This window comes from Vicia villosa, linkage group LG1 (assembly GCF_029867415.1).
Source record: "Vicia villosa cultivar HV-30 ecotype Madison, WI linkage group LG1, Vvil1.0, whole genome shotgun sequence".
Lineage (NCBI taxonomy): Eukaryota > Viridiplantae > Streptophyta > Magnoliopsida > Fabales > Fabaceae > Vicia > Vicia villosa.
Window position 1 is genome coordinate 16,568,525 of NC_081180.1, and position 72,089 is coordinate 16,640,613.

The following is a 72,089-nucleotide window of genomic DNA, read 5'->3' on the forward strand; positions in this document are numbered from 1 at the left end:
GGACCCAGGGGCGGAGCCAAGGCCCAGCCAGCCCGGGCAGGCGCCCGGGCTCAATCCCTATTTTCTTTGTACTCCCCCCAATTTAATAGTCGATTTTTAGATAAAATCAAGGGTAAAATTAGGGGCAAAATTAGTATAAATAAGGTGTAAAAATTAAAACAGATGAATAATAAATGGTGTAAAGTTTTTGCCCAGGCTGTATAAATTTTCTGGCTCCGCCACTGGTTGGACCTTTCTTTGTTGGGTTGGAAGTTTATCTAGTTTCAACCTAATGGTGGTCGGTTAGTAGGCTCGGTCACATTTTAATATTTGATGGTTTGTGGAGCTATTAGGGGACTAAGCGCAATGGACTCTCTCAAGAGGTGAGTCTGATCACTATTTATTCACCTTGAAGTATGATAATCAGTTATGGGGCCAAAACCTTTTCGATTTAATAATTAGTGGTTGTTTCATGCTGAGTTCCTTAACCTAATCCTTAATTCCTGGTTGGCTTCTTCTAATAAGGGTTGAAAGGCTTTTGCCATTATGGGTAAGCTTTGTTCCCTTAAAGCTACTCTTAAAGGTTGGAACAGGCGTGTATTTGGAGACTCAGATTCTCATATTGAGTCTCTCAGGGTAGTTGTAGGCATTTTAGATTTGTTGGCTGACCATAATTCCCTTATTCGTGGCGGAGGTAGATACCAGATCTAAAGCCATTGTTGATCTTTGGTCTCTACTTAGGTTGAAGGATTCTGAATTGTTCCAAAGAGTTAAGGCTAGATGGATTAAGATTGGGGATGCTAACTCGAGTTTCTTTCATGCTTCAATCAAAGTAGGAACATAAGAAATTATATTCTAGCCCTTTAGAAAGGCGAGGACTAGATTGAAAGAGTGGTTGAGATTGAACATGAAGTCTTTTCTTATTTCTCTAAGAGATTTAAAGAATCAGATGTTGCTTTCTCGAGATTAGATGGAGTGGCCTTCATGTCTCTATCTGAGGAGGATAATTTGTCCTTGACATCCTCCTTCCTCCTTGAGGAGCTAGATGAGGTGGTGTTTGGGTGTAATGGGAATAAAAGTATGAGGCCTAATGGTTTTAATTTTTCTTTTTTAAAAAAGTTCTGGAATATTTTGAGGAAAGATGTGTGGATCATGTTTAACGAGTTTCACCGCTTTGCATCTCTTCCCCGTAGTTTTTCCTCTTTTTTTTTGTGACTCTTATTTCCAGGGTTAAGAACCCTGCTTCTTTTGGTGAATTTTGGCCTATCTCCTTGGTTGGATTCCTTTATAAGTTAGTATCAAAAAATTTTCCTAAGAGGTGGGAAATGGTGATGGATAAGTTGATTAGTCCTAACTAGTCAGCCTTCTTAAAAGGGAAAATGTTGGTTGACATCGTCGTAGTTGTTAATGTGATGATTTACTTGGCTAAGTGGACCAAGAAGACTTGCATCCTCTTTAAAGTTAATTTTGAGAAAGTGTATGATTTAATTAGCTTGAGCTTCTCGAATTATATGATTATTAGATTTGGCTTTAATGATAAGTGGAAATCCTGAATCAAATCTTGCGTCTTTTTTAGTAATTTAGATGTGTTGGTCAATGGCTCCCTAACTCCATAAATCAAGATTCAAAATGGGTTGAAGCAGGGAGACATTGTAGCCGCTTTCCTCTTCCTCATTGTGGCAGAAGGCCTGAGTGGGTTTATTCAGGGGGCTTATGAGCTTAGTCTTTTTTTAATTTTTAAATTTGACCCATTGATAAATTAAAGTTTAGTGATTCAAAAAGTATTTTATATCGTCTCAACAGGGATTGATGTGATACTACTATCGTTGTATGGTTACTACAATTTTAAGTTAAGTTTCATAAGGATTGTTGTTGAAAAAGATATCGTTTGCATTGCACAAGTAAAAACGGTAAAAAATTTAGGTTTTAAACGGTTAAAGAGACATGCAAGATTATGGTTCATTAACCTATTTCATATGTATTCTAATAATATAGCATGTGAACTTATTCATAATCAATATAATCATGTATCACTCGTTAACACCGTTTATGTCTAAATCGGAGTTGCGAGATTTATCGTATTGTTTAATGGAAGATGTCTCTACTCATCAAAGAACACAATAATCATTAAGATTTGATACTTATAAATATTAAATTCAAATCTATGTCTAGAGTTTAGCTTTTAATAGATGATAACTTAGGTTAAGACTTAAAAAATACATGTCAATAATGATTCAAACCAAAGATATAGAATACATGCAAAGATACATCTATATTGATCTTAACTTGTTCACATACAAAAGATTAAAATAAATACATATTATTTTAGCTAACTACCTCTAATCTTGACACCCATAGTTTAGCTACACATCGTGATCTTAACCGATTCAATGATTTTTATACTTTGTTCTTTCTTACAAAATGTTTCTAGGTTAGAAAATATGAGCAAAATATGGATTGTCCTCAAAATATCTAACATGGACAGTTCTATACACTATCTGCCCAAACAAATTCACCTAGCGCCAAAAGTTTTGCCTGGAGAATTTCCCCTTTATGTTGGTTCAAAATATCTACATTTTCCCGGCGAGCATAAGCTTCGTCTGGCAAATTCCTCGCTCCAAGTGTGCTTGTCGAAATTTCCCTAATTTTCAAGGCAGTAACTACTGGAATTTCTCCTTTTCAGCTTGCCCTAACCTCGCCTCATGCTCGCCCAGCAAGCTCGCTTCTCCTTCGCCTCCAGGTTGTCGAGCGAAATTTCCCAGACTTCACATTTTTGCTTTGCTTCTTTTCTTCTTCACAAGAACATGCTTTTATGACCTATTTGTTCCTATTATGCTGCAAATCTAACAAATACATCCCACATACCATAATTATCTACATTTAAGCTAAAATCAAGTAAACATGGTGTTTACCGTGATTTCTGGTAAACAACCGCTAGTCTTCTAAATTACTAAATGTATTTTGGTAACTTGTAGGATCGACTAGATTGATCCTATAACATGTGTCTGAAAGTTTCTATTTTAATGACTGAATTCATATTTTAAAGGCATATTTCGAATGTGTAATTAATATAAAGGCAATACAGTATGTAAAGATGAAAAATACTTAAAAGGCTTCGATGATAAATGTAAAAGACATGACTCGAAAAAGAAATGTATGTAAATGACTTGAATTTGTAAAACTGAGAGTAATATAAAAGTACAAATGATGTTACACGTACATTCTCAATGAAACTCTTTCTCTTTCACTTGGTACTTGAGCGATTTTTGAGTGATTTGTACAAAATGAACACCCTTGAATCCTACCACTAAGATTCCTATTTATACTAATTCGACCCTAACGGTCATACTCTAAGGAAATGTCACGTTGCCCTTTTGAATGTACTTTGATTCCCTTATGCTTCCACGTGTCTTTCTGACTGAATAAATCATTTTGAAATTCGAAACATTTTCGCTCAAAGTTTTGATATGCAAAACAATGTGACTTTGCCAATCGTATCTTCAAAATATCTCGAAATAACCTAAGTCTTTTATTCTTTCGACTTCAAAGATATTACAAATCATGCCTTACTTCGACTTATAGAAAATCTTCAACATAAAGAATCTTAAAAATAACCTTACAAAGCTATTCTCCCTTCGAAGCATAAAGCTCTTAGAACATCTTGTGTCTATTTGCCGAAATCTCTAGCTAACACATGGAAACTTCAATCTTCAAAAGAATTGAAAAGAGTTTAAAAGTATAGATGAATTAAAGATAAATGAAAGTAAAAAACAATAGACATGATCTATCTTTATTAACACAAATCGCCTTATGGTGTCTACATCTAGGACTATAGATTAATTGTAGTTTCCTTTATTTTTGTTTCCTGCATTGATTGGTTTATAATGTTACAAGTCGTATATTTAATACTAGGATTCAATTTATCTAAAATCCTAATCTTCTGTTTCCCTCAATAAAAAATGTTATCTCTACCCATAGATATCTCAATAATATAAGTGTTATTGTTACATGTAAATTTCTCTTTTTGGAGAAAGAGGTTAGAGAAACTTCCTAGGAATCATATCAATAGAGGAGGAGAACCTACTACCTGCTCTAGAATTCTATTCTTTGTGTTTATCCAGAAGACATACTATGTAAACATGCTTAATAAGTTCAACGAATGAGGCTTTTGGCACACAGTTAGTTTTCTAAAGAAAAATAGTTTGGGGTTGGCTTTAATTAAGGGTGTGTTTAGATTGACGGTGGACAAAATTAATTTTAGTAGAATTAAGCTTGGTAGAATTGATTTTTATAAAATTGAGTTTAGCATAACTCATTTATATTTGGATACATTTATGTAAAATGAATTGAACAATAAATTTTAATATAAAAATCATTCACAATCAATTCTGAAGACAAAAACTATAAATTTTAGCTTTAAGTAAAATCAATTCTAAAGACAGAATCAATTATATTTTTGATTAACCAAACACCTCAAAAATAAATTTTACACATTTAAAATTAAGGACAATGCTATCCAGTGTCCCGGGGGCACTGGTTAAGGGACATTAAATACTTTATAGGTCCATTAATATTTTCCTTTTTAGAATACATAGATTATTAATAGGGATAATTAATATTAAAACGTTGCAATTTGAAAACAAGGTCATTAATAACACTTTTCATTTCGTTAAAACTACAGCAACTACAACTTTTCATTCTGCCATTCTACTATTCATAGCCTTGCTTCTAATTGTCGAAGTATTATTTCAAAACTACATGTACGTGATTTTAATCTATAATATTTCAATTTTTATTTTGTTATATAATTTCTTGCTATAGTTATTTCTTTGACTAGAATATAATTTTATTTTTAGAATTATGTTTTTTTTTTGTATTACTCTTCAACATTAACAATAGAATTTTATAATTTATTTTTATAGTATTATTTTTATTTGTAGATAAAAAACAATGGATATTGTTATTAGAAGAAATTTTAATTTGAATGAGAGTCCAACTGGTGATATTTCTTTAGAAAATGGTTATTCAGAAATAGTTGCTGATCATTTTGATCATAATATCATGGAGAAAGACATGTTAGAAGTTGAAAAAATTAGAACTTTTGAGAGTCAAAATCCTATATTTTCAAGTCCGAATATTGTTATAAATAATTTTTTAGAAGAAGTTGATGAGGATGAAGTCTGTGATGAGACAAATATGGTTCCTTTTATTGGTCAAATATTTCTTACTGAAGAAGAAGCATTTGCTTTTTACAAGAGATATGCATATCATCACGGGTTCTCAATTCGAAAAGGTCGGTTCATAAAACAAAAGGATGGAATTATTAGTGGGCGTGATTTTTTTTGTCATCGTGAAGGTAGAGTTTCCTCGAAAGACATAGAACCATCAAAAGAACAGAGAAAAAGAGAATCAGCAAAGTGTGAATGTAAAGCTCATTTACGAATTAAACTACAAAAATCTCAAGATATATTTCCAAGTGAGTGGCAAGCTACAACATTTGTTGTTGAACACAATCATGGTTTACTAACTCAATCAGAGGTGCGTTTTTTACCTTCTTATCGAACTATCTCTGAAAATGATTACGATCGCATTTTCTTATTAAAAGAAGGTGGGCTTTCTGTTAGACAAATAATGCGTATCTTAGAGTTAGAGAAAAATGTGAAGCATGAATATCTTCCATTTATTGAAAAGGACGTTCGCAATCTTTTTTTGAAAGCCAATAAAAAAGTTGAAGGAAGTGATGTTGTGGATCTTCTAAATTATTGTGAGAATGCAAAAAAGAGTTGCTCAAAGTTTCAATATTCTTATACACTTGATGAAGAAAAAAGGCTAGAACATATTTTTTGGTCCTCTGCTTCTTGCTTTGATTGGTACAAAAAATATGGTGATGTTGTTGTATTTGATACTACATACAAGGTAAATTCTTATGAAATGCCGTTTGGAATTTTTGTGGGTATGAATAACCATGGAAAGACTATACTTTTTGGATGCGCACTTTTACGGAATGAAACAATGTCTGCATTTCGTTGGTTAATGAAGGTAATTATTTATTGAAGATTATTAATTTGATTATTTAATCCCTTTTATTTAATTTGTTTATTTGATCCTTTTTTATAGACTTTTATAAATTTGATGAAGAAGTCACCGAGGACTATATTAACCGACCAAGATCCATGGGTGAAAGAAGCAATCTCGAAAGAAATGTCATCAACAAAGCATAGTTTCTGTATATGGCACACAACTTTCAAGTTTAGTTCTTGGTTTAATGCTATTCTTCGAGACAAATATGCAAAATGGTGTTCTGATTTTTATGTATTGTATAAATTGGAGACATGTGAAGAATTTGAGTATCAATGGCCAAAAGTTGTTTCTAAGTATAACTTGCAGACAAATAAACATGTGAAAAGATTGTATGAGATTAGAAAGTATTGGGCACTCACTTATCTTCGTGAATATTTCTTTGGTGGAATGACAACCACTGGAAGATCAGAGAGTATTAACTCATTCATTAAGAGATTCATCAATTCCCACACAAGTTTAACTGACTTTGCAAAGCAGGTATGAGATATTTTTAACTATATTAATACTAATTGTTTCTGAATTATTGTATAAAAAAATTATAAATTATTTTCAGGTTGATATAGCAATTGATGATATTAAGCAAAAAGAAGAGCTTGATATAATGTTAGAAAAGTGCAAAGGGTCAAATATGAAGTTGATGTCACCATTACAAGAGCAAGCTCAAAGTGTTCTCACACGTTTTTCTTTTCAGAAGTTTCAAGATGAGTTTGAAAGATCCATCCAATACTCAATTCTTCATGAGAATGGTAATGTGTTAGTGTTGCAATACTATAAAGATGATAATAGTAAGAAACATCAAGTCTTTTGGGATGGTAAAATAGCTATATGTAGTTGCAAACTATTTGAATTTTGGGGGATATTGTGTCGCCACTTTCTTAGTGTTTTTCTTCATAAAGATTGTCATAGAATCCCTAATGACTACTTGTTGTCACGATGGCGGCTTCAAGAATCACATGCAGATGATGAAGTAGTTGATTATCAAATAATGGATTGCAATAATGAAGCTGGTTCACAACAACTTATTCATTGTCCCCCAATTTCCAAAACAAAAGGTCGTCCTAAACGAAGACGAATTAAAGGTGGAAAAGAGTTATCTCATAACATGAATGCTTGTGGATTATGCAAAGGCGAAGGACATAACATTGTTACATGTCCCCTAAAAGAAAAAAAGAAGACAAACAAAAAAAAAGAAAAATTGTGAAGATGCCAATTTAAATCCAATTCTTCTTTCAAAAGTTTAGGTACAAATATATTATTAAATTTATTACATTAAATTTCTAATTAAAATGATTTTTTGCTTACATTTTTTTCTTCTTTTAACAGGAATATGCTCATGAAGTTGATGAACAAGTATAATGGAGACTCAATCATATGTTTAAGGTTTTTTTCTTCATACTTTGGATTTTATCAAAATATTTAAATTTTTATATTAATACTTAAATTAAATATGAATTTTTATTTGAGTTTTTTTAATTGTTATTTTATTTTTATGCTATATTTTATTTTTTAATTTTTAAAGTTTATTTTGTTTGAAAAACGTGTAGCTTGACACTTTAAATAATGGATATAGTAAAATAATGGATATAGTAAAAGAGACAAAGAGTAAATAAATAAATTTATTCCTATGATTTAATAGTGTATTTAATTATGGATACTTAGTTAATTTAAGATTTAATTATTTTTTTTTTTTAAAATAAGTAGAATAAATAACTATTTAATGTTCCTTATCGAGTGCCTCGGGGGTACTGGTTAGCAGCACCCTAAAAATAATTATGAATCTTTCAAAAGTGAGTCCAAAACATGCTATAATTCATTTCCAACTTGCTAAGAACTCTCAACCTAGTGCAGCAACAATAGTTTGCTATTTGTTTTGTGGAGTATATGGTGGCCAAGGAGTGATAATGTATGGAACAATTGTAAAAACTAATTAATTCAAATAACTATAACTTTTTTGTAAAAAAAAATATAATTATAACTTTTTGTTTAGGATTACTTCATCAATTAGTTTTATCAAGATACAGATGAACCTTGTTACAATGGTATCAAAATCTTATGCTAGTTCTCAAATTTTTAAATCTAAATCTAACTTGTATTACTCATATTATTCATAAAAAAATGAAACGAGTTGTTATTATCGAAATTAAAAAAGAAATTGTTAAAAAATAATTTGTTTTTTAAATTAATAATTTTACTAACGGATTCTACCACTTTGGATCATCTCCTTCATTTTTCTCTCATTTTCTCTCCATCCTCTCTATCTCTCTCTTAATTTCATTCTCTCTCTTAATTAAATATTATTTTTTAATGATGAGTGAGAGTGAAATTAAGAGAGAAATAGAGAAGATGGAGAGGGAATGAGAGAAAAATAAAGGAGAGGATCAAGTCCCGGATTCTACCTAAGATCATGTTATTGTTTTTTTTTTTTCCTCCCAAAATTTCTTTTTCTCAAACTCTTTCTACTTTCTAGTGCCCCACACATTAGAAACAAGATTACATTCTTGTGGTGGTGAGTGATTGGGCACAAAAAATATTTCATTAAAATCATAAAGCTACTTTGTTCCATCCGATTGAGAGCATGTGCACACATAAACATGCAATTTTGAGTTATCAATTGTCACGCCCTACATTGAAACACATGAACTATTTTTCTTGGTCCAAACACTCTCTACATGGGAATAGTCCTAAAACAGTAACTGCATCCCTTTCTCACTTTCACATCCTACCTAAAACAAAACTAACAAATTGAAAAATCATATATTTATTTATTAATTAATTTAAAATATAACCATAATACAGACAGAACCAAAATCAAAATGAAAAATAAAATAAAATAAAATCCTCAAAGAGGTCTGTGTCGTTTGTGACTTAGGTTTCCTTCTGATTTTGCAGCACCGCTTGAATCTCCTTCGGAAGAAACATCAATGGATTTGGTGAAGGAAGATGAAAGATCAGCATAAAGATCAACAACTCTTCTAATGTTGTTGTTGAGTTCCTTAATAAGACCAACATTCCTGCTGAGGTTGTCTGGCACCCTAGACTCGTGATTCTGGTTTATCTCGTTGATGAGTACTCGATTCTGATCCAGAATGTTCTGGACTTGAACAAAGCTCTTTTGAAATGTTTGTAAGATTTTGCCTTCAGTTTGGGTTCCATTGACATGGCTTGAATATGTATCACCCTCCATTTTTCTTTTCCAGTCCTGAGAAAAAAATATGAAAAAATAGGAAAAAAATAATAAATTATTCACAATTATTTTCTTCTATATGTACCTGCTTGCATTAATCAAAGAAATAGACAAAACACAAGAGATTTAGAATTGTTTACTTTCAGGCATTGAAAATAGATGAGACAAGCTCTGAGGGATAAAATCATGACCAACATGAGTTTCTTTTTCAGAGAAATCAGATTATGAGCATGAATCATGATTGTTTTGTCATTTTTATTTTAATTGATTAAGTTATACTGTGAGACACTTTATAAAGTGGTACACCATGGACACTACTTGAAAAATGTTATAGTCACCAACAATAATCAAAAGAGATTAATTGTTATGGATTGACTATAAAAAAGTTTATAGTCAATTGTATCACAATTATTCAAAAAATAATTTAATGTATAATTCAAATATTTACAAGAATCTAAAATTTAAAATAATTTTAAAAAGACTAAAATTTTATTTTGATAGTCAAAGTCAACTAATTTTTCAAAATATGTTGATAAATTTAATTTTATATAAAAAATGAAATTAATAAATTATACAAAATTATAAAAAAATTAAAAAGAAAAAATAATAAATAGTTAAAGTATAATAGGAAAAATTAAATAAATGTTTAGCATTAAATATTAAAAAATATTACAATTTTTTTAATAAAATGATTTATATGTAAGAGAAAAAAAAGTATATTTTTAATGATGAGATTGGAAAAAGCAGATCTCATTTCCATAAAAAGAACCTTTTTTTATTGTACTCATCGAATACCTACCTAAAGCACAGAGTTCAAAAGAAGAATCTAAAAAAATTAAAATAAAATAAAAACAAAATAAAAAATTGTAATTATTATACATACAAGATGAGGGTGAGAAGTTACTATTGCAGAGACAATAATATCATTAACCTTTTTTCGGCAAAATTACGAAAAAAACAAAAATAAGAGAAGTAAGTAGTAACAGTCCAAATTGTCCAAATCCCGCAAACAACGCAACATTGAACAACACCAAAAACATATTTAATAATGTTTTTGTTGGATTACTTTAAATTCATAAAAATCTGAAATAAATCATACTAATAATAATAATATGAAACAATTTAAAATGTTAAAAATAAAACTGTAGTTGTAGAATTAGAATTTCCATCAGCATAAAATTCCATGAAGTAAAAAACAGAAACTGGTCAAAGAAAAACAGAAGAACCGATAAAGCTGGTGAAACCAATGACTGTGAAACTGAGATAAAGAACTGAATCATGAACAAAGGAAAGAAAGAAATAATAGAGAAAAAATTCATATTTTATTGAATAATTATTGATGATAATTGAGTGTTAACTAATAGAAGTTATTGTATGAATGAGAAATCGTACCTTGAAAATCTGAAATATTTATATGAGAAGAGGGAGAGATTGAAGAGGAAGGGTGGGAGGGATTTGGGAGATATAAAGATCGGCGATTTAGTCGAATCTGTTTGAGAAAAAGATCTGTACTGTGAATTCAGAGAGAGAGAGAATATGTAGATTTGACAGTCCCCCTAAGACTTTATTTTTTTATGTTAGTTAGTCACTGAATTTAGGATATATTTCATTAAATTAAGAAAAGGAAAAGAAGAATTGATTATGACAATATAGTAATGTTAAATTTATTATTCTATGCATTATACAATGAACATAGACTAATTAAGTAAATGTGAGAAAGATATAAAATATGAGAATTTGAAATAGGAGGATTAATTACATATAAATATAATAAAATAGAGAAATAATAATTATGTCAAATTATTATTATTAATTATTTTGAATAATTAGATAAAGTTGTCTTTATCTCAATTTTAAATTTTTTTAAATGGTAAATAAATAAAGGAGAAAATTTACCTACAATTCATTAGGTGTGATTTATGTTATCTGCTAATAAAAATATGACGAGTATACTTTGAGAAAATTGCATATGTATAACATAAAATTATATACTTCATATTTTCATTGAAAAATAGTATAAACCACACTTAAAAAATTGTATATAAGTTTTCTCCACCGGTACGATATTTAATATGTTGAATTACAAATAGCGTTATAAAGAGGGTTATATTCTTTTTGACCATAATATGTTGAATAGTATGAACTTAGCATGAAAGAGAAAGAGAAATCAACAGCAATGGAAAGCCACCGTCGAAAGAAATGTCAATTAGTGATCGGAAGATTGAAAGAGAAATCAACAGCAATGGAAGGCCACTGTCGAACAACAGATGAATTCGAGTACGATCGTTTACATTTTAGATAGATTGTTTGTGGTTTAGAGAAAAAATATAAGTTTGTATGTAGTTCGGTGGTTAATCGAAAATGCATGTATGATATTTGTGCAGATTCAATATCCTCACCATGTTCAGCGTTATTGATAAGAGTAAGATGAAAGACTCATGATAATTAAGGCGAAGAGTGGCGCAACGCGTAAGAAGTCGTCTAAGAATGAGGTCATGGTCGTGACACACAATCTGAAATCAAGAGATGTTTTTGAAGACTCAGATGGAAACACTTATGTTAACAAAGAGAAAGTTTCATCCTCTACTGGATCTTCAAAAAAAAACAAAGACAAACTGTGTGCTCGTAAAAGGTATATTATAGACTGACTATTAAAATGATTTGGGTAATCATCATACTACTATATTGGGCAGTCACAACTATGAAGCACATGGTTATAAATCCTCGGCGTCTACACCTATCGTGGATCGCAAGCGTACCACTAAGAACTTTGCGGCAACTTATAGGAAAGCCACAAAGTATAAAATTGGGACGACTATGGGCACAACCTCGGCTCCCCCGAAAAACAATAGAAAGGATGTGGGTAAGAGAAATATAAATGATGGGAAATTACAAAATATTCGGAAGACGCTTTTCAATCAAGATAAGGAACCCTGCGACAATGAACCCTGCAATGATGACTTTTACATCAACTATCATTTAGGTGATTTTGTTAGATATGAAGGTGTTCATGCTCCTACTACAATTCCTGACGTAAGTATTAATTATTTATTTTCAATAAATTCTAATTCTACATGATACTATATAATTTCTCGTTACAACATTTTTTGTTTCATGTGTATTTAATAACAGTGGATGCCAATCACATTTAGACCACCTCAATGCACCCATCTAAATGACATTTGTTCTCACACAACCGCATACATCTTTATGTGCGACGAAGAAGAACTTAATGGGTATTTATTTTTAATACACATGCTAAAACCTAATAGTAAGTTTATTTTTCACTGTTATTTTGATGATTATATCTGTTTTCTCTGTAGTGAGGAGGTTTTGGTCAAAACAACTTCAAGTGTATACGAAAATAGGAAAGCTCTGAATACGCTGATGCCAGGATGCCCTATGGACCAGGAGGTTGTTGTTAATATGATTACGAGTATAATTTATCCCATTAATGTATAATTTTGTTAATATCATCTTCATTTGACTATACATATTATCAATCTTGTTGTTGCATGACAAAATTGGTTCATAAATAATACGGTAAAAAATAAGTCCTCTTGGTATCTGCCTACTGAGTTTGCGATGAGTACTACTACTAATAGTAATGTCAAATGTACATTCCTTCAGAATAAATTATTGAATTAAGATACATTTATTCTAATTGCAGCAATATGCCCTGAGCGGACATCATCTTGCTGAATATGTGAGGAATATATACCAACCTTCCATATTGAGACCAAAACAATGGATTGGCAAGGTGAGTTGTGTGTCACTACATTGCGAAAACAGTTGGCACATAAAAAATCTTACTACAACTTAATATAACGTTTTTGCAGATTTTTATTCCCATAAACAACGATGGAGTGCACTTGTTTCTAATTTTAGTTGACTTTGAGGGGAAAAAATTGGGTTGTTTGGACTCATGGGATTGTCTTGAAAGACATTATATCATACACAGAGTAATTAGAAAATTGGTATGCACGTGTATGTGTGAATTGGTTATTATACTGTCCAATCAATTTAGCTTTTTTTAAACTTTGGTTTGTACTATGTGGCAGGCCATATTTCTTGAGGAAATTCTGATGCATGAATCCTTTTATGTCAACCGACATGCTTTCAACAACTACTCGGATCGTAAGTACTCTCATACATTACTATTTTTTATTTGATTGATAGTATTACCTATTATGTGCCACTAATGCACTTACTGACTGAACACAGAAATGATTGTGGAGTTTGGGTCTGTAAATGGATGATTGAGTGTTGCTTACACTGGTGGTATTTAGATGATATGACTGTAAGTTGAATTCATGTAAAAATGATTAATTTAATAATTTCTCTTGTAATTATATTTTTAATTGTCCTAAATGTTCATACTTATATATAGGTTTTGACATCGACGAGAATGAAACTAGCACTATTTTTGGTACATTGCACCATCTACTCTCATCACCAATGTCATCAAGAAGTAACTAGACAAACCAGCTCCAAGAGTCCATGGTCAAGCTTATCTACAACCCCAATCTTCAACTTGTCAAAGGTAACTACCAAAATTGAAAATCATAATCATTACATTTGAAACCCATATAAAGAAAACAAAATCAGGCATAAACCATAATTCCCAAATTGAAATACCCATAAAACAAATTCAAGAATGAACCTTAATTCCAAAATTGAAATTAAATTTAACACCTCAAATTATACGTTATTCGAAATCAATAAACCTAATAACTAAATTCAAATAAATATAACAAACAATTTCGTATTCACCTTAGCAACTGTGTCTTCAATAAGAATGTCACTCTCAGATGATAATTGTGTTGTTATATTCGATGAGTGATTGAATCGGAAAACGCCATTAGAGAGGTTTGGACGAAGAATGCCATAGAATCGGAATATGAGGTTGCTATTAGAAAGGTTTTGACTATGATTGAAAATGATTTGGAGTGTGAGGTTGCTATTAGAGAGATTCATGTTGGGAGAACCTGTTAGGTTGGTGTGTGACGTGATCCGAAAATGGTGGTTTGATGATGGAAAAATGAAGTACAAAGAAGAACCAAGAAGAACTAATAAATTGATTCACTCTGTTTTTTAATTTTAAATTATATAATTTAATTTAAATAAATATTATTTTTAAATTTGTAAATTATTATTAATTTAATGAAGGACTGATATGCAATAAATAAAAATTTTAAATAAAAAGTTTCACATTTATAGACTATAATGGTGTGTTTGTTTTAGATGATTTTGTGAAGAGAGAGTTTAGTGAGAAAGAAGTATAAGAGAAATGATCTATTTCTCTTGTTTGGTTGAGAGATGAAATAGAGAAGAGAGATCAATTTTTGTGGGCCCATGCACTTTTTCATTTCTCTCCTGAGATGAGAAGAAAACAACTTTTAACTACTGAGTTCTTGTTTTCCCCAAGTACCCTTACCCTTATGTTCTTAGTTAAACTAGTACTATTTAATTTCATTAACATTTCACTCACAAATATTGCCTACAAGATACTACTTTACGTTGTATTATTATCAAAATGTTATTATCATAAATTATTTTAAAATAAAAATTAACAATTTTTATTTTAATTAAATTAAAAATATTTAATTAATTAACTCATTGAGTTTAATTGCAAAATTAAATTAATTTTGAAAAAAGTATTATTTAGTTTAGGGACATTATTGTACTTTTAAAAAAAATTACACTTCTCTATTCTCTATTCTCTATTTCTCCTTTCATTCTCTTATACCAATCACTATTTCAAATCTACTTCATTTCTTATTCTTTTCTCTCTTCTCACACCCTCTCTTATCTATTTCTCTCTTCACAACTTCTCTTCTAAACCAAACACCCTAAGTGTGATGCACTATATTGCTGATGTGGTATTGATTAAGTTATGACTTATTTCTTATTGGTTGGATTAATGACTTCAGCGATGAAGTTATTTTTAGTGACTCACCCAAGAAACTCCCTAAAATAAAAGAAGAAATATCGATAAGGAAGCAAGAGCTACTATTGAATCTGAGAGAGTTATTGTGTGGTGAACGCAGAGAACCACCAACAGAAACTAAGCATGAAGTCAATAATCGAGCATGTAGTTTTGTTCCAGATCAAAGAAAACGCTTCACAATCCGAGATTCAATCCTTCGTCGATCAAGTCAATTCCCTCATCTCTCTATCACAACCACTTCACCTCACCATGGGTCCATTAACCACCATCCAATCCTCTCCCCTTTCATCTCTCAGTTTCACTCACATACTCCATATCCGGTTCAGCTCCAAGGAAGATCTCCACGCCTATGCGGTTCACCCAACCCACGTATCAGTCGTCAATGATAACAGCTCTTTGGTTGTTGATAAGATGGCTCTCGATTGGGTCACGGAGGTTGACGGTGATGATTTGGTTTTACGACCGGAATCGGCTTTGAGAGTTGTGTTCTTCAAGCTGAAGGAGGGTTTGGGGGAAGAGGTTAGAGATGAGGTTTTGAAGGGTATAAATGGAATTGAACGTGGAAAGGTTGTTCAGTTTACGTGTGGTGAGAATTTTTCTGTTGGGAGATCTAAAGGGTTTTCTATTGGTTCTCTTGCGGTTTTTCCGGGGGTAAGCGAATTGAAGGAAGCTGATTCTGATGAGGAGTTTCGGAAGTATGACAAGATTAAGGAGAATCTGGATACTGTCTTGCTTCTTGATTATGTGGGACATGGACAAACAGCGTCTTAAGGTTTTTTTTTTATGGTTATGTTCTTTTTTGAGTTTCTTAGGTGAAGTAAAATTTCAATAATGGTTAATTAGGTACATATGTTTTGTTCTCTGTCACTTCAGATTCAAGTTGATGACTTAAGTTTTTCATTGTGCTCACCTTAACTGATTTTTATCTTTCCAATCTTATTAAGAGGTGGTTATGTATGTTGGATAAGATAAGGTTATCTTTTGGAACATGACCTAAAGTAATTATTATCAAAGTATAACAATATATTTATAAACTTGTCATTATGTGCAAATACACACACATGTCTAAATTAATCTCTTGAATGTATAGTTTGTGTGGCAAACATAATTTAATACTTATCTTAAACTAAGTATTCATTTCATTAGATTTTATTTTATTTTTTATCTTGGACGTCTGATTGGCAGTTTAAATCTATGACATACATTATGAATATGTTGGAGTACTTGTCATCTCACAAACAAGCTTCACATTTTATTTTTTTTTTAATTTTAGACGTTTTTCATAATTTTGGCCTTCTAAGATTCAATCATATTTTGATTGTGTTATCCATGCACAATGCTAAGACTATGTAGACTGCTACTTAAATTGTCGCTAGACATGGTAGGGAGAATCACGGTTCGATCCCTCGCAATTACGATGGAAAGGGAACTGGAATCACTTGATGCCAGAACTGACCCTCGAACCGGACTAAACCGGTGGTGATAAAAAAAAAATTGACACTCACATTTTAAGAATGACTTGTCTCAAAGTTTCATTTTCTTCTTGCACTATTTATATATACACCACCTATTTCACAACCCAACACAATAGATTGTTTTTTTATTTCCCCCTCCAATGTTTGATTTTGTAATAAGAATAATAAATAATAATTTACATGCTTCACCTGAGAACCTATGTCCACAACGTTTTTATGAAGAAATTTTTTATATTAATTTTGTTGGAAATGAACGTCTCTCCTGGTTTAAAAAAAGTTGATTCTCAAAATTGGTTTTGAGTCAAGGGTTGATTAAGAAGGTTCAGTGTGGTCTTTCGATTTCCTTTTAAGAAGACTCTTGATTAGGTACTATTCTCCTCAAGATTGTATTTTTGAGACTTTTCTCTATTTGGGATGGTATGTGAGGTATGGAGGTGTGTTAAGGGGTTGATGTCTTGGACCTTAGATGGAGAAGGTTGTTCTTAGTTCATGAAGAACAAATGGTCGGTGAGTTCTATTCGACTCTCCAAGAGGTCTATCTCAATGCGAAGAATGACAAGTGGGTTTGGAGATACACTAGCGAGGACTCTTTATCTGTATTGTCTGCTTATCATTTCAATCAAGAGTTGGTCCTATCTCTGAGGAGCTTGTAGAAAATGTTTTTCCAACTCTCCCCTTGATTTGGGAGAGTTGGGTCCCTTCCAAGGTGATGGTTTTTCCTAGAAACTTCAATGAGATAGGTTTTCGTCTAAGGAAAACTTATTCAAGCAAAATGTTATTATTGATCTGTAAGGGACCTTGTGTGCTTTTTATAAGAATTAATTTGAGTCTGCATCTCATTCGTTAGTGACATATATATTAGTTTCAAGTGTTTGTTATGAGATTTTTACTTGGTTAGGGGTTCAACCGGCTATTCCTATGGATTTTAGATTTATTTTTGAGTTTTTCCTTTCTCTAGGTCCCACAAAAAATTTAGGGGTATGTTTAAAATAATTTGACATGCGGCGATGTAGACTATCTGGTCTGTCCATAATGATAAGCTTTTTACTGTTTCGTCAACAAATGTGAAAAAGATGGAGATTAAAAGTAAAAGAAAAGGTTGGAGGGCCGCTTTGATGAAACAAGCTGTCACTGAAGCAATTTTTGGGATTTTGAGGTTTAGAAATGATAAGGTCTTTGGTAACAATGTAGATAACAATAGAGTTGGGGAGTTTATAATTGACATAATAGTTTATAGAGGATGGTATAGATAATAACTTAAAAAACATATAGCACATTTCTTGATGTAAGAGTTGTTTATTTGTCATTTATGGGCTCGATCCGAGCGATCGCCTTGTATAATTTTATTTTTTGAATTAAAAAGTTTGTTTATTAAAAAAAAACTACATTCATTGTCCTAGTTAAAACAACATTGCTATCTTTAAAATTTAATATGATTTATAAAAAAAATAATTATTATAAAAATATAAAACAGTAAAAGTCAAGGAAAAGATATATTTTCTTGGAAGAAATGTGGGGTATAGAGACCAAATGAGATGTACGAAGAATAGTCTTAAAAATAATCTCCCCAATTGTTCATTAACCTCCTTTGGGCCATTCAACTTCAGCCCAGATACATTTCACATGCCTTCTTTCCTTTGCAAGACAACAACGTACAATGAATATACTTTCTAAAAATCAAATTAAAAAACCAAGAAATTCGATTCAGAATCAAATGACTCATCACCACCAACCAATCACTATCACTACACCATTTTCCATCGCAACAAAACAATGCTGTGTTTGAAAACACACCTCTCTTTTCCATTCCGCACCCCTTCATCACCATCCTCAAAACACCTCACACACCACCTCCGTTTCTCGCCGTTCAGATCCACAATCAAGATGTCATCATCAACCTAAACCAAAACCAAAGCCATCGAACACATCGTCCTCTTCAAAGTCAAAGAAAACACCGAACCCTCCAAAGTAACCTCCATGGTTAACGGCCTCAGTTCCCTCATCTCCCTAGATCAAGTCCTGCATCTCACCGTAGGCCCTCTCCTACGCAACCGCTCCACCGCGTTAACGTTCACTCACATGCTTCACAGTCGGTACAAATCCAAAGAAGATCTCGAAGCCTACTCTGCGCATCCAAGCCATCTTGGAGTCGTTAGAGGAAGCGTTCTTCCGATTATTGATGATCTAATGGCGGTGGATTGGGTGGCGGAGGATGTTGACGGTGGTGAATTGGTTCCGAGTCCTGGATCGGCGATTCGTCTGACGCTTTTGAAGTTGAAGGAGGGGGCTGTTAGCGATGAGGTTGTGGAGGTTATTAAGGGAATTCCGGAGAGTTTTAAGCAGATTAAGGAACTGACTTGCGGAGAGAATTTCTCGCCGGCGAGGGCGAAGGGTTTCTCGGTTGCTTCGCTTGCTGTGTTTCCGGGGGAGAGGGAATTGGAGGAAGTTGATTCGAATAAGGAGCTGGTGGAGTATCAGAAGGAGAAGGTTAGAGATCGTGTGGAGAGTGTGGTGGTGGTTGATTATGTTGTGCCGCCGCCGCCGCCACCGCAATCGGCGAGTCTTTGATTGGATGAAGGTTCGGTGTTTTTGAAATTTGAGTTAAATAATTATGGGATTTGATAAAAGCTTCGATGATATTACTGTTATGATGCAATGTAGAACTATAATAAGGGTTGATGCTTTCACTTCAGTGTATTGTGTTGTTGTCTTGCTCTCTTAATTTTACTGTTTTGTTATCACGTTACACCTAGGTTTAGTGACTAGAGGATTTTATCTGAAATTGGGCAAAAAGATGATTTGATACTCAATAACATTTTGTGACAGAAGAAAATCTAACTCTATTCCGTTATCGAGGTGTTAAAATATAGAGGTGTTAAAAAACTGTGAACAAAATCCAATCGAATTGAGTTTAAAATAAGTGAACCATTATCAAAATTGAAAATGAAAAATATATAAAATAAGTTTTAAATTTTTGAAAAAAATTCAAAATATAGTTTAACGGTTCGATTTTTTAACAAATAGTTTGGTTTAGAAAAAATTGTCTCCTAACAGTTTGATATGGTTTAGAATTTTTAAACGGTTTACCAACCACTAATTTTGGTTTGGTTTGTTATGAATAAATTAAAACGTTTTAGTTAGATTTTCTGAGAAAATTATATCATGAATTCCCCTAATAACATACTTTAAAATTTTGCATGAAATCCCTTAAATATGAAGGACAACTAGAGATCTTCGCTTTCGGACATAAGATGTGAGGAAAGGTAGATGATATCCAATGATGAATAACTCTATGTGGTGTGGATCAAATATAGATTTCAAGATAATGGTTCTTAACATCTTATATTTGACAATTTCTTTATCCACTTACTGGGATGAGAATCCCTGCTGAAACTCTCATAATATTTCTGACTTCGGAGATGCATCTCTAAAGTCACTTTTTTTCAATTTTCTCAGAATTCGGAGAGACATCTCCGAAAACACCTATTTTTGGGTGTTTTCAGAATTGCATCTTCGAAAAACACTCATTTTCACATTTTCCATTATTTCAGAGATGCATCTCTGAAATATGCTCCGAGTTTTTCTTTTTCTTCAGAACAATGATTAATCCCATATTTTACATCAATCGACAAAATATAATAGAATTGACAAAATATAACATGTAAATTAGAATAAAAGACCAATATTATAAATACGAAGATAGTTGTACGGGTAAGTGCTTAGAGTCAAAATAATACAACCCGAATATAAAAAAGTCAAGAATAAAACATAAATAGGCAACTGCTGCTGAGTATGCCTAACTCTAACTCCATGGGACCTCCTCTGCCTCCTATACACCGTCGCACCGGCCGTGTCACTGACCATTCTCTCCACAATGGAAACTGCCTCTGGACCGCCCTGCTCAATGATACTTCTGTCCAATGCATCCTGCCCAAGCATCTGTATCCGCTGGCATACCGGCAGGAGTTCAGTGGCATGGTCATCCTCAGCATGCTGTTTCTCCAATATCTCCTCATGTGCTGGCATAGGTGGATCTCCGGGAGCGTCGGGTGTCATCAAAGGATGTGACACACGATAAAACCATGTAACGTACCCATCCACACAGTGCCAAGCCTGGGTGGCCACCGTACGCCGATACTCCTCAGGCACTAAATGATGAGCCCAATCCTTAAATATAGGAGTGAGGCTCACTCGGGTAACGGTGTCGGGAGCAGCCTCAAACGGGGACCTTGCTATCATCTGCACACGTCCAAACTGCCTCATGCACCGCTCTGGTAGATACTTGACCATGGTGTTGGTCCCACATGCCAACCATCCAGAATATAATGCGATGCGGTCGAATGGGACAACATCACGGTAATCAGTGAATGACGTCCAACGGATGTCATTGTGAAGAGTGCGGTTGAGTACATGCGATATGGGCCCACTGCGTTATTCCCCATTTGGAGGATGTATCGTGCGGCCCTTGGCATGACGTCATCGTAAATAAGATCAATGTCGAAGTCGTGGATGCGGTGGAAGTATGAGATGATCCTACCCTGAAACACAAATACGATACAATAATATGTTGAAAAAAATATGAATTATAATTAAATGTGAAATAATTAAAAAGAAACGTACCGTGAGGAGTGTGCAAGATCGAGTCAACTGTCTAGTCCTCTAGTCGGAGGCTTCATTCAGCTTCTGGTATAAGTATACCAGAATGGCTGCCCCTAGTTCCACTGGTCAACTGTAGTCAGATCGATAAAGTATTGTAGATACGTCATGTCAACGTAGGTTTTACTTTTGTCCACAAAGAGTGCAATACCTATCAATAACATGAACCAACACCGCAGAGTGCAAGCACGGTGATACTCAGTAAAAAGTCTGTCACCCTCTTGCTCGAACTCCGCTGCCGCCACCAAGTGGTTCTCATACAACTCTTTCAAGTTGGAGAACGTGATATGCGCCCCACTCGTCGCTCTGCACTCATAATCCGCCATGTTTGGGTCCATACCCAGATAATCCACAATCCCCTCTATGGCCCCAACCCTCTGTATTCGGGAATGGTTCAGTAACCTCCCTCTGATCGGCAGGTGGAGTAGATAGGCCACGTCGCGTAAGGTGATCGTCAATTCCCCAACAGGAAGGTGGAAAGAAGACGTCTTCTTGTGCCACCGCTCAACAAAAGCCCCCTGTATGTCGTGGCTGATGGTACTATATCCGGTCATGTATAACCCGCCAAGCCTACTCCCAGATACAACGTCGTTAAACCATTGAGTCTGTGGTTTAAACAGAGAAAATATTTTCCGCGCATGGTTCACGGATTTTATGGTCGGTCGTTCCTGACACAACAAAAACAAAAACAAAAACAAAAAACATTGTTAGTTAGACCATTAGGAGAAAGTGGAATAAAAACCTAAATAAAAAACGGTTAAATTATAAAGTGTAATTAAGAAAACTATCTCTCCCTCCCAAACACGTCAAGCGAAGTGGTCATGGTAGTAAATCAACACAGAAGTGTTTGTAGACCCTCCTGGGTAGCCCTCCTCCGCATCATCCTCCCCGTGCGGAGGGTCAACATCGGGTATCTCCTCCTAATTATGTCTCACCTTCTCCTCCTCTTCCTCACGTACCACCTCACGAGAGGAAGGCGCTCGAGCCAACCGACTCCTCGATCCAAATGAGGAACCTGCAGGCGCCTCATCCATTTGGACGACTACTCGTACTCGACACAGTCCCCGTGTCGATGCTAGCTGCGTCGCTCGCTCGCGTCGAGCCGATGCGGTCTAGATCTCCCTACCCTGTCCAAGTCGTGCCTGGTTTCCTGACATTTTCATGAAAAAATTAAAACACCGGTAAGATGGCGAAATAATTAAGAAAATAAAAAAAACAATTCTGACTACATTTCAGAAGTGCACTTCCGAAACTGGTCATGAAGGTGTTTTCGAAAGTGCACTTCCGAAAAAACCTGCGAACTCCATTTTTTTCATAAACTCATTTCTTCTTCTAACCCATTGATCCATAATAACTTAAGCATACTACATTTTGCTAATTGTAACAACCCTAATATGATTATATCAATGCAAGAGTTGAAAATTCTAAAATTGTAGAGGAAGCTTTTGAATGAGTGAGCCTTTGAATGTTGCCTTTGAATGTTGTAGAGGGAGTTTAGAGTTCAAAAGTGCAAGTGTAATAGGAAAAATTGGTTAGAGTTTTGAAAATTTTGTGTTTTAGGGTAAAATGAAAAAGAGGGGAGACTGTTTTGTTTAAACGGTAAAACGCATGTGTTTTCGGAGCTGCATTTTCGAAAGGGTGATTTCGGAGATGCATCTCTGAAAATACTTTTTTTTTTAAATAAAAAAATGATTTCGGAGATGCATATCCAAAATCACCCTTTTTGATGACTTCGGAGATGCACTTCTGAAATATAAAAGCATTTTTGAAATTTCGTAATGGTTCCTAACAAGGTCCGTAGGGTCTAGGGAGATAAAGAAATTGTCCTTATATTTTTGGAAAACAATGATTAGGTCTCTTGCCAGCCCGGAATAAATTGCATAGAATGATTATTGAGATTTTGAACTTGAACCCCTCCCAATTTTACATGGAATCCCCAGTGTCTACACATTTATCAAATTATCCCTGTGCAAGTAAATTAAGGTTTTTAGATTTTTTTTTGAAATTTATTAATTTATCGGATATTTGAATATATGTACTAGATTTTTAACGAAAAAATTTAAATTTTGAAAATCTGCATGATTATTTATTAGATTTTTTATGAAATCATGAACTTTTACTATAATTTTACTAAAAACCCGATATAATCCAATCGTATTGGATAATTTTTCCCGAATTTTTTAAGAAATGCATGAGAATTTACTAGTTTTTCTTAGAAAATCTGATTTTAGGAAATTGTTTTGAAAAATCCAAATGATTAAAAATCAAACACTAAAAAAATTCAATGAGTTGTATCCGCATGTTATTTTGAAAATTTCAAAAAATTCAGGAGACAATAGGGATTTTAAGTTGTTTTTGATTTTTTAATTTTTTTGACATAATTAACATAACAATAATACAATAACATGAATTAAAATAAATCTTAACATAGCTTATCATGAACTTAAATATCATATCATGAATTAACATTCAAAATATCAGTACAATCAAAATTGACAAAATATATATATTTAATCACAAAGATTAGACAATGTTAAAACAAATTAAATTATGTTGACTTCCTTACTTCTTCTTGCCAGTGTCTGCATATGCTATTTCCCATGCTTTTACACCTTCATTACATTTCTGTCTACAACGGTCAATGGAGGAGGAAACGGACAATTGAGTTTTAACATTACCAAAAATCCAATGAGTGTTGTTAACAAAACCAACTGCAATAAGCTTATGTTTACTTGTAGACATAGATGGAGATAACACAAGTGAGAAGAAAATGTTGTTAAGCTTATTGGACAACAAGACCAATATCACACTGTATCAAGAAGGAATAGGGTAACCTGTAACACCCTTTTAAACCCCGCGAAAAATATAACATAAATCATAGTAAGATATCATGCATATTAATTCAAGGGTGTCACACATATTCCAAAACCACATATACACTTGTCATGCTCAATAACACTAAATTTAGTTCATGTTTTTCATATCAATTCACATAAGCATGTCGCAGCGGATTCACTTTATTTTGAATAACCTCATAATATTCAAGTCTCAAATAAACTTCATTCATTAAATCAACTTAGGCATAAAAGACATTTCACCATAAAATTCAAATCCAATTAACAAAATAAATAAAGTATACAATTGTATCTCTCAAAACATGAATCAAACATTTCCCTAGTGTTACATGACCAAAGCATGACTCAAAACCTAAAAGACAAAATAAAACTAAGTAGCTCTTCTACAGCTACTCTCTTGCTCAAAGCAACTTTAATCTCTAGTACCTGAGTGATGTCATATAAAACATCATTCCAACAAAAGGGTGATAATTCACATCATTATAGAAATATATAATAATAAGCAATTCATAACAACAAACAACAAATGAATTCATCACATTTCCAACATGTATTCAACACTTTTTAAATACATTTCTCATGTTAACATATACCACATAGCTCAATAGATTCAAGATACCAAGTAATCAAATAACAAATATCGACAAAGTACCAATTCACACAATTAGCACATAAAACACACCAACGCATTTCACATTGACACATGTGACTCAAATGCATCTCAATGCAAATGCATGTGGTACCAATGTTATCCTTAGCGGATTCCCCGCATCCATCTTTCGGACAGATAACCACCAATAAGCCCGTCCTCTAAGTTTTAAATCAATCCTCTATGTTTGAGACAAGTCAATAGCTCCCACGGAACTACCGAACATTGTCTCTTTCTCTTTTTTTTTGATAGAAACAATCTCATTCATTAGATGAAAAAGAGAGAGTACAAACATAGAGAAAGAAAATGTGTTAGGGCATTTCCCATCCACAAATTGACAACATCACTAATAATTAAGACAAACAAGCTATGGACATTAAAAAGTTTTGAGAGTATAGAAACCAAAAGGAAGGTACCAAACCAAAACTTTAATCCAATCAACCAAGCAAAGTTCTTCCTCAAGAGACATGTGAGTTTTGGAACTCCAATCTTTAAATCTATCCAATTACGGATCATATCTTTAGCTTTGACACTAGCTTTATCACGCTCAAATCGATTATGCAAGTTCACAATATTGATTAATCTCACAACTTGTGAATGAAACAATTGTTGACTGAAAAGAGAAGTTTGATTTGCCACATCCCTAGTAATATTCTTACTCCAAAACACACTTCCTTCTTCCAAGCTTCTTTGAGGCATTTCATCAAATACCTTGAGCACAAACTTAAAACAACCTAAGCATAATAACAACACACCCAACAAAACAAACCAAACAAGAAAAAATAGAACCAACAACAAAACAAGTACAATAAAATAAACTATTACATGAACACACACACATAAAATCCGGGCTTCCTTATCTTTCGGTGGTGGCGGCTCCGGTGGGGGTCGTTTTCCATGTCGATACAACTCCAAACCATCGATTGGTGGAGGTGATTTTGGGGTTGCAAACGATTGGTGGTTGATGGTGGAGAGGAGGAGGAGCTTGATGGAGGTTGGAGGAAGAAGCATGTATGGATCTAACATGAGTGAGGGTTTCAAAGAAAAGGAAAGAGAGGAGGGAAAACTTACAATGGGGGAGAAACCTCCGTTGAAGAGGAGATGACCACCATAATGGTGGTGAATAGCTCCGATGAAGGATGACCACCGTTGTCTCTTTCTCACCGAATGAATGCATGTGCAAATATCGACCATCATATGCAATTAAGACTATATCTCAATCTTAATATACAAGCACATATCTCACCAATTCATCACATATGAATTCACCACACATTTGCACAAACATACATATATTCATGTTATCGATCATACATGAAAACATTTTCACAACACACAACAAATCAACACACCATAATTAACATGTAACGAACAAATTTCAACAATGTTAACTCATCCAATTGCAATTCACAACATACATAATCACCAAATTCAAGTATTATGTTCATACCAAGAATTGCCTCGAAAGTCATCCAAACATCAATTTTCAACATATAAATATATACACATACATGTCATTTTACACAACCACATAATGATTAAATCACATACTGTCAACAAAACTATTTTTATTGAAAAATATATCGCGCTAGCTTATTAACGTATGACTCTTAATAACTCAAAACAACTCTGATAACTTTGTTCACAACTCTATTGACAACTCTAACAATTCTATTGACAACTCTATCGAAATTGAAACTAATTAGTTGACAAAATAACTCAAAATTTATCTCTAACTCAAAACTCCTAAAATATTACACTAATAATATTTATTATTATTATTATTATTATTATTATTATTATTATTATTATTATTATTATTATTATTATTATTATTATTATTATTATTATTATTATTATTATTATTATTATTATTAGAGTGAAGTAGAATGTTAATTCAAAAATAACTTACTGTAAAAAATAACTTACGGTACAAAACTATTATTATTAACTTACTAATGAAACATATACAAATATTTCATAACACTTTTTATGCTTACTCACTGCTATCTTATCAAATGTGGCGTTACAGTATGCTTATCAAATTGGTATATATGAGAACAAATGAGTGTTGCATGAACTCGCTAGTGTTTACGTCTCTCTTTCTAATATCAACATCAGAACCATATCCATATGTACATTGGCGGAGTCAGGACTATGAGGTTATATATAATGAAGGTGGTTTGATATGATATTTGTGGCATATTTAATGTATTACCTAACCTATTTTTATAATTTTATTATTTTTTGTTCCATCTGACTAATTTTAGTATAATTGTATTATTTTTTAGTGATTTTAGAAATCAAAATTAATTATAATTTAGATAAAAATTCATCACTTTTAATTATTTTTAACCAAAATTACTACAATTTATAAAATTAGGAACTGCATATCTTAATTTTAAAATTGTTTTAAATAATTTGAACTTTAAAATATCCTAAGTCAAATGTATAAATAGTTAAATAAATTAAAATATTGTATAGGATTATAAAGAGTTATTTAATTGTATCTGTCATAAATTTTATGCAACTCTACTGATTACAGTGGTGGAGGAGCTTTTTCTGACCATGGGTTAATAATAATGTAATAATAATAATATAAGTTAGTAAAATAGAAATAGGTTCACAAATAATTGTAATAATAAAAATATAATAATAACAGTTATATAACCTAAAGAAATAGAAATAGGTAGCTAGCATAGGAAAACAAAGATAGGTTCCCGGCCGGTTACACACATACCAGTATTGGCCAATAAAAACATTAAACTTTTTGAAGTGGGTGCAAGTTGATAAACTGAGTTACTGAGCGGTTGAATAATACAGATTTATTATGCTTGATTTGAAAAAGTGAGGGGGTGCAGTTGCCAGGGCCGGCCATAGGGGTAGGCCACCAAGGCTACCGCCTAGGGCCTCACTTTTTTATTTTACCTTTATATGATTTTATTAATTGATTTTTTTAAAAAAAATTAACTTTTCAAATTATTTTATATATCAATTAAATAATACTAACATTATTATATGAAAATCATAAGAATAAATAATAAAGTTTTGAATTCTTCAATATAATAGAAGACTTAATTTTTTTTATAATTTTGATATTATTTTTCAATTATGATTTTTTTAAATAATGAGAAGAGTTTTGAGACAAGTTAATTTTAGTATCAATTAAAATATAATATTAAATAAAATTAATTATATTAACTTAATAGTTTTACATCTTAAAACATCTAAAATATATATCCAAACACATTTAAAATATATTAATTTTAAAAACATATTTTTATTATATTAAAAATATTTAATTTAAAATTTCGCCTCAGGCCTCAAGATCTGTTGGGCCGGCCCTGGCAGTTGCATCCCCTGGCCTAGGCGTAGGTCTGCCCCTGCATATGTATTGCATATGTATGAAGGAAAAGTAATGCTATAACGAGATCTCATACGAAAATCGGTATAAAATTATATGCATCAAATCATTTAAAACTAACACTAATGTATCAATCACTAACATTAAAACATGTTTCTAACATCAATTTTATAAATTCTCAACAAAATTTAATATGTCAAAAATCTAGAACAAATTCTCTAAATCATGTAGCTACTCATTGCATACATCATTATACATCATATGATGCAGTGCATCCTCTTCTCTCTTTCTCTTCTTTATCTTCTTTTCCCCTTTTCCTCTTTTTTTTTTACTATCTTTCTCTTTTCTCTCTTATTTTTAGTTAACCCTTACTAACTTCTACCTCATTAATGGGCTTAACAAATAATACCTCCTTATTTCTCATGCTAACACAACATTAGGCTCAAACATAGCTTTTCGTTCAGGAATCAAACAAAGTTTTTACTAGTTAAACTCAATAACTAAATAGAGTTTTTTCATAGGTTAAACTCAAGAACCAAACAATAATACTTACAAAGATATTACACAAGAGAAAACACAATATTGAGTAAAATTATAAAACAACACAACACTAGTACATTAAAATTATCTCAAGAAATTTTTCACTCTAAAGACACCAAGACAACTTTGTGAAATAGAAAACAAAGGAGAAAAAAATAGAGTTTTATTGTGAAAACTAGTATGATGAAATGAGATGAAACTTTATTTATTTATGAAAAAAATTATGCTAAAAAGGAAACAATTCACAGACTTTTTTCAAAGTTCCTGATCTGGGCCAGCCAGAGGCTCCGATAGTTATGGCTCAAAGAGCTAAACGATCCACTGCATCATATGCAGTGCATGTATGATATCCTAGTCAAGAATGCAGGTGATCTCGATCAAAGATAAATTGAACAGATCTCTATGTTCCATGCCACTAGATCAACAATCGATTATAACCGCTTTACTATATAAGGGGGAGACACACCATTTCTCAGGTACTTTTTGAATAAAAATTGCATTCACTCATTTTACTCTCATATTGACTTCAACGTTGGAGTGCTAACATTGTAGGTCATCCCCTCTTGCCCCGCATTATAAGTTATAGTCCATCGTTGAAATCTACATCCACCGATCACCTTTCAATTTCGGTTCCCTCACATAATAGTTTTTTTTAGCATTTAATAGATTAATACATGTTTTAATAGATTAACTCTAATCAATTAACCCTAATAGATTAAGATGCTTCTTAAGCGACAACCTTAATCTAGAAAAGAAAACCCTAAAAAGACTATATTATTTAATTGATTATTAGGTCTTCGAATTAATTAGAATGTCTTCTCAATGCTTTAATCGATTAGACCAAGTCCTTAAAACATTAATTTATTTAGACAACAAGTTAACTTCCTTAATTGATTAGAAACACTTTTAATCAATTAGATATATGGCTTGATAAGTTTTAAGAAGTTTAAGTGAAATTAAAGATGTTTTGAAAAAGATCTTTTGTGTGTGTGATTGCCTTAGTACTTTGAGAATTTACTCTAATACATTTTACATTTAATGGATCACTCAAACATGTGCTAAACCAAGGACCAGACAAACTTTCACACTTTTTCTCTTTCACAACTTCAAGTGTCTTGCTTGATTCAACAATGACTTAACACTTCTAGGAGTGGCAATTAGATCCATTAAGACAAAATCCATCCAATTCATCCGTCAAAAATTCATCCAATCTATCCACCACATAAAAAATAAGTTAATGGATTGGACAAAACTCATCCATTTATATACATAAATTAATCTAATCCATCCAACATATTTAAATGATCCAATGAATTATTTTTATCATATAATTTAATTTAAATCCATTAAATCATTTTAAAAAAACAATAAAATTATTTTTTGTCATAAATAATAAAAAAAAAAATACTAAATATGAAAAAAAATTGACTTATTTTCTGAAAAAACAAAAGAATGATTTTTTTTTTGAAAATTTAGAAATCATTTTTTTTTGAAAATACAAAATAAACTGATATTTTCAAGAATACGAAAAATATAAAATTTCAGAAATACGACAAATTTGTGTCTTAAATACAAAAAATCAAGTTTTTCAAAACACAAAAAATGATTTTTTCAGAAGTACGAAAAAAATCCAGTTTTTATGAAAATACAAAAAGAAGAAGAGTTTTTTTTTTTGAAAATACAAAAAATCAAGTGTTTTGGAAATACCAAAAATCGATTTTTTTTTTGGAAAATACAGAAAATTGATTTTTTAACAGAAATACGAAAATTAGTTTTTATCAAAAATACATAAAATGTATGAAAATACAGGAAATCGATTTTTTTGAAAAAATAGAAAATTGACTTTTTTTTTATGGAAATACAAAAAATTTAAATTATTTACGGAAATTCAAAAATACAAAAAATATAGAAAATAAAATTATATACAGAAATATGTAAAACCTGTTTTTTTTTCTTCGAAAATACACAAAATCGAATATTTTAAGGAAATATGAAAAATCAACTTTTTATCGGAAATACAAAAAATCGACTTTTTTTACGGACATATATATATAAAAAGTTTTATTCGCAAGTACAGAAAATCAAATTTTTATCAGAAACCTAAAAAATTGGTTTTTCAAAATTATGGAAAATCGACTTGTTTAAGGAAATACGAAAAATCAATTTTTTTTTTCAAAAATACAAAAAATAGCCTCTCTTTTTTTTTTTTTGAAAATACAGAAATCAACTTTTTTTTATAAATACTAAAAATCTACCTTTTCATAGAGAAGGAAATACAAAAAATCGAATATTTTTACAAAAAAACAAAAAACGAGTTTTCTGAAAATACGAAAAAAATAGATTTTTATCAGAAATACAAAAAATTGACTTTTCCTAAAATACATAAAATCAACTTTTTATGGTAATACAAAAAGTCGAGTTTTTTTTCAAAAATATAGAAAATCGAATGTTTTACGAAAATATGAAATATTGAGTTTTTTTCGAAAATACATATAGTAGACTTTTTGCCGATATACAGAAAACTGAGTTTTTCAAAAATATAGAAAATTAACTTTTTCAGAAAATTGAGTTTTTTTTTTTTGGAAATACAGAAAATTGAATTTTTTTTCCGGAAATATTGAAAATCGAGTTTTTCCTGAAATACGAAAAATATTTTATCCAATAATACCAAAAATTGATATATTCCAAAAAGTAAAAAACAATTTTTTAAGAGATGATTATATATGCAAAATCTTTTTTTAAATGATTAGATTTGATTTATTTTTTGGATTGATGGATATTCAACCATTAAAATGATGTTAATGGATGGATTGGATTTGATATCGTTTAGGAAGTTTTAGTTAGGGGGTGCAAAATAAGTCGGCCCGCTCACCTGCCAAAATATGACAGGTTGCATCGGGATTTTGGCCCACCAAAACCCATTTTTTAGTTAATACTAGTAATTCCAATTCTTGATGGAGTTATTTTATATACATTTATTTGTGAATATATACACAATATTTTTTAAGTAAAATTTGTTTAAAAGATGCTTTATAAAAATTTGTTCTAAAAACTATATGAAAAATCTAATTGAAATGTAAAATAAGTCTATTAATCTATTAAAAAAAATGAAAAATAAATAAATTGGCGGGCAAGTTAGCCACCTTGACGGGGCGGACTAGATTCTTATGTCCATTTCAACTTGGCGGCCTTGCCCTCCCCGCTCTTTTTTTGGCGAGCATATGGCGGGATGGGCACCCCGCTTTGCCACCCTAGTTTTAGTGGATTGTTAATGGGCTAATAGACTACTTTGATCCTCTATTCATAATTCAATCCATCTAAAACTTGAGTCTTTGAGGCTTCAGATAACTCTTCAGAGATTGTTGGGTAATTAACATCAACTCCCCATTTGACAATTATCACCAAGGACTTGATCGAACATCGTTTGGCACAAGGTGTTCTCATAATGAAAACCATATGACATATAATATAAGGTATTGTCATTATCAAAACCAATAACATCAACTATCAAATGTATCATCACTACACATAAGTTATATCCTTCCATTGTTTATGTTGACAATGCATCTCTCAAGGAGGCGATAAAAAAACAACTAGATAAAATATTGGAGTGGTTAAACTTCCCCTCACATATGAAGAGAGTATACTCTACTCCATTTGAGAGTATACTTCTCCCCCTTTCCCATTATAAAAAAGGAGTGGTAAACATAAATAGCACATACACATAGATCACAAAATAACTCATATAGAAGGAACGAGATACCTGATAAAGGTGTGGAAATAAGCATAAAGAGAGTCACAATTAATCGGGATATAAGACTATATTTCTCCCCACAGACTTAAAGCTTAAAAGTTGTGAATGAGAGGATGTGTGAAAGCTTGCCTATTTATGTCTGTTTGAGTGACCGGTGTCTTGTAAAGACACTAGGGTATATGAAAATATTACGGATAAATTAAAATTACACTAAACATATTTGAGAAGTCTCATTATTTTATTTAACTGCAAAAATGTTTTTGATGCCTAGCTGGTTGATTACGAGAGTGTCTGATTGGTTGTAAGACATTTGCTAATAGAATAATGGATTATACCATTAACCTAATCGATTAGATCATGCTTTGTTGAGTCTAAAATCGATTAAGTCAATCTCTTAATGCTTGGTAACAACTATGTTTCTAAACATCGCATTTGCAGGCTTAACAACCGATTAATTAAGATATCTAATTGATTATGACATTGTTTGCCCCATGGATTATTTCCAAATTTATACCACGCCTTGACCTATAAATAGAGAGCTTCTCTGTCACTTTTTCACATTCAGAAAACGAGTTTAAACTCACTTTTCATTTCTCTCATCATTTATGTAAATATCTTATTTCTCCTTTTCCTTTGAACTTGTTGGAACCACCATGCTTCTTCCATGCCTGAGCCTGCAGTGTTTGTATCAAATCTTGAACTCCTTTCCTTTCGACAATCCTAATCTCACGCGCCTCTAGCGAACCAACCCAATCTTCCAATATTAGGGTTTAAAGATTGTTGGATTCTTAAATAGCTACAATAACGTGATCAAAGTGTGAGGTCAATGTACATATTATCTTATCCATTATCATCTTATCAGTTAGGGTTTCGCTACAACTCTTCATGAGATGGACGAGATTCTGCAACTTTGACACATAGCTTGCAATCTTTTCATCTTCTCCCATCTGCAACAATTCATACTGCTGTCGCAAAATCTGCTATTTAACGACTTTGACTTTCTCACATCCTTCATAGTACTTGACAAAGATATCTGATGCCTCATTCGCCGATTCAACATGAGAGATTATGTCGAAATTTGTCGCATCTACCGCCGATTGAATGCATTACGCATCCTTGCAATTTTTCTTCTTCGTCTTCTTGTGTGCACTTTTCTGCACGTCGGTTGCATCTTGAGCAAGCTCAGGAACGCCGTTTTCAACCACTTCTAGGATTTCATGAAAATCGATCAAAGATTTCATCTGCTTGTTCCATCGGTTCCAATTTTTGCCGTTAAGAGTTGGAAGAGAATTCAGAATGCCATTAGTGTCATTCATCTTTGCAGCGATTGATTCATGTTCCCTATAAACACGACCACCAATGTGAAATTCTTGAGAACACGATCGAGAACACGATCGAGAGCACGAACCAGGAACTCTAGATACTAAATTGTTAGTGTGTGAGACACTTTTAGTGAGGATATAAAGAGAGAATAAGAAAATAAGGATTACTATTATTGAATGAATAATAACTGATTTATAATATGTCTATTTATATACAATTAACTTGTATACTACATAACAAACAAACCCTAATTAACTTCGATTTGAGCTTAAATTATTTAACTTGAATTATATCACAACAAATTAGTGGGTCGGAAGATCGGCGGTTACCAAATCTTCAAAATAATTATGATATAAAGTATCAAGTAATTTACTTGTCCAAGTCACTTTGGTCCCGTTTCAAAATTTGACATAAAGTGATAAGTCCAAATAATCTTTAAAGTCATATACTTACATAATTTATTAGTATGTATTATAAATTGTCTCATTTGCTATATTTACTCGCGGCAAATAGTCTAATTAATACTTATTTCATCCATCCAAGTAAATTTCAATCATTTTTACATTTATGATAACGATGTATACAATAAAATTTGACTGGGGTTAGGGTACTTAAATAAAATCTTATTTTCTCATTTGTGTGAAACTGTCAAATGAGCTGTTTACTTACTATATATAGAATAAAAGAAGTATTATTATTAAGGATGTACTCTGTCCATCTGTTATTAAAGAAATCTCTAGCAAAAATTACAAGTAGTAAAACGTACGAATGTTTTGACAAAATTTAAAAAGTTGTTGAAGTAATAAATTTGTCAAAAAAACGAAAAACGTGTTTGAAAGAATTTTACTATGGAAATATAACTAGTACACGTAGTAAAACGTACGAATGTTTTGACAAAATTAAATTGCAACTCATCCAACTTTCAATCTTAGTGAATGTTAGTTGCGTAATGTAACACTCACTCACTATGACTTTTACTGCTTCAAAAAGTTGAAAGCAACCTTTCTATTTCAGAACAACATTCAAATTTCTACACGTTCTGAGTGAGGTAAGTTCTGAATGATTGGGCCCTCTTCAATCATAAAACCATCCTACCTAATGGCTAATACCTAAAACTGCCCCTTCTCCCACTCATTACTACAATTTGTACTGCCATGGAAATGCAACATTAGTTTCCTCCTTGAGTCTATGAAGTGTAATCTCACCATCAACATGTTCGGTCTCTACTCAAATGTTATATACATTTTTGGTCTCCCCCTTATATAGTAGAGCCAAAAAATGTAATTACTAATCTTCAAAAACCAAATATACAAAGAAAAAGAAATAAATATGAGGATATGATTGTATAATAGTCAATCAAATTTATATGCTAAATAAGTATAATATGTGTGGAATATTGGATCGAACTCTAGTCTTAACAAGAGGTAGTTTCTAATCCGATAGGGATGAAGTATGAGGTCGAAACCTGTTTGCATGCTGATGTAGGAATAATGTGTTGTAGTCGAAGTTGTTCTAACATGCATTAGTCGATTACTAGTCTATAAATAGACTAGTTCTCTCAAGTTGTTGAGAGAGGTTGATTGTTTAATTCACTTATACTCTGTAAACCCTAATAGAGAAAGTGAGTAGAAAAAATCAGTTACAATCAATCTTTATTTTCTTCTTCTTCCCTCTTCTCTCTCTTTTGTGAAAACCTAATAGGGTTTCTTGCGTTTGTTCAAGAAACTCATATTTTTCGGTTTGTTCTTGATGACACTCCGTTACAACAAACTGGTGCGGCGAGCGTGAAGAAGATGTCGTCAACAAAGTTTGAGATTGATAAATTCACCGTAGTGAATGATTTCAATTTATGGCGCTTGAAGATGCGAGCCATTCTTGTTCAATAGAGTTTTCTAGAAGCGTTGAAGGGAGCCTAAGCCATGGATGATACCCTAATAGAGAAGGAGAAAATGACGATGGTAGAGAAAGCCCTCAGAACCATCGTATTAAGCGTTGGTGATAAGGTTCTTCGACAAGTGTCGAAGGAGAAGACGTTGGCAGATGTGTGGTCGAAACTCAAAAGTTTGTACATGACTAAATCGTTGGTCAATCGCCTCTACCTAAAGCAAGCTTTGTATTCATTCAAGATAAGTGAAGACAAAGTCTTGGCTGAGCAGTTTGATATGTTCAACAAGCTGATTCTTGATATGCAGAATATCGAAGTTAGTGTTGTTGTTGTTATGTGCTTTACCACGTTCTCATGCTTACTTCAAAGAAAATTTCTTGTATGGAGGAGATTCGTTAATATTTGAAGCAGTTTAATCTTCCTTGTAATCTAAGGATTTGAACAAACGAAAGGAGCATAAACAATTTTCTGTTGATGAAGGATTATTGCGTCAAGGAGAAATTCTTGAAGAAAGATGGCAAATTCGACTAGAAAAAGGGTAAAAGTCAGCAGAAGTCTTATGTTGGTGATGTTTCTTGTATTCGATGTTATCACTATAAGAAGAAGGGTCATACAAGAAAGGTATGCCCTGAACGCTTGAAAGATCATGAAGGAAAGGATAATGGAAACACATCCATTGTTCAAGATGATATCGACTCGTCAAATGTTCATGTGGTTTCAAGCAGTGACTCGAGTAAAGAATGGATTATGGATTCAGGTTGCACTTGGCACATAACTTCAAACAGAGATTTGTTTGAGGAATTATGTGATCAAGATGGTGGACCAGTACTGCAGAGAAACAACAAAGCCTGCAAAATTGCAGTTATTGGATCTATGAGATTTAAGCTCCATGATGAGTCAATAAGGTTATTAACTTGTGTCAGGTATCTAACTGATCCAAAGAGGAATTTGATTTCTCTCGGTGAATTTGACAAGAAAGGATATGTTTTCAAAGGAGAGCAAGTTATCTTGAGGGTAATGAACGGGTCAGATGAAGTATTGAGAGGCATCAAAAGGTAAGGCATGTATACCTTTGAGGTTGAGGTTATAAGTGGTACAGTAGATGTGGTGTCCACAAAACCTGTGTTGAAGACTGATATATGACATAAGACACTTGGCCATGTCATTGAAAGAGGCATGGTCGAATTATCAAAACAAATTATGCTATATGGTGTCAAGGTCGAAAAGTTGAAGTTTTGCGAACTTTGTGTATTCGGTAAATCATATAGGGTGAAGTTTAACAAAGGTAAACAAAGAACACATGGATCTCTTGATTATGTTTTTGCTAATATTTGGGGGCCTACAAGGTATCCTTCACATTCAGGAGCAATGTATTTTCTATCCATAGTTAATGATTATTTCATACAGTTATGGGTATTTATTCAGAAAGCTAAGGATGAAATTTTTGAAAATTTTAAAAGTTAGAAGACTCTGGTTGAAAGCCAAACTGGAAAGAAGATCTAGAGGCCGAGGACCGACAACGGTCTTGAATTTTGCAATGAGGATTTCGATAGCTATTGTGTTGCGTCCGGTATTGCAACGTACAAAACTACCATAAGTACTCCCAAGCAAAATGGTTTAGCTGAAATGTTTAATCGAACCATTTTAGAAAGAGTTAGATAACTGTTGGTTAATGCTTGGATTAACGAAGGTGTTCTCAACTGAGGTTGTTTCGACGATAAAGTATCTGATAAATAGATGTCTTTTGACTGCCTTGGGGATGAAGACACCTGAAGAAGTTTGGTCGGGACATCCACCTAATCTTGACAGGCTTAGAGTATTTAGTTGTGTAGCCTATGTTCATATTAGGCGAGAACATGTCGAAACTAGTGCTATGAGATGCATGTTCATGGGTTCGAGGACTGGCAAATGGTCTTGAATTTTGCAATAATGATTTGATAGCTATTGTGTTGCGTCTAGTATTGCAAGGTATAAAACTACCACTGGTACTCCCTAGAAAAATGGTTTAGTTGAAATGTTTAATCGAACTATTTTGGAAAGAGTAAGATAAATGTTGGTTAGTGTTGGATTAACGAAGGTGTTCTCGACTAAGGTTGTTTCGACGATAATGTATCTGATAAATAGATGTCTTTCGACAGCTTGGGGATGAAGACACCCGAAGTTTGGTTGAGACATCCACCTAATCTTGACAAACTTAGAGTATTTAGTTATGTACCCTATCTTCATATTAGGCAAGAAGAGGTTGAAACTAGAGCTCTGAGATGCATGGTCATGGGGTACCCTAAAGGAGGCAAAGCTTATAGTCTGTAGTGCCTAGAGTCAGGTCATAGAAGGTGTATCACAAGCTGATATGTAGTTTTTAATGAAGCATACATCGTGTTCAAGAAAACTAATGATGCTGGTAAAAATGTTGAAATCTCTGAAGAAGAGTTGTAACAGGAAAAGATTCATGTTGAGGTGGAGCATAGTGATGCTTAATTGCATAACCCAGATGAAGTGGAAGAAGAAGCCCTAGTTGCTAATGATGAAATTGAGGAAACTGAAAATGATACTTGCTGGCAAGAGACAGGTCGAGAAGAGTCATCAAGCCACCTCAGAGACTTGGTTATGTAGATATTATAGTTTTTTCCTTAATCTTTGCAAGTGAAGTTCTTGATGAAGAACCTAGAGACTACAAGGAAGTTGTGAGGAGTCGAAATTAGACTGAATGGCTGAAGGCCATGGATAATGAGATGAAATATCATGATAATAACACTTGGAAGCTGATCGAGAAACCTACAGGGCCCAGGTTAGTCAGTTGTAAGTGGATTTTCAAGGCTAAAGAAGGAATCGAATGGGTGATGTCGAAGAGATGCAAGGCAAGATTGGTTGCTAGGGGGTTCACTCAAAAAGAAGGAGTTGATTTCAATGATGCGTTCTCACCTGTTGTAAAGGAAAGATCTATTAAAATGTTGTTAGCCATGGTGGCAAAGTTCAACCTAGAGTTGGACCAGATGGATGTGAAAATTGCTTTCTTGTATGGTGATCTAGATGAAACAATTCTAATGAGGTAACCAGAAGGGTATTCAGAAAAGGGAAAGGAAGATTATGTGTGCAATCTGAATAGATATTTATATGGACTGAAAAAATCTCCCCAATAATATAGTATGAGATTCGACAAGTTCATGTCACACATAGATTTCACTAGGATCTAGTTCTACCACTGTGTTTACTTCAAATTTCAACCTGGAAATTCACCTGTTATTTTGTTGCTTTATGTGGATGATATTTTCATAGAAAGCAAGAGTGCCAAGGATGAAATGAAGGTAAAGGCTTAATTCACTAAGGAGTTGGATATGAAGGATCTAGGAACTGCATCCAGGATTCTTGGGATTGACATGCGGAGAGATAGAAAACAGTCAAGATTATTCTCATCCCAAGACACACACCTGAAGAAGCTTCTCAACAAAATTGGCATGTCAAATTCAAAGCTTGTTGTAACACATACAAATACTCAATTCAAGTTAAGTACGACTCAAAGTTCTAGTACCGAAGTTGAAAGAGCCTATATGAATATCTTTCCATATGCTAGTATAGTAGGTTCTTTGATGTCTGATATGGTGTGTACGAGGCCATACATAGCGTATAGAGTGAGCCTTATAAGTAGGTATATGACTAATCTTGGAAAGACACACTGGAAAGCATTGAAGTGGATTCTAAATTTGAGGTTGTTGTTGGGATATCAACCTTTAACTTTGAGGTAGATGTGCAGTATTTGTACGGGCACCTGATGATTGCAAAAAAGAAGGAAAAAAAAGAAGATAAGAAAAAGAAAAAATGAAAATTGAAAAATCAAATTGAAAAAATAAAATAAAAATAATCATTAGAGCACTCGAAAGAAGGAGAAGACAACGAATATAAAAAATAAAGACAAATCCAAAATTTGAATCCTTGATAATAGTTAATCCTAAAGGATGAGTGCAAGAAAGAATTCTGTAGTAATTTATCAGAATGAGCATAGTGAAGATAACATTGATATTGGCTCAGAACCTTAGCCTACTTTTCCAAAAGTATACCACCTTAACCCTAGCTCTGTTACAACTATAAAGACCTCAAAAAGTGTGTGTATCGTCCCCCTTGACATCAAAACAGAATTTATTCAAGCTTATGGTATGCTATTGTGTATTGTGAATTTTGAGTGTAAAAACATTAACATCCGAGTGATTTGGTGAGAATGTGAGTTGAGCTAACATGTGAAGAATTACTTTCAGGTAAAGGTCTGGCTGATCAATTAACCTCAGTAATCCTACAAAAAACCGAAGGTAGCAACAAGAGAGAGCCATGGAAGATAGCAGAGGTATTGCGGTAGGTAAAACATTTTTCTTTCATTTGGGGGTAACATGAGTTATTTGTTCTTAAAGTTTCTTGAGGACAAGCAACAAGCTAAGTTTGACGTTGTGATCAATCATCATTTCTGTTGTAGTTTATATCATTTTAACAGTTGAAAGTAGGCAAGTTATTTACAGTTTTCATGTAGTTTGAGTCATTTATATGTCTGTTTCTTTAATTTCGTATTTATCTATAGTTTAATCATTCCTGGTATTTTAGATCTTTTTGGGAAGGTTAACGTGTTTTATAGGTTGGAGGAAGTCAATGATATTGGTCTGAAGAGAAACGCGGAAAATTTTCCGAAAGATTAGGAAAGTCTATTTTTTTGCATGTTTTTCATCAGGTTAGGTGTGTGGTATTTAGATCATAACTAGAGTTTCGTAATTTGGAATGATGTTGCACTAACAGAAAATGAAAGCTAACATCAAGGGCTACAACTTTCATGAAGACACCAAAGGCAAATTCATATTTTTTCATACCCATACGCGTATCAGATCTAAAAAAGTGGGTAATTCTGCACATATGCATATGGCCTCCCCCCATACGCATATGGACTTCCACCATACACCGAGTTACGCCCCCATACGTGTATGACACCCCCATACGCCTATGGATGCCCAAAATTGAAAAAAAAACAGAATTGCTCTATTTAACACCAGAACACGAATTTTGGGGGGTCAGACGATTTTTGATGGCAAAGACATGTTTAGAAGGCAGTAGAACTCAGATTTTTATGGTGAATCAAGCTTTTCATGAACTCTAAGTGATTGAAGACTTATTTTCATCTCATTATTTGTAATGTCTATATTTTGTATTTTATTTTTCTTGAATATTTTGAGTGTCCCTGATTTGGATATGGTTAATGATTTTGGATTGAATCTTGTAGTGACAATATTTTTTATATATTTGATTTATTTTCGATTTGTGCTTAATGCATCCTCTTTCAAACAATTTGAGGTTTGATCGATATCACATTAATGCTTAATTGAAATTATTATGTAGTAGACATCACATAGGACTATGGATACCCTATGGAAACCAAATTGTTCTTAATAAATAAATGCTTAATTTCACCCGTAATTCACTATGAACATAAGAACTAAATTGAATTTTTAAAGGTTTACTCACTAAGAATTTAGGAGTAGATATTCTTGAAGTAAGTTGTTACAAGGCCAATTTAGAGTTGTTAATTTATCTGGTCATACACATTCCCTAGCATGTTCACTCATATTATTCTAAATTGTTCAACTGCACTGTTTACTTTTAATTGCTATTTTATTTTCTCTCTTAAAACAACAATCCAAAACCTCTAAGTCTTTTGTTTAACTAATTTAGAGGACGGTTTCTGTATCGTTAAGTTGTCCTTGATATCGATATTTGGGATTTCCCATTATTACTATTTTAGCATATTAGTACACTTGCTAATTTATCGATCAAAATTCTTCTCACATATCACACACCTTAAGAGATGATATTTATATTAACACTAAAATGGAAAAATAATTAGGTAGAAAATAAAATAATTCATTTGCAATAACACTTAAAACAGATTCAAAACCCACTTGAAAATCAGAGAACAAGTGTGTTGTGAAATTTCAAATCAATAGTAGAAATGTATGCTTTCCAACATTATGAACGGTTTTAAGCGAGAAAGATTTTATATGAGATGGAGATCTAGTATAAAAATGAGTGAAAAATAGTGTTTGATTTGAGACATAAGCAAGGAGTATGATTCAAGTCAATGAATCAGATGATTTTAATCAAAAATCCATGACACTGAAGTAACCAACTCTATAATTCGAGTCACACTTTATGTCATTCAAATAATATGATTTGACTCATGTAAACATGTGACTCAAATCAAGCTCACTGAACCAAATCCAGGGAAAAGTAGTATTTGTTTGATTCAGATCAAGAAATCAATGATTTGAATAAAATAATTATGATTCGAATCATGGATGTTGTTATTCAAATTTTAGATATATGAAAACATTTCATAGACTCCTAATGACTTTGACTCGAGTCATGAAAGTGTGTGATTCAAATCATACTTCCAGAATCCCAAATTTTGCAAAATCAAAAGTATTTTTCAGATTCTAACATTGTCATGACTTGAGCCATTCTCAAATATATATAGTTCTTGATTCAAAAATTCAAAAAATTGAGTTGAAGCATATTACTTACTCCATAAACAGACAGTTTAATTTATGCACGCATAAAAATATATTTAAAATTCAACCCTAAGGTGCACAATTGTGAGGAGAAACAATAATGATATAAACAAAACAAAAATCTAAAAGACCCACAAATCAAAGCATAAATCCAAGAGGTAGAGGCAATGAAAATTAGCCTCCCACTATTAGATGCTTGGCAAGTTTTCAATTGTAATTGAGTCGACTTTTAGTAGAAGCAAAGCACGATCAATAATTTCTTTCATTTTCTTAGGACCCCCTTTAGACATTGCACAAAAGCACGAACAGTGTAAAATGCGTAAATCAAATCTAGACTCATATTACAACCCCCTCTTTGACAAGATAAACAAAAGAGATAAATGCTAATGAGCCTAAACTCAAAATAACTAGCAACACAAATGATAATTATGAGAAACTAAAGTGAGCTAAACATAACTAAGAAGAATATGCATGAAAAAGGATATATTTAAAATATAAGAAGATAGACATATCAAATGCAACAAATATGCGCAATAAGACATGGAATTACATAACAACACAATTACGTGATAAGGTATCCATGAGTGGGAGATTAAATAATGCATTGACAAAACAAAAGAATGCTAAAAATATGCATAATTAACAAGATGCACTTAAAAAGGTTTTAAATGCACAATGAACCGTCATACAACAACATAGAAGATTATGGATGGTGTTGAAGGATTTCTAGCGTGACATAACTTGTCATAAGAGCTACTTCTGTACATGCACAAAACACATAAAATTGACAAAAGATAGCACCTAGTTGTTACCTCATATTTTCGACACAACCTAGATGAAAGGTTTAAAGAAGAATTCCAATGGTGACAAATTAACTTGAGTTATACTCCAGTCGAAATTGGTCATTGTCGACTAAGAGACTTGTTTTTTCTGGGTTGCACATTGTAACACCCCACTTCCCCATTTCGAATATAAAAAAATTATAAATACATAAATAATCAGAGTAATACGAGTAGGATGTCACATCTTCTAAAATCCGTAAAAAACATCGCTTTATTTAATAAGTTTTCATAAAGTAATTCTAACACCGTAGCGGAATTTAAAACAACTTATTAGTCCTCATGGCACTAAGGCCTTAACAAATAGATCATCTCCACTAAACAGGTGGTCTAACAATAATGTCAAAATCAAGATACATAACAGTTAACAAATAGCTGAAAGGAAATCAAAACATAACGCATCCCGAAACTCATGTGTTACGTATCAGAGCGACTCCTAAGACTCGATCAGGTAACACTCGAAAGTCCAAGCACTACTCAGGTACCTGGTTATCTGTACTCCCGAAGAAGCACAGATGCAACAACAGAAAAGGGTGAGAATTACATTCAATAAATATACGGTGAAATATCACATGCTAAGGAGTAGTATTTACACCACATATAAACAACAATCACAAACGGATTCTCACACTATCAACTAACAACAACAACGATATATGACATTAACAATCAATTAGGTGAAACGCAATGCAACTATCGACACTACATGCATGTGGTACCAACATAGCATAAGCCCTCGACAGTTGTCATTAATTTAGAGGCAATAACAAGGCATAAACCTTCAACAATGTCAATCCAGGCCAACAACAGGGCATAAGCCCTCAACGACATATGTATGCAATATGGACATCCAATCAACACAATTCAACAACAGAAGGCATCAGCCTTCAACTCATTGCCATTTAGGCTATCAACTTGCTCAACAACACGCAACTATAATTTCATTTTCTTATAGTCAACATTCACAACAATCAACATAAATCTTATTACAACATTCTATGTCCGAATGTATAACTTTCATAGCCTTCCTATACCTACTTAAGTCTTACTATTCAAGAGAATTCAGAAGGGTACTCATTATACTGAAGAATCGGAAGAAAATCACAAAAATGGGAAATTCTGCACACTAGCCTGACCATACGCGTACAGCTAGCCCATACACGTATGCTCCTTGCCCATACGCGTACCACCAGAACCAGATTTGCGCTAAAACTCATCCCATACGCGTATCACATTCCCATATGCGTTCCACCAGAAAGGTTGCACTGTGCTGGGACAGGACTGCGTACCATACGCGTATAGCCCTTGGGCTTGTCCCTCATACGTGTATGGCCCCCAACTCATACGCAAACTGACAGAAAAATCAGTTTTCCAGATCTGCACTCGCACCAGTTCGTTCCTCACTCGTTTCCATCACTTCCAGTCTGCGATTTCAGGTCTAAAACAATATATTTTCACCTATTAACTCATACCTTTCATCTAGATTCATTAACCTATTATTCTACACCAATTTTACATAATAACAACTCAATTTCTACTCATCATATTGGACAGTTATACATTCAGATTCAGTCCCTATTATGAACATAACATCAACTCAACCAACCTTCAAATCCACATTATAATTCATCAATTCAAACTAGAATTTCGTCCATAAATCATACAACATTATTAGTCATGAAGAACAACATACAATTCAAACCAATTCACACATCAAGGAAGAAATCAAATTATCAATTATGAAACCTAAAGAGGGGAAGGAACCCTCACTACCCTCTCATGCTTAAGTCACCATTTAAAGAACCCATTATCCCCCCTTACCTTAGATTGAAGTTTGATTTTTCTTTAACAATGGTGGAGTTCTTCTACCTCTTGCCCTAGCCTCTTCTCTGAATTTCACGTTCTTTACCAATGTTCACTAATCTCCCTTTTTCCTCTTAATTCCTTATTATTTTTATTAAGACATTACTAATTATTAAATTGCTAATGAGCTTAGTACACACGCGCCATCTACTAATCACACACCTAGTCTAATTTAATTAAATCACCTTATTATTATATTATAGTTAAATTAACAAATTAATATAATAATGATTAAAATATCAATTTAAGCACCAAATACACCAATAAATACGTAATAAAATAAATATCGAAATCGGGGCGTTACACATATAATCGAAACATACATTGGAATGTCGGTCGAAATATGAGTCTCATCGCCAAGTCAAGTGAAAGACATGATGTTCGAATTATATGAGTTAGAAAAATTTAGAAACATTCAGTATGATGTTACCACTGCAGATGTTAACAATCTCGAAGAAGTGGAAAATAGATAAGATCATATGGTTACTAGGGACACGTGGAAGTTTATCGGAGACGAAAGACGCATGAAAATGAAGACGTGTCAAACGTTGCTTGGTCGACCATTGGAGGCGGTTACGTTAGAAATAGTATATAAGTAGTTCATGTTTGTAGGATAGGAGGTCTGCAATTTTACAAAAATTCTATATACTCAAAGTATCAAAGTGTTAGAGAGAAACGAGTAATCTGAATCAATATATGCTTTTGCGTTCCATTTATAAATTTAGTTTCGTTTACTTTGTTTCATTTACTGCATTTAATCCTTTCTTTTAATTTTGACATTCACTGTCAAATATATTTCAAAACTTATGATTTTTGCACAATTCGTCTTGAGATCTTTTCAAGTTTAATCCCTTAAGTAAAATCAAACTTATCTTTGTTTACCTAAATTTCCCGTAAACACTAGAGTGCTTTATCCTAAATTATTTAAAGTAACATATATAAAACATAAACAAATGACATTACCAGGGCCGGCCCTGGGCCCGGGCAAGCAGGCCCACAGCCCAGGGCCTCACAAATATGAGGGCCTCAATTTTGGAAACTATTAAAGAAATCATTATATTGAAAAAATATATTATATATTGTTTAGCGAAATTAGCTAACGACTTATTGTATATGGCCTAGTGGTTCAGTGATTTCTTTACAAGCTTAATGTGCACGGTTCGAGACTTGCTTACTTTTAGTATTTTTTTAAAGGCCACTTCACTACTTATTACTTTTTATCATACTGCACTTCAATAAAAGGTAAATTAAATTGTTTAGTATTTTTTTAAAGATTACTTTTTATCATACTGCACTTCAATAAAAGGTAAATTAAATTGTTTAGTATTTTTTTAAAGGCCACTTCACTACTTATTACTTTTTATCATACTGCACTTCAATAAAAGGTAAATTAAATTGTGTGCAAACTTAGTTAATTATACACGACAATTAGCATTTTTCAATAAATTTCTAATATAATTATTATCACAATTAGCATTTCATAAATTTTAATTATAAAATAACAATTTGTATATAATCAATTAAAATTTAAAATGATATATTAAATCAACTCGATAATTATTTATTCTAACCTTTATAATTTTATCTTAATTTATTTTAATTATAAATTCTAGAGACTATTATATGTTATAATTAAATATTTTAATAATTTACCATACAATTAACTTATTTATTATCAAATTCTTATGATAAAATCAAATTCATTACCATTTAAGTTTTGCCCTTAAAAGATTCTCATTAATTTAGTTAATCATATTGCGATTTAAATTCTTAAATGATTTGCAGACAACTTCTTATCTGCGTTGAAATTCTTTTTGTTAGAAACAACTAAGACTTCATATTTTTGATTGAGATTCTTCTTTATTCTGAAGACGAGTAAAAAGTCGGTTTTTTGTCAGGGGTCCATTTTTTTGTTTGCCCTGGGCCTCTAAAAAGTCGGGATCGGCCCTGGACATTACTAATACTCTAATTTACCCTAAACTCATGTATCAAAGGCTTAATTATCTCACATAAAGTGAGTTATCACACATCTAAACTTGAACCACTATCTATCTTCGGGTGATGCGGCACATAATATTAGGAAAAAAGAATAACTAGATGAAATCTTTAAAATTCGCAATATGTTTCTTACAACCAAATGTTTCTCTCAAAAAAATTGTATTTAAACATTGGCATAACTCAGTGTTAATTATATATTAGCTCATTTGGTGCATGTGTGTAACCCATGTTATCATCTCTTATGTCAGAAGTCTTTTTTGAAGATAATTTGTCTAAGTCATAGTTTGGTTGTTATATTCTATTGTCTAAAGTTTCACTTTTAAGTTTTAGCAGGAGGGATTGACTAGCCTCATGGTTCAAAGGATTTTTAGTGTTTTTAAGTTTGGTGATTCTACTTGCATGTGAAAATATTTGCGGTTTTAGTTTCTTAAATCTATCCAAAGAGTCATCGAAAAATTTATTACTCTGTCTTTTAACATTTAACAAGTCCATCAAAATAACTTTCAAAGGGCCCATATAAAAGTGTTCATGGAAACCTCTTTCAAATCGCATCCATGTATGAATTGAATTTGGCACAAGTGTGGAAAACTAAAAAATCACATTATTTGCTAGAGAGCTCATGGAGAAAACTTAGTTTTAACCCTTAATCCATTGTGAATTCTCTAATCTTAATATATTGGGATAATCAACATTTACCCCTGCCATATACGCGAGATTTAGGTTACCTCCTATAAATTTTTTTTTGGATTACCCGCTTGAAATATGAAAAGTTATATGTTTTTGCCTCATACGGCCCTCCTGTAAAATTGTTTTTTTGATTTATCCTCCTGATTTTTCAATGTTTTTTACACACTTAGGAGGTATTCTAAAATAACAAAGGAGTAATCCAAAAAAAATTATAGAAAGTAATCTGAATCTCGCTTATATGGCAGATAAATGTTGATTATCTCTAATATATTTGATGGTTTATTCTCCACTATCTCCACTGAATATACACAACTTAGATTATTTAAGGTTTTTTCTTTACCCACCTCCCTATGGGGGTCACCCCAGCGAAAACCCCACTTTACCCTGCTTCGGAAATGCATTTCCGAAATATTTTTTTTTCTAAAATTTTCTAGATTTCGGAAGTGCACTTCCGAAAAAATCCCAAAAATTGGAATTTTGATTAATTCGGAGATGCATCTCCGAAAAAAAATTAAAAATAATAATAATTATATATTTTGATATAATTTATGAGTTATGAATAATAATTATTATATATTTCTATTCTGATTCATATTTTAAAATTTAAAATAATTTTAATTAAAAGAATTAAAATAATTTCATCTACAAAATGAGTTATAATTTTTTATTTATATATTTATAATAATTATTATATATTTATATATTAACAAAAAAATTTAAAAAATGAGTGTTTTAATTTATATATTTATATATTTATATAATAATAATTATTATTATATATTTATAAAAATTATTATATATTTATAGATTTATATATTTATATAATAATTATTATATATTAATTATAAATATATTTATATATTTATATAATAATTATAAAAATTAAAAAAATGAGTGTTTTAATTTATAATAATTATTATTTATTTATATATTTATATAATAATTATTATATATTTATATATTATATATTTATATATTTCACTTACAAAATTAATAATTATTATTATATATTTATATATTTCTATTCTTATTCATAATGAAAATGAGTTATAATTTTTTAGTTAGTTTAAAAAAATTAAAAAAAAATTTTGTCTTAATTTTTATTTAATGAATAAATTTTATATTTAATTATATATAATTCAAAATTTACTTATGAAATTAAAATGTTTTTGATTTATATAAGTTAGTAAAATAATTTTTAACTTTAAAATTGTTAAGGAAATTTTGATTTACCTTGATTTTATTGATTCACATTCATTTTATTGATTCACCTTGATTTTAATTTTTTAATAATTATTGAATTCTTTCGGAAGTGTATATCCGAAACATTCCAAGACCAATTTGGTTGGATATGCATCTCCGAAGACACCCCTCTCCCAAAAAGGGGTGTTTTCGGAAATGCATCTCCGAAAACTCAAAAAAAGGGGTGTTTTCGAAAATGCATCTCCGAAAACACATTTTTTCGTGTTTTCGGAAGTGCATTTTTGAAATAAGACAAATTTTTAAAAAAAAAAGCATTTCGGAAATACATTTTCAAAATTAGGGGTATTTTAGATTTTTCACCGGAGATAACCAACAAAGTAAGAAGGTGGGTAAAGAAATTTCCTTATTTAATACCCATAGGAATTTCACCTAGTTGCACCCATTGTGACAATGGGGGTATAAGAATACATCTGATTTGTGTACCTCGCTAGGGGTGATCGTATCCGAACCAATCCAAATGGAAAACCGCAAACCGAACCAATCCAAACCGAAAACCGCAAAAACCGCGTTTGGTTTGGATGGTTTTGGGCCAAACCGCACAGTTCGGTTCGGTTTGCGGTTTTCATTTCACAAACCGAACCAAACCGAACCGAACCGCATATTTAACTAAACTTTTGAATTTTTATAATTAATTTATTATATTTTCAATCCAATTGCAATATTGTACACTCACGTCACGTGACTCACTATTCCTTCATTCTTCCTTCCTATTCAACATTTCAACTTCATTCTCTGATTTCTCTCTCACTCATTCTAGAGAAGCATTTGGTGTATATGTATTACTGATAATATTTAGTCCTGAAGTTGTAATGTTGTATTAATATTTAGAACTGAAGTTATCTGATATTTGTATATGTAGTATGTAGTTTATTAGTTAGTATGTAGTTTATTAGTATGAAAAATTGTATATAGTATGTAGTATGAATAACTGAAGTTATATTAGTATGGTACTGTAAAATACATGATACACTTATATGGTAGTAATTTTGGTGTAAAATGCATATATGGAAGAATGAATTATTTTGGTGTAATTAGTATGAAAAACTTCTTTTTAATGGTACTATAATATATGTAATATATGTATGGAAAAATGAATTATTTTCCTTTTTTTTATTTCAGTACATTTTTATTTTATGGTTTAAACCGCAGCCCACCGAACCGAACCTAACCGCATTGGTTTGGTTTGGTTTGGTTTGGTTTGGATGACTTCTTAAAAATTAACCGAACCAAACCGAACCGCATGCATTTTTATCTCGCGGTTAGGATGACTTTTATGCTCAAAACCGAACCAAACCGCACCGCGAACACCCCTATACCTCGCATTGAAGCCAAGGCATATTCAACTACTTAGTTGATGATGTGGTCAATATGGTTAATTGCAATGTTTCGACACAACATAGCCGTTTTTGATTTGGGTTGGACACCTAGTTCATTTCTTTATAACATGTTTTAATTTACATATTACAAAGATGGTGGTTGATAGATAAGTGCCTAATTTACTTTAATACAATATGCATTTCTAGGAACATATTAGCTTACTTAACAAAAAAAAAAAACAATCACATTTTCCTCAATTCTTATGCATATTAGTACTATATAAATGTGAGTGAGCACTCAAGAGGTAATGAATTACAACTAACAATGACTTGTTAAACACTAAACTTTAAGGCTATGTTTGGGAGTTTGGAGGGGAAGGGAGGGGAAGGCTTCCGAAAACGAATTTTTAAAAAAATATAGAGAAATATTTGACATTTTTTGAAAAAATGATTTTGTTTAGAATGATAAAAGAGTCATAATCATTACAAAATTTTTAATTTTCAAAATAGTATAACAAACTAAAAGATATTTGGAAAGTTTATATAAGCCCTTCAAAACCCTCCAAAACCCTCATTCAATACAATTTTTGAGTTCCCCCATTTTATGGGGTTTTTGGTGTTATGAATAAAACCAAACCCTCCAAAATCCTCCTACTCAAAATCCTTTTATTCTTTTCACCCAATTCTTCTTATTTTTTAAAGCCCTCCCCTCCCCTTCCCTCCAAACTCCCAAACATAGCCTAAAGATAAATTTAGGTTTTAAAATTCACTATATTGTTGATACATAATTTTATCGTATTGGTTAATTTATTAGATTAATAAATGCGATTGTTCTCACAAAATTATTCTGACATGAATAACATTTATATTGTGACATGTGATAATATTGAATAGTTGTTAAAAGAGTTTAGTATATTTTTGGTCCCTATAAAATTATCAAATTTTGTTTTTAGTTTCTAATAAAAAAAAGACATAAGACATGTTTTAGTCCTCACAAAATTATTATGTACGTAGTTTTAGTTCTTACAGTAATCGATGTGTATTTTTAAACGATTATTTTACTGACATGTTTAGAACGTCATAAGAAGCTCATAAAAAAAACTAAAAATTTGATTTCTAAGTCGAGATTTGCATTACCTTTATTATTATCTTTTGAAATTAAAAAAAATTATATTTAATTCTTCTCAGTTTAAAAAAATTTATACTTTTTGGTAAAAAAATATTTTATAGTATTCTAAACACGTATGAAAAAAATTATTTAAAAATTTAAGACTTGATTGCAATTTTGGTTCCCCTATCATTTTTTTTTTAATTTTTATCTCTCTATTTTAAAATCCGAAATTTTTTTCCCTTTATTTTAGTCTTTTGAGGATTTTAGCTGCAAATTTGAAGGCGGTTTTTAATGACATAACACTCACATTGATGATGTGTCAGTGTCAGTTCAGTAGTGAACTGTTCAAAAAAGTAATTTTTATTTAAGATTTATGTTGAGCATGTTATTAATGTGAGTTCTATGTCATTAAAAATTTCCTCCAGATTTATAAGGGGATTAAAATCCTCAAAAAACTAAAATAAATAGACTAAAATTCCAGATTTCAAAATAGGTGGAATAAAATCCAAAAAAAAATAAAAATAATAGGGGGACTAAAATTACAATAAAGTCAAAATTTAAACGTAATTAAACAGTTTCCAAAATTTTAAAAAAAATATCAGAGACTAAAATTGCATGTATAAAATTTTTGTAGAGATCAAAAAATGTCATTTTTTTTATAAGAAACTAAAAACAAAATATGTCATTTTTTTTATAAGACTATTGTGGTAATTTTAGATTATCGTTTCCTCAGGGATTGGTGCGATATCACCGCCGTTCTATAGTTTATGTTGCCTTGAGTTAATGTTACTTTAGTTTTGGGTTTGCAAAAGATCATTAAATCACTTTAGTAGCAAAGAGTAAATTAATGAAAGTTCTAAGTGTTAAAGAGAAGTATCAAGACTTGATTTCATCAACCTATAGTTTGTATGTCTTCCCAAGATCATGCGTATGAAGTAGTTATCAATCAATATCTCACGTATCGTACGTCTATACCGTTCGTTTCCGCAACTTTATAGCAAGATTTACTGGATTGTTCAACCAACGATTTCTCAATCGATTGAACAACACAAATAACATTTAAAAACCGATACAAAGTGACTATCAACCATTAGTTCCATGTCTAGACTTAATGTTTGATAGATGATCTAGTTAGGTCGAGATTCAAACATTGTATTTCACAAACATTTTAACCATAGAAAGTTAAGATAAAGCAAATTACATCCTCTATATTGATTAACAACTTGTTCATACACAATATTTATAAGGAAAACATACAAAAAGTAAGGAAGATTACATCAAAGCCTTGACACAAAAGTGTTTAGCTATCCATTGACATGGTAGCTTGCACAAGAAGGAATGAAGTAAGGATAGCAAGCATCAACGGTAATTTCTCGACGATCAATGCTTCGATTCTTCGATTATAAGTCAAAATACTGAAATTAGGGTTCTTGGCTCTCCAAAATGGTCTCTCTTCCTTTTTTTCCACACAAGGACATAACTGAACTATAAATAGAAAAACCAGAATCTGCGCAGCGCGCGTCGCGCGCCCTTTCTCGCGGCGCGCGCTCTTCATTAAATGATCAAACCGCCCAAGCGCGCATCGCGCGCTCTTCACCTCGCGACGCGCGGATGCTACTGACTTTGAGCTCCAAATGTTCCTTTACAGCGCGCGACGCGCGCTCTTAGCTCGCGACGCGCCCTAGAGCAGATGTTGAAATTTTTCCTTTGCAATAGGCTCAGTACTTCAATCCTCAAAATTCCCACCTAAAGAAAGAAAACCTGCACTATAAACACTTAAAAACAACGATTAAAAGAAAACAAAAGCTTAATAACTAAACTACTATTAGTTATTCCAAAAGAAGACGGGGTTTCATGAATATGCGATAAAAAATAGTCGAAAGGTACCAAATATAAAAGCAAATATTAACACAATTTGGCACCTAACAACTCTCCCCAACTTAAACCTTTGTTTGTCCTCAAACAGAAACACACAACCAAGAGATCACAAGCTAAGACAAGAAACATTTGGGAGGTTCACATTCCATGAGCACACAAGTAACATCTTACCCTTGCTAAATTAATACCATGATTAAAATACTAATACTACATACACATATGATGTCAACAATTTCTAGAGCAAAATAAGTTCAAGATTGAATCACAACCTACACACTTCTCTAGTAAGAGATAAAATTGAGGACCTAACACTCACACAACAATGTCGCCAACATCCAGAATTAATTATGCATTCATCTACACAACATTTATATAACAAGCATACAAGCAAGAATCACAAAGACTTTAGGGTTGTAGCTTGGCTTGGTTAACAAGGAAGTGTCATTTCTCAAGGCCATTGAAACGAAAGGGTCAATACCTAAGAGAGCATTCAAATACAATTACATCCACATATCCTTATCAATCAATCCCAAAAATTTATTGCTCAAGAGTTCACCTTTTTAATTTAAAGGAAACTAGCTATATACAAAGCTTTTTTTTTCTTTTTCTTTTTCTTTTTCTTTTTCTTTTTCTCTTGAGCAATCACTTATTTTCTTCTCATCACCAATACAACCAAAATTTTTATTCTCCCTAACTTGAATATTACCACCACATAATCACGAATGCTCTCTATTCTAAGGCGAAAAGGAATCATTCCTAACCACATTTCATGGTACTCTTCAAGGTTAAAAGAAAGTCATCAAGATTCAGATCAAAAATCGGCAACTATAAACAAGGAAATGATACCGATTGAATTTTGGCAAAACGGCTCAAAGTGGTTATCAAATACTCACACACTCACCGGGTAGGTTATATTTGGCAGAGAAGTTATACTCGTAATGCGAAACAAAATGCTTTGATCACTTTCATGTTTTACACAATTCAATAAAAAACGCAAGATTAAACATAATAAACACGAGTTAAACGCACATTGTTGGTATTCACACAATAATATAAATATATATATATACAATGGAAAGGCTCCTCACACTAATTTTAGTACTACAATGATTCATTATTGAACTATTTTTGTTAAAGAAAATGTGACATCTAATGTGTACAATTAAAAGCATCTAAATCATGGTATATTAAAGAAACGGTAAAAATGTACCTTGTACGTACTAATTTCACATTATATCATCACCGCCCCAATTGGTTGCAAAAAACTTGCTTCATCACGGAAGCACTTTCACAAGAACAGACAAAATTTAACTAAAATTGCAAAAATTTAATTAACTAAATAAAAAAAAACTTAACTTCATAACATAATCCAAAAAGGCTTAAACTTAGCCTATAATCCAACATACCTCATCCTTACAAGGATGGCACAAAAGTTTCAACTGAAAATAAAAATGCAAAAATTAAAAACTACACTATAGAGAAAACAAATATAACTCACTCCTCCTCAGAATCAAGATCAACACCTCCTTCCTGAGAACCTGGCATGTCCTCAGGCCAACGCGCATACGCCGCCAAATCATCTCTGGTACCCACAGGTCGCTGCACCGAAAGATTCTGAAGAGAATCCTGGATAAACAAGAAAGCTCTCTGGTGAGCCATGTGCATCTGCCAGTTCCAGTCACCCTGCTGGCCCAACTGTGGCACAGCAGGCGGAGCAGCAGCAACAGGAACGGCCTCAGCAGGAGCTCCAGCTGCACGAACAGGGTTAGCAGCGCAAAACCTGTTAGCAAAAATGTCATCAATCACTCCATCCATGGGAATCAATCCCCCAGATGGAAACCTCACATCTGCCTTCCTGCACAGCCCCATAATCAAACCGGGAAAAATCAACCGGCATTTGGCCCTATCGCCATAACTCGTACCATTCAGAGCAACCCTCTTCAATTCATTTGCTACTATCCTAGCAATGTCAACCTCCTCACCCATCAGAATAGAGTACACTAAACCAGCAGTGTCTAGTGTAATAGTAGTGGTGTGACTTCGCGGCCTTAAATTATACAGGACCACAGAAGTCACCAACTGAGCATCAAAAGTCAGATTCCGACGGGTGAAGGTCTTCGGGTGTCCAGTGGTCGTTAAATCATAAGTGCACCCTCTTTGGCACAACTTCTCCCGCATAGCCTCAGCATCCCAACTGCCTTGATTTAACCGAGGATGATACTTACACTCCTCAGTCAGAGCTCGAGGATCATCCAGAAAATCAAAGATTGCCTCCTTGGAGAAATCAATCTCTTTACCTCGCACCCACGTCTTAAATGGGAAGGCCTCGGACGTAACCCAGTTACCTAAAGGCAAAGCATTAGCATAAAATTCCCGAAGGATTTCTACCTGATAGAACTTGCCCGGCTCATACAACTTGTCCCAGCAAGTGTCGTTCAAGTAGCTCCAAGCAACAGAATAATTTCATTTCTCGCTAGGTACAATGGTTCTTTCTGGCCAAACTGTACGTCCTTTCAATTCTTCATACCTAGCCTCTTGCTCAGGACCACGGAACCGCGTGCGATCAAAGTGCGCCTGAGAGCCAGAAGATTCTCCCGCAGCAGCTCTTTTCTTTTTCAAAGGAGGAGCCATCTGCACACAAAAACAAAACACAAACACAATTCGATCCAAAACGGTTAGCACAATTATTCACATCTATACACAGTAAAAGACCGAACATAATTGCAAAACAGAACCACATCGCACGGAACAGAAACAGAATTTAAAATAAAACAGAATTATGATCAGCGCGCGTCGCGCGCTCTACCTCGCGTCGCGAGATCTGCGAAACTCAGAAAAAAACAGAGCTGCAACAATGGTTGCAGCCACCATCAACAACCAAAACCTAATCGCACAAAACCACATACTAATCCTAACCTATTTATGTCTCTAATCACACATTTTATCAACAAAACTACCTAATCCTAAATCTAATTCTATAAAACCTAAAAATAGATAAACACAAATTAAGAAGAAGAAGAATGTACATACCTTTCAATGGTGATGAAGAGTGGAAGAGAACGGAGAAAGTTTGAGGAACAATGAAATTGGAAGATGGAGATGGAAGAAACTTGAGCAAATTAGGAGAAAAGAGGCAAAATCACCTCTAAACCCTAATGCACTCGTATAAGGAAGGGGGCTGGGTCGGGTCCCATTCTGGGCCCAACCCAGAAATTATATATATTTTTTTTAATTTTTTTGTTCAGCGCGCGCCGCGAGCTAAGAGGCTGTGCCGCGCGATCACTACTGATCAAGCTTTTGAAAATAAGTTATAGCGCGCGTCGTGAGCTAAGTGGCCGCGCCGCGTGTTCACTACTGACCACAATTTTCCCAATAAAGGTACAGCGCGCGTCGCGAGCTTCAGGGCGCGCCGCGAGCTACACCAGAACAGCAGAAAATTACTTTTTATCAACACACGTAACTTTACCGGTAGACCATTTCTGGCTCGATATCAGCTTAAAACACAAAAACGATAAAAAACACATAAAACAAGTAGAATACTTACACATTGGGGTGCCTCCCAATAAGCGCTTTGTTTAACGTCGGTCAGCTCGACGGCTAAAGGCAATATCAAGGATCACCTAGAGCAAGAACACTTGTTTCCCGATTAAACTCACTTCCACGATACACCTTCAACCTCTGACCATTTACCGTCCATTCTTTCTTTGTTTTTGGATCCTCTACAACTATAGCCCCGTAATTCCTTACCTCTTTGACCAAAAACGGACCGGACCACTTAGATTTCAACTTTCCAGGAAAAAGCTTCAAACGGGAATTGAAAAGAAGCACAAGCTGTCCGACCTTAAAGTCTTTCACACGAATTTTACTATCGTGATAGAATTTTACCTTCTCCTTGTAAATCGTGTTTGAATGGTAGGCATGTAACCTCAACTCGTCCAACTCATGGAGTTGAACTTTTCTTTTCTCGCCACACGACTTAGGATCGAAATTTAACAATTTCAAAGCCCAAAAGGCTTTATGTTCTAATTCCACCGGAAGGTAGCAACTTTTGCCGTACACCAATTGAAACGGTGTGAGACCAATCGGGGCTTTAAAAGCGGTCCGATAAGCCCACAATGCTTCATCAAGCTTAAGCGACCAATCTTTTCTAGAACTCGAAACTGTTTTCTCAAGAATTCGCTTGATCTCACGATTCGATACCTCGGCTTGACCATTAGTTTGTTGATGGTATGGAGTGGCAACTTTGTGCTTAACTCCATATTGCTCCAACACTTTTTCAAGTGGAGCATTGCAAAAATGCGATCCGCCATCACTTATCAACACACGAGGCGTACCAAAACGAGCAAAAATGTTTCTTTTCAAAAATTTTATCACGGTTTTACCGTCGGCTTTAGGTGAAGCAATCGCTTCCACCCACTTCGAAACATAGTCTACCGCGACCAAAATGTACTCGTTAGAAAAAGGGGATGGAAATGGACCGACAAAGTCAATACCCCAACAATCAAACACTTCCACCTCTAAGAAGATTTGCAGGGGCATTTCCTCTCGTCTACCAATCCCACCACTCCGTTGACAACTATCATAACTAGACACATGATGGTAAGCGTCTTTAAACAACGTAGGCCACCAAAAGCCCGCCTGAAGGACTTTGGTTGTCGTACGCAATCCATTATAGTGACCACCATATGGCGAATTGTGACAATGCCACAAAATACTTTGGGATTCCTCACTTGTAACACATCTCCTCAAGAGATTGTCACTACTCAACTTGAATAGATAAGGCTCATCCCACACATAAAAATTTGCATCGGATAAGAACTTCCGTTTTTGGTTCCAAGTTAGATCTTCGGGAATCCACCCGGTCGCTTTATGGTTAGCCATGTCAGCAAACCAGGGTCTAACTTCTTGGACCATAAATAGTTTCTCATCAGGAAATTCCTCATTGACCTCACTTTCAAATTGTGTTACCTCGGTATTCACCAACCGAGATAAATGGTCATCTACCACATTTTCAGACCCTTTTTTGTCTCTTACTTCAAGATCATACTCTTGAAGCAAGAGAATCCACCTAATCAGCCTTTGTTTTGAGTCCGGCTTCGTGAGCAAGTATTTGATAGCTGCATGGTCAGTATAACACACAATTTTTGAACCAATCAAGTAAGAACGAAATTTCTCTAATGCAAACACAATAGCAAGCAACTCTTTTTCGGTAGTTGCATAATTGACTTGCGCTTCATTTAAAACTTTGCTTGCATAGTGAATAGCATGAAAAAATTTGTTCTTTCTTTGTCCTAACACGGCACCCACCGCATAATCACTCGCATCACACATGAGTTCAAAATCAAGCGACCAATTAGGAGCGACGATTATGGGTGCGGTGACCAACTTTTCTTTAAGTTCTAGGAAAGCATTTAAACAAGATTCATCGAAAAGAAATTCCGTACCTTTGTTGAGTAGATTACTCAATGGCTTTGCAACTTTGGAAAAATCTTTGATAAATCTTCGATAAAACCCGGCATGTCCTAGAAAACTTCGGATACCCTTCACATTCAATGGAGGAGGCAAGTTCTCTATAACTTCAATTTTTGCTTTATCTACCTCAAGGCCTCTTGAAGAAACCTTGTGGCCGAGTACAATTCCTTCGGTAACCATGAAGTTGCACTTCTCCCAATTGAGGACTAAATTTGACTCCACACAATGACTTAGCACAGTATCAAGATTTTTCAAACATAGATCAAATGAAGCCCCGAAAACCGAGAAGTCATCCATAAACACTTCGATGCACTTCTCAATTAAGTCAGAAAAGATCGCTTGCATACATGTTGAATGCAGTATAGGGCAAGCAACAGAAAAGATTTGGAAATATTGATCCGGGAATTATCGTCCTCAGAGATGGAGAGATGCCATTCAACAGTTTCTACAGTTTTGAGCTTGGGTTTGAATGAGCAAAAAGTAAACAAAGATATAGACAGGAAAAGAATAAACACATTCTTAGAAGAGAAAGAACTTATCAGGAATGTAAATATATTCACTCTTCACAAACATACACTTACCAACCCATTATACTCAACCTACGATACTCATCTATGTTATCACGTATCTCTCACATAAGCGTCCATCTCTGGAGCACAAACGAGATCATCTCACAACTAAGGTTATCTCTAACGCGAAGTCGCGAGAACATCCGCATTCTCGCGTCGGCGATCTCTCGCGCGCCGCTCAAACACGAAAGCATTAAGAACAGATACAAACAGTGAATGCTAGCTCTAAATCTATCTCTAGAGTTCAGAACCAACAGATAATCATCCTAGATAAGGATTCAAGAAGTTTATCTCTAAAGCACCCCAAATCCCCAGCATAGAGCAAAAATCCAGGATAATATCAACACAGATTTGTAAAGCAAGTTAAATATAACATTATAATCGGTAAATATACATAAGATTCAAGTAAATATACAAACAAACCCAACCAAAGAGAAATACACAAAGAAGAAGAGAAATGAACCGAAAATCTCCCGGTTTGTCAGCTCCGTTCGACGCTCAATCCACCCCCGATCATCCAAATGTAACCTCCGAAGATGTTTTCTAAGCCAATTCTACTCTAAGAATGAAGTTGATGGTGTTGGGACTCAAAAATACCCAACCCATAACCTAAAAATGTGATTTTTCCCCTTTTTAACAAGTCTGAAAATCCGCAGGTCCGCTGAGCGGAACAGAGTCCGCTTAGCGGAGTCTGCTAAAAACCAGATTTTGTTTTCGCCATAACTCGAGAACCGTAACTCCGAATTGCGCCAGGTTCGAAGCGTTGGAAAGCTTATTCAATGCTCTATCCAATAATGAATGAATGGAAACCAAAATGATGATTTTTATCATCCTTATTTTGAGTCTTTGGAAGTCCGCTTGATGGTGGCTAAGCGGGCTTGCACCAAAACTGCAAAATCGAAGCCGTGCCTTTGACACATTATTCCTCAAGACTCCAATAAGCATGAATACCTATAAAAACAAAGGAAAAACTATCAAATGGTATAAAAGTATATGAAAATACAATTATTCACAAAGTATACGTATTTGTATACAAAACGGGGAATTATTCAAACGGTATTAACAAAAGTATCGATAAGTGCCACTATTTACATACTCAAAACATCGACATTTTGGCACTTATCAAACTCTCCCCAACCTGAAACTTTGTTTGTCCTCAAACAATATCAAATAAATCAAAGAATCAAAAGTAATAAACCAAAGAATTGTGAATCAACAAGTTTTGAAAACCAAAAATAAATGTATGGCTCAATACAAAAACGTATAAACAAAGTAAATACTTACCACTATCCTACAACGACAACATGTAAACGAAACAAATCCTAAGTGCAAAAAGCATACTAAACATTCTAAAGCAATACATGCTCACATCATGAATCACACCTAGCAAAAATTCATCAATGGATGAAGAACACACAAAAATGAGGACTTTTAACACTCATCCAACAATCTTGCAAACAAAAGATTAAATTATGCATTCATCCAAAAATCACATCGAAGATACAAAAGCAAGATCACAAGGGCTTTTCAAGGTTGTAATGTGGCTTGGTTAACAAACAAGGGATATATCCTAAGGCTAATCGAAACAAAAACTTGCCTAAACCTAAGGGAGTGATCAATCCACCAAAGATTCAAACAACAAAATCTCGATCAAACTTCTTCCATAATCACAAGTTTCTCAAACCAATCACAATACTTATTAGCACAATTATTCACTTCTCTTTTCTTTTTCTTTTTCAAAACTTTTTCTCTTTTTTTTCTTCTTTTCTTTTCTTTTCACATTTTTTTCTTTTCTTTTTTTTTTCTTTCTTTTCAACATCATAGAAACAACCAAATAAGTAGCAACCATTTCTCTCACCAACTTGAATTCAACCACACCATCATATGAATACTCCCTACTTTCTAAGGCAAGGTAAAAATTCATACCAAAAATCATGGTTGAGGGTTCAAGAAAACAAAGAATCAATCATCCATGCAAAAATGAGAACTAAACACTCAAAGATAAGCATTTAGCAAAAACAACATGGACATTGACAAAAAGGCTCAAAAGGGTTAACAAATGATCACACACTCACAAGGTGAATTGACTATTTGGTTATGGTGGTTGTGCTCAAAATGAAACAAAATGCCTTGATCCTTTTCATGCTTTCATAAAATCAACATAAATAAAAGATTAAGCATAATAAAATCCAGTTAAAACAAAGATTGTGGCCTCCAGCATATGTAAACAATGGAAAGCTTCCTCACATTTATGGTTTGGGAACTAAAGTGATTCAATCAATAAGTAAGTAATGCAAAAAGAATGAATGGTATGGTAATTGTACAAATGAAAAGTTTCCTAAACATGTTATGCTATAGAAAGTGATAAATGAGTACCTTGAATGATACGACTTCAAAAACAATATCCTACCATACATCCGTAAGTTGAAACACTCAAGCTTTGGAAAATCACCTCAAAAATCTTCGAATTATCGATAAAATTCGAGAAAAAACAACCAATAAAAAAATTAGAAAAATAAAACTATTATCTACTACTAATAGCCTTGGTGAAAGTGGGAAAAATGAGTGAACCAGGTGGAATGGGAACCCCACTGGTATAGAGCAGAAAAACAAAATTCTGCTATGCTCGCTTAGCGGACTCTGCTCCGCTTAGCGGACATAGCAGAAACTAGAAAAATCAGAACAGGATCTGTTGTTCCAATCACTCACCACTTCACCTAAATACCTCTTATACTGGAATATAAACAAAAATTTACAACCGCTGGGATGCCTCCCAACAAGCGCTTGTTTTACGTCGTTAGCTCGACGCCTTTATTGTTTCGGTGTTTGGAAAGTAGCTTCCTTCCGTCATGCCATGGCGACGTCTCACCGCACAAGCCTAAAGAAAGTGTCCTAACCAACCACTCAACAAACGTTACGGGTACAAATATATACAACAATTATACAAACATAAAAGAAAACACAAGTATACAATTATGTACATGAACAAACACACATATACAAACATGAAACACATATAACTATTAACATACACAAAGAGAAAGTTGGTGAATGTTGCATGCACAAGTTGAAAAGTGAAGAATTGTAAGGAAATAGCTAATCCGAGATCAACATGTTTCACCAACATTCACCAATAAAAGTATAATTATATGTAACATATACAAGTAAACTTATATGGTGAACATAAACAAGTAAACATGTACAAGTAAATATATATACAAGTGAAACTATACAATATATACAATATATACAAAGCTCAAAACCACGAAAACTATTGCGATGCAATCACAACCATCCCCGGCAACGGCGCCATTTTGTTGAATGCAGTATAGGGCAAGCAACAGAAAAGATTTGGAAATATTGATCCGGGAATTATCGTCCTCAGAGATGGAGAGATGCCATTCAACAGTTTCTACAGTTTTGAGCTTGGGTTTGAATGAGCAAAAAGTAAACAAAGATATAGACAGGAAAAGAATAAACACATTCTTAGAAGAGAAAGAACTTATCAGGAATGTAAATATATTCACTCTTCACAAACATACACTTACCAACCCATTATACTCAACCTACGATACTCATCTATGTTATCACGTATCTCTCACATAAGCGTCCATCTCTGGAGCACAAACGAGATCATCTCACAACTAAGGTTATCTCTAACGCGAAGTCGCGAGAACATCCGCATTCTCGCGTCGGCGATCTCTCGCGCGCCGCTCAAACACGAAAGCATTAAGAACAGATACAAACAGTGAATGCTAGCTCTAAATCTATCTCTAGAGTTCAGAACCAACAGATAATCATCCTAGATAAGTGTCATACCCCAAAATTTGCCCATGCTATTTTTCATACACAAAACCAAATCAAAAGACAAAGCTCCAAAACACAGTCTCCTATACACAAGCTCTGAATTAGGGTTTGACTAATTCAAGAGAAAATCATTGAATCAATGGCTCAAGGTGGCTCCATAAGGTCACTAACATCCCAAAGCATCTCCATATAAAGTTTCAAGTCAAACAGAACAAATTTGGTTCCTCAAATCTTGATTAGGTCAACAGTCGACTCTCAAGGGCAAAACAGTCATTTCAGGTCAAAATACAGTCAAAGTTCAAGATACTTGGTCAACAATATCCTCATAAACCTAAAACATCATTTGATCAAGGATTGATCATGATGATGCAAGGAAAGATCAGAAAAGTCAAAAGTCAAAGGTTACTATTTTGGGCATGAACTGAAAGAGTCAACCAAACTTTGAAAATTCACCAAATATTCATACTTCATCAGAAAAATTCCCACCAAAGCTCATTTTGAAGGGAATTCATTCCTCTATCTAATGGTCCAAGAATCAAAGCCCATAGGTCAATGGTTTAGGAGATATGGCTTCGTACATTATAGGTCCTTTCCAAAAGTCAACAAAAAGACACTTTTTTCAAAAGGACATAATAGGAGCATGGAAAATAATTTTGATACGAGACCAAAGACACTGGTTAAAGGACTCTCTAAGGGTTCTAAAAAGTCTTAGAACACTTCCATACCTCAAAAATTGAGGGAGATAGACCTTGTTAAAGTTGGACTGTTTTGGAGGGAAAAAGTGAAGGAACTTGAATATTTTTTGCAAATGGGCCTAAAATTTTGTGATCCAATCTTGCTCCCCAAGCCATCTAGAAGATCCAAATCCATTAGTCACGAAATTATGACCAATATTGGATTTTTTATTGAATTTATATTCATTAAAATGTAATTTAAATCAATTAAATCAAAGATATTTGAGAAAATTTGATTTAATTATATTTTTCAATCAATTAAGTCAATAATTAAATACAATATTTGGTATAATTTCATGCAAATGCTAATGGGGAGAAAATTGAATCAATTAAGCCATATTTAGAAACATATTTCTCCATATCTTCCCAAAAATTCAAACAAAGATTTGATTGGATTTCCTTCAAGATTATTCAACCCTAATCAACCTCTATAAATACTGAACAAACTCAGACCACAAGGGTTACAAAAAATCTGCACAAGAGGACCTGAACTCGGATTCAAGAATTCACCAAAAACTAAAACTTCAATTTTGTGTTACAGGGCAATTCAATCGATTCTAAGCATTGCAATACGTTCTTTGAAGATTACTGAAAGTGTTTGGATCACTGCACGCATTCAACAACCCCAGAAACATCTCCTATTCATCAAGGTATGTGCTTCTAAAAATTCTCTCGATTTACACTATACAAGCATCCATACATGAAATCAATTGCATATTATTGTTTATCTTAGTATGTTTGCTGTTTCTGGATAAATTGGTGCGTTATTGTGCCGTTTCGAGCAATATGCCATGGTTAGGGTTTTTGCTCCGATTTGGGGTTTTCTTGCACAGGTGAAATTAGGTTTAATAAACACCATAGCCAGGTTCGCAAGCCACAGACGAATCCCTTGGTGGTGGTGCGCCAAATTTTTGTGGCCATTTGGTTGTATTCGCGATTTTGCAGGTGTGATATGTAGACCCTTTTACAGCGCATTCGCCACGAAGGGTGTAAAATATGTTTGCAGGTTTTTTGTTGAAGAAGATGACTACGTGTCATCGCGTGATTGGTGGGTTCAAACTGATAAAGGGCGCGTAAAGCTTATGGATCAGATGCGTTAAGAAACACGCGTTGTTGTGGTCCCTCACGCTCTCAGCCACCTGATCGTCCTCTCATCAGATCTGACGCACGCGAAGCTGCGGATCTATCATAGTCCTTCCACGCGCGCCACACGGAATCAGAACAGCTAAGTTTTGCAATTTTTTTTATTTTTTATTGCATGGCCTTTATTATTTTATATATTAATCTATATATTGTTTTTAATCCTTTTCTTTTCTTAATAATAATAATAAACAATTACATTTATTTTCTAAAATCTTTTTTATAATAATATTATTTATTTATTTATTTAATACTTATATTGTTTATTTACTTTATATGTTTATATATTTGTTTTATATATTTATAATTAATTTGTTTTATCTATTTTTATATTTATATATTCCTTTTAAATTATGTTATATATTTATGTTTATTGTATATTTATTTATTTTAATTTATATATTTGATTACTTAATCTTTAAAAATTCATATCAATTCTATTTTAATTTCAAAAATTCCTAAAAAAATGCTTGCATGCTCGATTTTATTTTCTCTGTCCGATTTAATTAACTAGGTCGCGAGACCGATAATTAATCAAATCGTTTGTGCTTTTCTTATTTATTTAAATTCAATTTTCGCCCTAATCAGGGTTCACGATGACCATTCCCTACACTGATTTTATTTTCTTTTCTGTGCATTATCAGGGTTGGCAATATAATTCGCCTCGAGTGCGCGCCTTCAACAAACCTCGAAGATAAGTGTGCTGCTTTACTTAATTTTATTCTTTTAATTGATTCGTTGTTAGGGTTTGCCTTGCCTTCACATATTTTCTGCCTTTATTTCAGGGTTTACCTTCAAGGCAACCTTCGCCTAATAACCATATCAGATCAAATACGAATCGAAGCTAAGTACCCTCGCCTATTTGATCATTGTTCTTTTTTATCTTTATTTATCTATTCTTTATTTTTTAGGGTTACCCCCGCCCGCCTTTGAATTAGTCATACACTCACCCAATTTTGTTATTTATTTGCCTTTTCAGGGTTTGTCGAATGCCAAAGCGACGAGTCTGGTAACCCTGAACCCTATCTTTAGTATTTTTCTGTTTTATTATTACTTGTATCAAACCCTATTAAGGGATCCGCTGGTTACAATTCCCCTCTCCTCCGCTGGTTTCATTTTCCCCCTTCCCTTTATTGCTTTATATACTGCGTGGTTAGTAATCTTAGGGAGTGCAAGCCTTAAACTGAATTAGAATAACTAATTAAAAGATAAATATCTGAATATAATCACGTGAATGTTGCACACACGCACCCTTTTGGGGTAACCCTCTCTGTTGCCTGTTGCTTGTTGCCTTGTTGCCTGTTGCCTTTGTGTTTTTGCAGAATAAGCCACGTCCCTCGAATTCGAAGATACCTCAGCCATGTTGCCTCGATAAAAAGGTCACGACCCTAATGATGCTGCCTTCGATACACAAATGACCTCGACCCTCGGATGTCGCCTACGGAAAAAGGCTGAGGTATCTTCTGGCTGCCTACGAAAATGGCTCATTCTGATCCTTGCCTTAGAATACCTGCCCTTCTATGGCATGGGACAGTCTTATGGCAAAGGATGCTTCGATGGCCCTTCAAACCTCCAAACGAAAGGCTTCCTGCCCTCTTATGGCAAGGATAGACCCTTTCATTCTGAAAGGCTAAAAAGAGACCTATCATCTGAGTTTAAGGTAATTGCCCCTAATTGCCTTGCAATGCTCATCTTTAATATTCTTTCTCACAATTCTTCGAAAACTGGCTACGCTCATTTACGAGCTAAAGTCCACTTTTTCCTCTTTCATCTACATTTTCTGAAAACGAGCAAGCAAAGCAATTAAGAGCCCATGGAAAACCATGGATGCAAAGGGTGCCTTACACCTTCCCTTTGCATAAATTACCTCCCGAACTCAGATTTCTTTAAAAGGTTTTTTTCTGTTTCTTTTAGCCTTTCCGATTTAGTTTGGATAAAATAAAAGTCGGTGGCGACTCTTGCTATCCGCAACATTTCAAATAAAGTCAGTTCACCGTATTACAGAACTGGCGACTCTGCTGGGGATAAATTTCGATAAAAGAGGGGTTACCTTAAAAGTTTAGGATTCATTTAAATGTTTTCTATTGTTTGCTTTGTTTGATTTAATTTTGCAGGGCTGTTTTGGGTATTCTGTTGTGTGAAAGATCCTAACCCGGATCTGAGTACCTTAGGTATATGGCATGAGATCAAGGAGACTGCACAGCGTATACTGATGTGGTTGATCTGATGGCCATCGTTAGTGTGACACATTGGTTTGTCCTGGTGTTCCTTGGGATCCGACCTGAGGAAATGCTTGGCTGCCGCGTGGTGTCATTAAGCACTAATTCGCCCTTAGAACCTTAGTCGAACTTGACTTTGGCCTTTTAGAAAGTAGCGAGATGGCTGGCTTTGGTTCCGACTGAAGTTGGTTGATACTCGAAGCTACACTCATATGGACTGGACTTTCAGGACCTTTTCGGTTGGCGATTCGATTGCCGAACTGAGATAAGCGCCTTCGAGAAAGGTCAATGATATGAGCTCCCTAGAACCCGATCTGTATATAGGACAGGTTTGAACCGACTAAACTTCAGGGGGAGGGTACGCACCTCTGGACTACATGCAAGCCAAACCTTAAGGCAAAAATGGTGTGACTTGTTTGTGTTTGTTATTTACTTGACATCATGACATCATAAACATCATAAGCATCATAACACCGTGACTAACCATTCGAGGACCGAGGAATTCATCTTTGTTCTGTTTTGTAGGTCATGGAGACTAGAAACACCATTCGAGTTAACTTTGTGAAGATACCTTCCGAACTGAAAGAATTGGTATTAGAGATTCCTGGAGGTTCCCGATTCTCTGAAAGACATGGTCTCTTGCCCAGTTTAGTTACTTCAGGTTTTGACGAAGAAATGATGAGTGTACTATTTCAATTCTTCGATCCCGAGCATCATTGTTTTACTTTCCCGGATTATCAGCTGGTGCCTACTATGGAAGAGTTTGCCGACATACTTGGACTCCCCATCCGAGATCAGATTCCGTTCACTGGTTTGGAAGAAATTCCAAAATTAGAAGTTATCGCTCCCGCTTTACATCTTAAGAAGTCTGATATTGATGGTCATTGGGAAACCAGAAGTGGAGTCAAGGGATTCCTCGCTAAGTTCTTATTCGGAAAAGCTCGCATGTTTTTGAAGTCCATGAGTTATCAAGCCTTCGAAGACATATTAGCTTTACTCATTTATGGTTTGGTATTATTCCCTAATCCTGATCAGTTCATAGATGTGCACGCCATAAAGATATTTCTGACACGCAATCCAGTTCCTACCTTGCTTGGAGATATCCTACACTCTCTTCACACTCGTACTATGAAGAAACGAGGGACTCTTATGTGTTGCATACCTTTGCTATCTAAGTGGTTTATTTCGCACTTGCCTCGCTCAGTAATGAGGAACGACCAAAGGTTGAAATGGCACAAGAGAATAATGTCACTTTCACACTCTGATATCCGTTGGCTGTCTTTATCCAAGGAGAGTTTCACCATGATCGACCGTTGTGGACAATATCCTAATGTGCCTTTACTTGGCATACGAGGGGGTATCACTTATAATCCTTGCTTGGCTTTACGACAATTTGGTTACGCTCGAAGAGATGGTCCTCACCATATGCTTATACAAGGGATTGTGTTTGATTATGAAGATGATACTCAGAATCACCGCCGGAAGTTCATACGAGCTTGGGATATGGTAAATAGAGTTGATAACAAAAGCTTAGGACAAAGAAACTCCATTCCTTTGGGGCCTTATCTTAGATGGGTGCGCACTCGTGCTCAACGTCTCGTCATGCCTTATCCATATGTCCTACCTGTGATAGTAGAGCCCGATTGCGAGGAAAAAGTTCCTCAAATTATTGCTCATCCAGACATGCCAACTGACATCGAAGAATTAAAAAGATCTTGGATTCAATTAAAGGAAGAAAGAGACACTTTCGAAGCTCAGTTTCGTGCTAAAGAAAAGAAAGTATTAGAGCTCACAAGGCTACTTCAAGCGGAGCAAGGCATCAACAACTTCATCGGTTCAAAAAGGAAGCGTCCATGGGAGACTTGAAGACTTTTATCTTTATTATTATTTTATTCCTAGTTTATATTTTCATTATTGTAAAAGATACAAATAAGACAAATTGCAAAATTCTTTCCCTTAAGTATTATTAATAAAGTTTCTTTTGTTTTGTTTTAAACAAATTTGAATTCCAAGGTCCTCGAAACATTGCATATGCATAAATCATATCATTCATAAACATCGCATCACAGGTTTCGTAAAATAAATGCCTCATCTTTGTGCTGTTTATTTCAGTAACAAAGATGGATCTCGAACAATCTGTCAAAGCTCTCCAAGCTCAGAATGCTGAATTTCAAACTCTAATCCTGACCCTAGCCAATGGGCAAAACGAACTGAAAGCCCTTCTGACTAAGAAGGAGAAGAAGACTCAGAAGCCCAAAGGAGTGATCAATCTGGGAAGAAGGTTCAAGGGTCGTCCCAGGAAGGCCGAAGATGCTGAAATCCCTAAGAATGAGGAAGATGAAGAGAGAGATGATCTCAGTGTCAAGAACAATCAGGGAAGCCATATAGGTTCTGATGGTGAAGAAGAAGAAGAAGAAGACGAGTATCCCCAAGACGAGGATTACGCTGATGAGAAGTATAGGCTACTGGAAGAGCGTCTGAGAAGCGTGGAAATTCAGAAGGTACCTGGTTTGGACTTTGAAGAATTAGGACTCGTTCCTGGGGTCGTTATTCCTCCGAAGTTCAAGACTCCAGTTTTTGCTAAGTATGATGGAATTTCCTGTCCTAAGATGCACTTGAGGTCTTACGTGAGGAAGATTCAGCCTCACACTGCTGATAAGAGGCTCTGGATCCATTTCTTTCAAGAGAGTCTATCTGGAACTCAACTCGAATGGTATTATAAGCTGGAAGGTGCTAGCGTCCGTACATGGGAAGATTTGGTTGTGGCTTTCTACAAGCAATACCAATATAACTCTGATCTTGCACCGACTCGCATGCAACTTCAAAGCATGTCCATGGGTCCTAAAGAAAGTTTCAAGGAGTATGCTCAAAAATGGAGAGATTTGGCTGGGAGAGTCCAACCCTCTTTAAATGATAGGGAGTTAGTAGACATGTTCATGGGCACGCTAACTGGGCCATTTTATAGTCATCTGCTGGGTAGTTCTTCATCTGGGTTTACTGATCTCATCCTAACTGGAGAACGTGTGGAAAATGGTATTCGAAGTGGAAAGATCCAAGTGGGTTCTGCCTCTGGCACTACGAGGAAGCCATATCAAGGAAGAAACGAATCTAATGCTATTCATAGTCAAAAGAGCCGTAGTAAGGATGACCAGAATCAGTCTGTTGGTGCCGTCCTCATCTCTGCACCAATATCTCAACAAACTCCTAGACAAGACTACCAACGCAAGACTGATAGACCAAGGAGGCAATTCACCAAGATCAACATGCCTCTATCGCAAGTTCTGCAACATCTGCTGAAAGCCAACCTAATCACTCTGAGAGACCCGCCCAAGAGTGTTACTACCACATCTCCAAATTATGACCCTAAGGCCAAATGTGCGTATCATTCTAATAGTCCTGGGCACACTACCGATAATTGTTGGGCGTTGAGAAATAAGGTTCAAGACATGTTGGAAGCTGGTGAAATTGAGTTCGACGCTCCTGAGACCCCTAATGTCATCACTGCTCCAATGCCAAGGCATGACCATACTGTTAATGCCATCATGGACACAATCCATGTCTATGATGTGAGGGACCTGTCAACCCCTCTTCCTGATATCAAGAGAAAGTTGTTGCGAGCTGGTTTATTTCCAGGTTGCGACCCTGGCTGTTATTATTGTGCACTCATACCCGAGGGTTGTGAGAACCTGAAAAGAGGCATCCAAGGCTGGATGGATCGTGGCACTATCAGATTTGAGAAGACTCCCACTATTGAAGAGTTGTGTGAGGGTTTCTCCCGTGGTTTGAAGTTCGAAGATGTATCTGTGATCTCTAAAGTACCACTAAAGATCCCTACCAAGGCTCCTTTCAAGATTTCTGCTGAACCCCGTGGGGCTCCAATCATTATCACTAAACCTGGTCCTATGCCATACTCATCTGACAAAGCTATCCCTTGGAATTATGGTTCCGAGGTCTATGTGCAAGGAGTTAAGCAAGAACTTGAATTTGATAAGGTTTCTGAAGATGTCAATCCTGATGTAGGAAACATTGCTGGAACTAGTAAGGTGACGAGGAGTGGAAGGGTGTTTTCTCCAGAGATCTCCCCAAATGTTACTTCACCTGCTGTTGCTATCACCCCAAATGCTGACGCTCATGGTAAAGGACCGCTGCCTGAACCTGAAACTGTCACTAGAAATGCGCCATCTGAAGAAACAAATGAGTTCCTGAAATACATCCGCAAGAGTGATTATGATATTGTTGAACAAATGGGGCATACTCCTTCCAAGATCTCTATGCTGTCGCTCCTGAGTTGTTCAAAGACCCATGCCAAGGCTATGATGAAATTTCTAGAGGCTGCCCATGTGCCACAAGAGATTTCTGTCACTCAACTCGAGAACTGTATGGCGAACTTAACAACTGATAACTACCTTGGGTTTTCTGATGCTGATCTAAGCCCTAGTGGGAGGAATCATAACAAGGCACTGCATATCTCCATTGAATGTGGTGGTACTACCCTGGCTCATGTACTAGTTGATGATGGCTCTTCTCTGAATGTGTTACCCAAGGTGGTGTTGGACAGACTCAAGGTCGATGGAATTGAGCTGAAATCTAGTAATGTGATAGTCAAAGCTTATGATGGCACTATGAGTACTGTGTATGGCGAAGTTGAGCTCCCCATCAGAGTAGGCGCCCAAACTTTTAATACTGTGTTCTACGTGATGGATATTCGTCCCGCCTATTCCTGTCTACTTGGGCGTCCCTGGATACATAAAGCAAATGCCGTGACTTCAACTCTCCATCAGAAGTTGAGGTACCCAATGGAAGGCAAGATTGTCACTGTGCATGGTGAAGACGAATATTTGGTGAGTTTTGTAGATGAGACCAAGTATCTTGAATTCACTGGAGAGACATTTGAATCGCCCCGCATAGCACATGAATGGATCCTCGAACCAGTTCCAGAAACTAAACATGTCTACACTC

General features: G+C 33.9%; 4 protein-coding genes and 1 pseudogene across 5 annotated transcripts; 2 read left to right on the forward strand and 3 right to left on the reverse strand.

Annotated features, from left to right (window-relative positions):
• The first annotated feature begins 4,929 nt into the window (after nt 1-4,929).
• LOC131653872 (protein FAR1-RELATED SEQUENCE 11-like) lies at nt 4,930-7,301 on the forward strand (annotated as a pseudogene).
• A 1,501-nt stretch (nt 7,302-8,802) lies between these two features.
• Nucleotides 8,803-10,813, reverse strand: LOC131601680 (protein ELF4-LIKE 4-like). 2 transcript variants are annotated; one of them, XM_058873556.1, is made up of 2 exons: nt 10,637-10,813; nt 8,803-9,259 (listed from the first exon to the last, which is right to left on the reverse strand). In XM_058873556.1, exon 2 carries the CDS (start codon nt 9,242-9,244, stop codon nt 8,900-8,902), a length of 345 nt encoding a protein of 114 aa, XP_058729539.1. In that variant the 5' UTR covers nt 9,245-9,259; nt 10,637-10,813; the 3' UTR covers nt 8,803-8,899. The 2 variants fall into 2 exon arrangements, with proteins under 2 accessions (XP_058729539.1, XP_058729534.1); XM_058873551.1 differs by lacking the exon at nt 10,637-10,813 and adding an exon at nt 9,385-9,613.
• A 7,535-nt stretch (nt 10,814-18,348) lies between these two features.
• Nucleotides 18,349-19,361, forward strand: LOC131629731 (stress-response A/B barrel domain-containing protein UP3). The gene is given in 1 exon segment (XM_058900507.1): nt 18,349-19,361. A coding segment is annotated over 1 exon segment (795 nt). The 5' UTR covers nt 18,349-18,442; the 3' UTR covers nt 19,238-19,361.
• Nucleotides 19,362-20,335: 974 nt separating this feature from the next.
• Nucleotides 20,336-20,959, reverse strand: LOC131653945 (uncharacterized). Its single transcript, XM_058924336.1, has one exon. The coding sequence runs from the start codon at nt 20,957-20,959 to the stop codon at nt 20,336-20,338; it is 624 nt and encodes a 207-aa protein (XP_058780319.1).
• Nucleotides 20,960-21,381: 422 nt separating this feature from the next.
• Nucleotides 21,382-22,359, reverse strand: LOC131654023 (protein MAIN-LIKE 1-like). The gene is made up of 2 exons (XM_058924449.1): nt 22,261-22,359; nt 21,382-21,993 (listed from the first exon to the last, which is right to left on the reverse strand). The coding sequence occupies exons 1-2, from the start codon at nt 22,357-22,359 to the stop codon at nt 21,382-21,384; spliced, it is 711 nt and encodes a 236-aa protein (XP_058780432.1).
• Between the last annotated feature and the right edge of the window lie 49,730 nt (nt 22,360-72,089).

What these genes read in the sequence shown, in the direction of transcription:
- LOC131654023 (XM_058924449.1), bottom strand. Translation starts at nt 22,359, where the DNA reads ATGGATGAGGCGCCTGCAGGTTCCTCATTTGGATCGAGGAGTCGGTTG. An exon ending in GTGAGGAAGAGGAGGAGAAG is followed by an intron (nt 21,994 to 22,260) that starts GTGAGACATAAT and finishes TTGTTGTGTCAG; the next exon opens with GAACGACCGACCATAAAATC.
- LOC131601680 (XM_058873551.1), bottom strand. Translation starts at nt 9,483, where the DNA reads ATGATTCATGCTCATAATCTGATTTCTCTGAAAAAGAAACTCATGTTG. An exon ending in TCTATTTTCAATGCCTGAAA is followed by an intron (nt 9,260 to 9,384) that starts GTAAACAATTCT and finishes TTTTTTTCTCAG; the next exon opens with GACTGGAAAAGAAAAATGGA.
- LOC131653945 (XM_058924336.1), bottom strand. Translation starts at nt 20,959, where the DNA reads ATGGTCAAGTATCTACCAGAGCGGTGCATGAGGCAGTTTGGACGTGTG.